Source organism: Lontra canadensis, unplaced genomic scaffold (assembly GCF_010015895.1).
Source record: "Lontra canadensis isolate GAN:19392208 unplaced genomic scaffold, GSC_riverotter_1.0 scaffold13, whole genome shotgun sequence".
NCBI classification, from domain to species: Eukaryota; Metazoa; Chordata; class Mammalia; order Carnivora; family Mustelidae; genus Lontra; species Lontra canadensis.
This window is the reverse complement of record NW_022631007.1, coordinates 26033676-26105764: the sequence shown is the minus strand read 5'-3', so window position 1 is coordinate 26105764 and position 72089 is coordinate 26033676. Positions and strand designations below refer to the sequence as shown.

General features: G+C 38.4%; 2 protein-coding genes across 2 annotated transcripts; one reads left to right on the top strand and one right to left on the bottom strand.

The window, feature by feature from the left end:
* Positions 1–15414: 15414 nt before the first annotated feature.
* On the top strand, positions 15415–20893 carry ERMN (ermin). Its single transcript, XM_032857850.1, has 3 exons — positions 15415–16297; positions 16957–17049; positions 20339–20893. Exons 1-3 carry the CDS (start codon positions 16057–16059, stop codon positions 20842–20844), a joined length of 840 nt encoding a protein of 279 aa, XP_032713741.1. The 5' UTR covers positions 15415–16056; the 3' UTR covers positions 20845–20893.
* An 8345-nt stretch (positions 20894–29238) lies between these two features.
* Positions 29239–71160, bottom strand: GALNT5 (polypeptide N-acetylgalactosaminyltransferase 5). The gene is made up of 10 exons (XM_032857849.1): positions 69400–71160; positions 55879–56045; positions 54130–54249; positions 45619–45754; positions 44899–45018; positions 42264–42381; positions 40974–41297; positions 35685–35765; positions 32755–32916; positions 29239–29787 (listed from the first exon to the last, which is right to left on the bottom strand). Exons 1-10 carry the CDS (start codon positions 70848–70850, stop codon positions 29647–29649), a joined length of 2820 nt encoding a protein of 939 aa, XP_032713740.1. The 5' UTR covers positions 70851–71160; the 3' UTR covers positions 29239–29646.
* Between the last annotated feature and the right edge of the window lie 929 nt (positions 71161–72089).

Below are 72089 nucleotides of genomic sequence, written 5' to 3'. Positions count from 1 at the left end.
GTAATGTTATTTAATCCATGTCCAACAACCATCTAAAACATCAGATCTCACACTTTGGAATTCTTGAGGTTTCAAGGTCAAGTTCTTGCACACTATTTTGTTTACCCATACGAGAACCTTATGAGATCGGCACTAACAGCATGTTTATTTATTTACTAACCCAATTTTAGAGTTGTGGAAGCATTGGCACAAAGAGGTTAAAAGACCCCTTCTATGTTTATTTGTTGTTAGACAACAGACAAATCTAGTTTTTGAAAAACAAAACTCTTTTCTTTTTCTTTTTGACTTATTTCACTGAACTCTTTTATTATTAAATATCTCAAATAAGTGAATAACAATAGAAATCAGCAAATTTTTTTTCATCAAGAAACTGATTTCCCTTATTTCAATATCTTGATGATAGGTATTTTATTAACTAGAGAGGTAGTCAGCCTCTACTAGTGACTCATTTCAAGAGGGTTCTAGATTAGAAATAAATTTTATTTTTCTGCATCTGTATAGAGTGAATTAGATGTATGGAGAAAAAAGATATTCGATGGATGGCAGTATAGGAAGTGTACTAGACTTTCTGATGACCCCTGATTTAGAACAATGGAAACAAAGGAGAGTAAATGTTAAAAAAATATATAAGGTGACAACACAGTGGAAAGCAAAGATCTGAAGATCAGATTTAGAAAAGCTCAGGTCCAAAATGGGTTGCAACTTATGATAAAACCAAAAATGATCAAAAGATCTTAGTTACATTTAGGACAAGAATAAGATCATCATAAGAATGGGCTCAGGAATAGGACAATATGTCACAATTCGGGGATAAAGCCGATGGCTGACATAGCAGAGTAGTACTCTTTAATTCTTATTTTGCTTCGTCTTTTCTGTGAAAGAGACTGACTTCTAAGCTAAACTTTATAGAGTGAGAACTGGTATGGAAGAATAAAGATAAAGTTGGGATAAAGTAGTGTAAGATAAACCTGCTAAAAAATGAGTTCGAATTTTCTGCGGTGGGAAAAGCGAACCCCAGAGTACAATATCCTGGGGTGCAAATGAGGACAGTGATATATGAAGAAATTTTAAGGACAGAGGGGAGATGAAAGATAGGAAAATGCAAATGTAGATTCAAATTTTAAAAAGAGGAACAAAAAAAAGAGTGTATTCTGCCATTCCAGATTAGTGAACTTTAAATTAATTTTGGGCAAGCTTCCAGAATGAATTTTTAAAGAGATGATTCATAAAATCCTAGAAGATGATTAGCAAAAGTTCACTATGATCAATTCATGACATAATTCATCATTTTGATTTTTAGTAAAGAAAAAAAAAACAAGAACATTGTCTGCTTTCTGAGTACATCTGATATTCTACAGGCACACTGCAATTTTTTCATAAAGTGTCTGGGGAAAGGGTGGAGAAGTATACATTTAAAGCAATGGTAAATAATACCCTATTGCAAGACGGTTCACATATGCCCGAACAAGGGGTGCTTAACAGAATGCTGTCATCCAAAGAGGAGGTTCTTAGTGTTACTTCTCAGGATTCTTCCATGTTTAACATTTCTTGCAGGACAGGTTTGCTGGTGATGAATTCACTCAGTTTTTGTTTGCCTGAGGAAAGTCTTTATTTCTCATTCACTTTTAAAGGATAACATCACAGAAATGGCGTTCTAGGTTGGTAATTTTTTTTTTCCTTCAGTAATCTAACTATTACATTCTACTCTTTTTTTTGCTTGCAGAGTTTGCTGTCATCCTTATTCTTGTCCCTCTGTAAACAAGGTGGGCGCCCCCACCAGCCTTGTTCATGACTTTCCCTTTTTGTGTTTGGTTTTCTGCAGTTTAAATATGATACGATGAGGTGGTTTTGTTTGTTTGTTTGTTTTTATCTTATTTATCCTGCGTGGTATCCTGATCTCCCTGGATCCATGGTTTGGTTTCTGTCATTAATTCGGAAAATTCTTGGCCATTTTTACTTCTAATATTTCTTCTGCTCCATTCTCTTTCTCCTGATGTTTTGTTTTGTTTTTTTAAAGATTTTATTTATTTATTTGACTGACAGAGATCACGAGTAGGCAGAGAGGCAGGTGGGGGGAGTAGCAGGCTCCCTGCTGAGCAGAGAGCTGGATGTGGGATTTGATTCTAGGACCCTGGGATCATGACCTGAGCTGAAGGCAGAGGCTTAGCCTACTGAGCCACCCAGGCACCCCTCTCCTGATTTTTTATTGTACATGTGTTATGACTTTTGAAATTATTCCCTAGTTCTTTGATGTTCTACTCTCTCTCTCTTTTTTTTTTTTTTTAAATCATTTTTCTCTTTGCATTTTTGTTCAGGAAGTCACTATTGACCCATCTTTAAATTTGTTGATTTTTTTCCCCCTCAGCTGTATTGGGTTTACTAATGAGCCCATTAAAGGCATTCTTCATTTCTATTACAGGGTTCTTTTCTTTATTTTGAGAATTTCCTTTTGATTCTTGTTTCAGCTTTCCATTTCTCTTCTTGCATTACTCATCTGTTCTTTCATGTTATATAATTTTTCCATTAAACCCCCTAACATATTAGCCATTGAAATTATATTATAAAATCCCATCTCAATATCTATGGCATATTCGAGTCTGGTTCCTGAGGATAGCTTTGTCTCTTCAGACTGTATTTTTTTTTTCTTTTTGGTGCTTCGTAATTATTTTTTTGAAAACCTGTCAGGTAAATATGTAATAAGACTTCCATGTAAGGATTTGTGTTAAGCTGGCTAGCAGTTAGGCTGTCTTTAATGTTCACTAGAACTTAGTTACCAGAGGCTTCACATTGTTTCTTAAATACCTCCCCTCCTGATTTGGGCTTCTCTGTGTACTTTTTTCAGAAAGACTTCGTCTTGCAACTCTATCATCTGTAATCCACTGTTGTTATATCAGAGGCCCATTGCTATGGTGGGAAGGTGGGGGGACGGGAAGCATTTAATAATTTCATGATTAAATCTCAGTCTTTCGTTGTGGGGGTGGTGCTGTGTCTCTGGACTGTCACCTTCACAACTGTTTATTCAGTGGCATAACTTTTTAATTTCTCCCTTAGGTTGTACAGGAAGGCTAGAGTGGGCTGGGCTAGGGGAATGCCCTCCCTTAGCTAGAATAAGGCTCAGGGCAGTCCAACCTCCACCCCCAAGGGTAGGCTTTTGTTATGGAGAAGACTCCAGGATATTTCACACTGATGATTCTTCCCCCATTTTCTGCCACAGACAATAGGGAATCTTTCTCAGGTCTTCACAGGGAGAAGCTGGTGGGTTTCTGGAGGTAAAGCTCATAGATATGTGGGGTCACCCCTAAGACTGTGACATGCAGAAATTGTTCCTCCCACACTAATCCTCACTCAGCCTCTAGCAAATTGTCAAAATTACTCTGTAAGTGTTCCTAATGGTTTATGATTCCAGTATCTTCTGCTCTAAGTAAACACATATCAACTATGTCTCTCCAGATTAGAGTGATGTTTTGTCCTAAAACCTCAGTTCTCTGATGGGTACAAGAAAAGTCACTGAGTTTTAGTTTATCCAGATATTTTCATCATAAGGATGGAAGGAATGACTTCCAACTTCATTACATATTGAAGGTGAAAATAGAAGTCCTCAATTCTTCTGTTTAACATTTATAATTCTTGGTCTAAAGATGAAGAAAATATGGTGAGCCAGTCTAAGAATGAGTTATACCAAGTGACCAGACAGGATGACAGAATTGTGATATTGACAAGCTGAAACAATAACATGAATTCAACCAAAGGTAATAAAGGAGGAAGAAAATTAAATTCCTGTCCTTGGGTTCAAAACACATTTTTCAAGGATGGGACAGGTAAGCTGATCCTTAACAATGACACAAAATACATGGGGCTCTGAGTCATCATTTAGATTACCATGACTCAAAAGTGAGGATCAGCTTTCAAAGTATTTAAAATGGTTCGCTAAAGTGTTTTTGGGTATTAAAGAAGAAAAGGGTCAAACCTCAAATACATTAGGTAAACCATTTTCTTTATTGAAGACTATCTTAGAATCTTTAATGTGCTCAAGTTCATCATGATTTTGCCAAGAGGATAAAGAACTGGTAGCATTTCCCAAATTTATTTGACCATTGATCTGTTTTTTCACTCTAACTCTGGCACTTAATAGTTGTAAAACAATGGGTAAAATGTGCAACTTCTGAGGCTCTTAGTTTTTGCATTTATAGAATAGGAATAATGCTGACTACTTTATAGTCATGCTATAACAACTAAATGAGAATAATGTTTGAAAACATTTAATCAAGGGTGGATTTGTGTTTAAGAGCATAGGCTCTGGAGCCCAACTTTTTTGGTTCAGAACCTGGCTCCTGGCTGTGTCCCATAAAGAAAGACCTTGGCAAGTTACTTAAACTTCCTTGTTTCCTCATCTATAAAATGATGACAACAAGAGTGCCTATCTCAAAGGGTTGTTTTGAAGAGTAAAGGCCTATTGTATTAAAAGCTCTTTGACCAGTCTTGGTGCATGATAAGTGCTAGAGTGTGTTGATTATGACTCTTATGACTATTATTTTTTATTATTACTATTCCTAGATGTTTATCTCAAGACTTTAAGTTTTAAGTCCTCCAAGACAGTTGCCGCCTTTTACTTTTTCCTTGGTTAGGGGTGTGTTGGAGGTTAGAAAGTGTAGTGCTGTTTCTTAGAATGTATACCCGAATCACCCAGGTACTTGCTTATAATACATATTCTGGGCCCTAAGCAAATGAGAATATCTGACATCTGGTAGAAATCCACATTTTAAATGAGGAGCTCAGACGACTTGGGGCAAACTGAACTTTGATGACAGCTGAGTAGAGCCAGCATGCCCTGCTTTAGCTCAATCACAACGGCAGGCCCTTTCGAGAACATGTGTCAGACACCAGCCACTGGGCTCTCTTAATCTTCACAAGAGGCCTCCCAGGGCAGGTCCTATCATAATCTCAGGTTTTCAGGTCAAGAATTGTCACTTTCAAGGGTTAAATGATTTGCCTAAGATCTGCTGGTAAGCAGCACATTGAAAGATGGGATTGGGTCTGTCTGGCCAGAATCTGGTCCTAAATATGTCAAACAAGTCGTATCCTGTCTGAGCACATGCTCCTCCTCTGTGGAAGCTTTCTCCTCTGGGAAATTTGACCAAAAATACTCACTTTTAGATTAGCGCTGACTTAGAAACCCCTCTACTACAGGATATGTAATATACTCTTCTAATACAGGAAGAATGTATTAGCCACTGTACATTTTACAGAGAGGGTCTGTCCAGTGAGCAGCCAGGAGGTGGATGAGAACAGCCTTCTGTGTAGCCATAGAGCGGTTTCATTTTCTAACTTAAATTCTGTCTTTTGACCAGTAGGTGGTGTCTTCTAATTCTTACACTGTAGAAAACTCAACGAATGTTTAGATCCTGAATCCCTAATACTTAATAAAGACAAATTTATAAAAGAAGGATGGAAAATTGGGTCAGGGATATGTTCAAATGAATTTTACTGTCACGTAGAAACCTCTATGGCCAATTCAAAGTGTATGTATGTAACACAGACCATGAACCAGGTGCAATGCTTGCTCCTGCAGGGGGGGAAAAAATCATAAAAAACTTGCAAAGAACTGATACTATATTAATAAATAGTATAGCTATTATAATTTGGCTCTCACTATGTGTCAGACACTGTAATAGGTTATCCACATATATTTTGTCACATAATCTTTTGAAAAATTCCATGAGGTTAGCACTCTTTGGATGCTCTGAGGTTCTGAAAACTAAGTAATTTGCCCAAGTTCATATAGATTTTCAGTGCAAAAATGAAATTTAAATTGAGATCTTTCTTACAACATAAAATTTTTTGGTAGTGAGGTAAAACAATTGTACAAATAATAATGCAAGGCAAAATAATGAGATTTCAATAAAACATAGAGATTAATTGTGAAGGAGGCTCAAAGAAAATATCTAAGTAGAAACTGTGAGTAAAAGTGTCTTAAGATACTTTGTAGAGGATATAATGTTTGTGATAGGCCTTGAAACATCGCTTTGACTTATGTACAGAGTGAAGAGGATGCTAGACGATGTGAGGATGTTCACACAGGTGTTGCATGTATGGAAAAGAATGGCCAAGACATGGAAATAGGAAACCATGTTTGGTAATACAGAATAGTTGTCAGTGAGAAGGGTAGGAAAGAGAGCGAGGCAAATTTTAGTAATAAACCTGAAAAGTAGCTGCATCACATTGTGAGTTTGTACTACTTAAAATGACAAACAATGGAGCAAATGGACAAAAGCTAGCTTTGTGTGTGTGTGTGTGTGTGCGTGCATGCGTGCACATAGGAGATTATGGCAAAGAGAGAATCTTTAAAAAATTCATTTTTTATTGAACATCTACAGTAAACCAGATAATGTACTATGGGATTATTCACAATATCTCAATTTGGAGGTGATGGACAAAGGATTGTAGATAGTAGCAGAAGACTATTAAATGGTCCACATGAACAAATCTGAGGGTCCCAATTTACTTTACTGTGTCTATCCCACTAAGTGAGTGTACCGTCTTAACCACTTTTGTCTTGAGTTGTTCAGCTCCTGAAGTACATTTTCTGTTTGCCTTCAAATGCTTGGGGATGAGTAAGTGAGTCAATAAAGCTTTAAAAACACTGGCTCCTGCCCCACAAACCCTGTTCATCTAAAGGTCGGGAGAATCTACACAGCTATACGATGTTCCTTGGACTCAACACAAAGGCTTTACAAGAGTTGCTAATATATCTGTAGATTTATTTCACTCATCGAGAATGTGTGAATTTTTCCTTTGTACCCTGAGACAAAGTTTAGTGAGCCAAATTATCAGAGGCATCTTAGGAAAAATTATATTTGTTCATGGTTACAACACTATCACCTTCTTACAAAAGCAGAGATGGCTTTTTTTTTTTCTTTAAGGAAAAATGTGTCTAATTATTTTGTTGCTTTTCTCCACTGAAAAACAACATGCTGCCCTAAACTCCTAGTGACATTCAAAATAGTTCAGGAGAGATGCTGCTGATAGTGATATTACTTTCATACAGCTCTGCTTCCCCAGGAGGATTATAAAATAGTTTTAAACTACCAAGTAGTCTATATGCATGTAAGTTAAAAATTCTTTTCTGTGGTTTTGTAAACACTGTGCACATTCCACTTCTATCTACTGAGCACTTATGGACTCTTCATGAATAGAGAAACAATTCTTTCCATTAAAAAGCATCAGGGAAAATCCCACTGTACGTAAAATAGGATTATAACTTCCTGGCTAAAAGCTGTAGAGAATCAAGTCCACTGGGGACACTCCCTTATGCATGCACGATAGTATACTCTTAAACTTATTTTCTGGGGCTTCCCTCTTCTTTATCTGTGCAATTGCTCTCCAGTCCTCTCAAACATAATTCATTCTCTACTACATGGATTCATGTGGGAGATAGGTCCATGGGTCAGGATTTACAGAGCTACCCTATTATTTCATACTTTTTTAAAAAAAGATTTTATTTATTTACTCGACAGAGAGAGATCACAAGTAGGCAGAGAGACAGGCAGAGAGAGGGGAGGGAGGCAGGATTCCTGCTGAGCAGAGAACCCGATGTGGGGCTCTATCCCAGGACCCCGAGATCACGACCTGAGCCGAAGGCAGAGGCCTAACCCACTGAGCCACCCAGGCACCCCTATTTCATACTTTTTAAGGATTAGTTTCCATCAAGTCCGTGCAATGGGGTATTTGTAGTCAGCATAAACTGGAATTCACACACTAATCCCAATCCCAGGTAAGAAGGATGAAGTCATGGTACTCATCCCAGTGTGTGTTATTAGATGGAACAGATGCCACCATTATTTACAATAATCCCCTATAACAAGCCGTTTTAAAGGTGCCAATAGCTAAAATATTTCCAGGGACTATGAGAAGGGACAGGACTGAAGCCACATTAGATCTAAACTCCATGTATGTATACAGGTCTCAAGAGCAGGCATGTCTAAGCCTCCACATTGTCTTCTACTGATAAAAAAGAGCCCTTCAGTGATCGAACTCCACCCAAACTGCTACAAATTTCAGTCAAAACTGTACCATCAAAAAAATGAGAGAGAAGAAAATACAATCTTATTATGAGAGGTCTTTTTGTCCTATAACAAACAGTCCAAGATAGCTGGAATTCAAAAATATATATCCCACAAATGGTTAGAAAGTTAAATTTTCTTCCTGTAGACAGTCAATGGAAATGAAGGCAAAGAAGCAAGAAACTAAGTGTATTAGTTTCCTATTACTGCTGTGACAAAGTGCAACACATTTAGTGGCTTTAAATGGTACAAATTTATTCTTTTTCAGTTCTGGAGTTTAGAAATCTAAAGTCAAGGTGTTGGTAGGGTTGTATTTCACTTAGAGGCATCAGAGAAGAGTCTGTTTCCTTGCTTTTCCAGCTTTTTTGGGCTGTTTTTAGCTCAGGATTCTTTCTTAGTTTCTCTCCAAATTGTTGCTGTCTTGTTACATCTCCTACCACTCCCTTTGACCTTCCTCCCTCCCTTTTATCAAGATCCTTGTGATTATCACCTTAGATCTGATAGTCCATGACAATCTTTCTTTATCTTAAGTTCCTTAATTTAATGTCTGCAAAGTGTCTTTTTACTATGTAAGGTAACAATTCACAAGCTATAGGCATTAGGACTTGAACACCTTTGGGGTGGCCATCATTCAGTCTACTATACTCAGAGGAGATAGGAGACCCAGAAAAAGACTGAACCCTGAGGTTTACCCAAGTACCTCCTAATCTTCTAATATTATTCATCTTGTTTGTGATAGAGAGGGAAAGGTTACCTGTGACACTGTTTAAATGCTTGGATCCAAATAAGTAGAAAACCAACCCTAGACTTTCTAGTTAAATGATCTGTTAGGTTCACAGAGTTTAAGATTCTTCAAATCAGTTTCTATCATCTACAACCCAAATAGGCCTGATTCGTACACTTGCCCAGGGTTAAAAAGCAGCAAAGCTAGGATTTCCTGTCAGGTCACCTGATGTCTGAGTCCATCATCTTGACCACTGTAGGGGTCACTGATGATAATGCCCATCTGTCCTTTATTTGAGGGTTCTTCTTAATTCTTGGTTGATGCTCTTATCCTCATGCCCCACCCACCCCTCCTTATCTTGGCCACAGGGACTTACGTTGTGGCTCCCTTCTTTCAGGGAATACTCTTCTCTCATCCTCAACAAATACCCAGCTTGTTTCTTCCAGTATATTTCCTTAAAAAGAACAGTGACTCAGTGAGACTCCAGGCCACAGACTCTAGGACCACAGAGAGATATACCTTTACTGAGGTATAAGAGAGGCTTCATCTTTACAGAGATGAGGGGCATCCCCCAACCCCCAATCCTGACTTACCTCCAAGATTGGAAAGCATGCTTCTTGTGAGATATGGTTAAATTTTCAAATTCTATTACATTAAATTCTTAAAACTCACATGCTATCCATAGACTTCACTATTGGCTTTCTGGGAAAAAAACAAAACAAAACAAAACAAAAAAAAACAAAAAAGCAAAAAATAAACCACAGAACATCCTCTATACTTTAAGATCTTACAGTGTCAAAATGGCAGCTGTTATTTTAGACCAGGCACAAATATAAGCACAAGGTACTAAGATGATATCAGATAATCAACTTTAATTTATACTAAGAGGCAGGCAATTTTTTTTTTGAAGTGAAATATAGGGATACTGATACACTTTATTATGTTATATTTTATATTTCTGTTCACTTTAGCTGGGTTGCTCTTTTAATTTGGAACGTTAATCCCTTCAGTGAAGCAATTCAGATTATCCCGTCTCCTTCAGTACTGCACATTCCCTTGAAGCATTACCTATTCCATATAGAAGATTCTATGGGTTATGGGTAGGATTTTGAGCTGAAATTTACATATGGTACCACAATGGCTCAGAAAGGTGCTGAAAGTCCATGGTGCTGATGCTATTTGTCAAGCTGGCCAGTCTAAACTACATTTCCCAAAATTCCCTTTCCTAATTGTTTCCAGGAAAAGAAATGTGAACTAAAAAGGACATTCTTGTGTGAGATTTGTGGGGCAAAAGTGAAGCAGCAACTATTTTGTAACTCACACACTCTTATTAACCTGTTGGCTTACCTGTTGCATGACAGCACTGAGCCTGCAAGTGCCCCAACTTCCTCTGGAGCTTCCTTCAGCTTCTCTGATTCCAAGGCCATGGCATGGTAGATAGATCACAATAGATTGATCTATAGATCTCTTAGTTTTTCTACCTTTCTGTTTCAACCCTGATTGTTAGAGTACCCCTTTTTCAGTCATACAAATCTTTTTGTATAAGAATTGTCTCCAAGCTGATCTTTCAAATTGATTTATTGTTGTTATTCAGTGATCATTGGTCATCTCTTAGATATAATATTGACTTGTGGCTTGGCTTTTTACATATTATTAAAGGTCAGAATTTTATGAGTTTTCCCCAAATCTTATTTCTGGACCCAATATAGTCTTAACATTAATCATTTGGTATTTGACAAATGGAGTTGGATATTTATGTACTTTTATTTTGATACTTTCTATTCCCAGGTGATGATCCTTTCATTATTATCATATTTTGTTATAGACTTGATAATGGTTACATTTATATGATGTCCTTTATCATTAAGCATAATAACTAGGAAAAAAGACAAACACCTGACTAAACCATCTAAAAAAAGTCATATTTCATGCATGGAGATTATGCAATAGTATTTGAAGTAAGAATCATTAGTGCAAATTTTAACATACTGTGCAAATCATAGGTTGTTATGGAGGAGGAAAAATTTTTGTCACCCCAATATATGATTCTGGGATGTTGATTATTTTAAGCTTTTAAGAAACTATAGGAAAAAAAAATTGAAAAAACAGGTACAAATTACCCTTTTTAAGAGATATTCACATTTACAAAGGAAATTTCCATTTGTAAGGGAGTCTTGCTGCTCTATCATAAAGCAGAGAGTGACTCAATCTCTAGAAACTCTTATCAGTGGGGAAGACAATGACTTAAATCCACATAAAAAACTTACCCTTATTTATTGTGCTTTTCCTGGTAAGCTTCCATAACTGACTCCCCGTCCTTAACATCTTTTATCTTTAGCTAAAAACGGTATTTAAACTGATGGCTTCAGCTGTGTCAGAGAGTTACTTAGTTTTCCAGGGTCTCTCTTGTGTATATAGGATGTATATGTGTTATTAAACTTTCATTTGCTTTTCTCTTGTTAATCTGTCTCATGTCAATTTAATTCTTGGGCCAAAAAAGAGTCTTGAAAGGTACAGAAAAGTTGTTCCTCCCCAACATTACAAACAATCAGTGACAACTTACTTTTTATGGACGAAATACCCTATATTTTATTTGGTAGATCTTGGTGATCTAGCACAGATCTTGGTACTAAATGTATCTTGTGTTGCCATGTGCTTGTAGGAAAGATAATGCATGTTATAATCCAGTTACAAGTAAATGGTTATTCCATAGGACTACATTAAAACTATGCTTTTTATAGAGGTGAATATTCTGATTACACAGAACTCAGAGTTATTTTTCTGTGTTCCGAATATGAAATAATTCTAATGTTAGGAAAAAAAGGTCAAACCAAAGCAGTCAGAAAGAAGATAATCCAAAAAAGAAAAATGAAACTTCCATAAAAACTAAAGTATAAGTTGCACAATGCTATAGGGTCACAAAAATCTAGGTGTAAGAGAGAGATTAAACTCTCTAGACTCCGCTACATCCTTGAATTGAAGTGTACAGCAGTCTTGAGGGAATTGTGAATGATTGGGGTCAAGTGTTTAAAGTTAATGTGAGGGGGCACCTGGGTGGCTCAGTGGGTTAAAGCCCCTGCCTTCGGCTTAGGTCATGATCCCAGGGCCCTGGGATCGAGTCCCGCATCGGGCTCTCTGCTCACCAGGGAGCCTGCTTCCCTTTCTCTCTCTTTGCCTGCCTCTCTGCCTACTTGTGATCTCTGTCAAATAAATAATAAATAAAATCTTTAATAAATAAATAAATAAATAAATAAATAAATAAATAAAGTTAATGTGAGCATTTCTCCATTTCTATGTTTATAGCTGGACATTTTGTTGAATTTTTGTCACTTCCTGCTCTTAAGAGTCTCATAATCTAGAAGATAAAATTATGGAAAATAATGAAGCTGAAAATAAGACAGAAAAGAAGCTATTAAATCATGAATAAAGACATGTATATGTCATAGGAATCCCAGAAAAAGAAGTGTGGGAAAAAGGGGTGGAATGTTTATTTGAACAAATTACAACTGAGAATTTCCTAATGTGGGGAAGGAAGAAGGCATTTCAGTCCAAGAGGCCCAGAGAACTCTCCTCAAAATCAACAAAACAGGTCAACACCAAGACATATCATAGTGAAACTTGCAAAATACAAAGATAAAGAGAGAATTCTGACAGCAGCTAGAGACAAAAGGTCTTTACCCTATAAGAGTAGACACATAAAGTGTGTCTGTGTGAAGCAGACCTGTCCACTAAAACTTGGCAGGTCAGAAAGCAGTGACATGATATATTCAACATGCTAATTGGGAAAAAATATGCAGCCAAGAATACTTTATCCAGGAGGGTTGTCATTCAGAATAGAAAGAGAGATAAAGGGTTTCTAAGACAAGAAAAACCTGAAGGAGTTCATGAACACTAAACCAGCTCTGCAAGAAATACTAAAGGGGATGCTTTGAGTGGGAAAGAGAGACCAAAAGCAACAAAGACTAGAAAGGAACAGAGACAATCTATAAGGCTAGTGACTTTCCACATAATACACTAGCACAACATTCATATCTTTCAGTAATTACTTGCAATGTAAATGTACTAAGTGCTCAAATATAAAGACATAGGGTATCAGAATAGATTAAAAAAAAAAACCCCACAAAACAAAACCCATTAATATGCTACTTACAAGAGACTCATTTTAGACCCAATAACACCTCCAGATTGAAAATAAGGGAATGGAGAAGCTTCTATCATGTTAATGGACATCAAAGAAAGCTGGAGTAGCCATCCTTATATCAGACAAACTAGATTTTAAACCAAAGACTGTAATAAGAAATGAAGAAGGACACTATATCATGATAAAGGGCTCTATCCAACAGAAAGATGTGATAATTTAAGTATTTACACCCCCAACTTGGAAGCAACCAAATATATAAATCAATTAATAACAGACTTTAAGAAACTGATTGGTAATAATGCAATAATAGTAGGGAACTTTAACACCCCATGCATAGCAATGGACAGATAATCTAAGCAGATGATCAACAAGAAAACAATGGCTTTGAATGACACATTAGACCAGATGAACTTAACAGATACATGCAAAGCATTTCATCCTAAAGTAGCAGAATACACATTCTTTTTGCATGCATGTGGAACATTCTCCAGAATAGATCACACACTGGATCACAAATCAGGCCTCAAGCAGTATAGGAAGATAGAGATCATACCATGTGTATTTTCAGAACACAGTGCTATGAAACTTGAAGTCAAGCATAAGAAAAAATTTGGAAAGACTACAAATACATGGAGGTTAAAGTACATCTTACTAAAAAATGAACAGGTTAACCAGGAAATTAAAGAAAAAAATTTAAAAAATACATAGACTGATGAATGGAAAAGGAAGATGTGATATGTATATGATATATGTGTGATATACATATGATATACATATGATATATGTGTGATATATCTGTATATATACATATATATGTGTATATATATATATAAAATGAAATATTATGGAATATAATCCCATATATAATAATGGAATATTACTCAGTGACCAAAAAGAATGAAATCTTCCCATTTTCAGCAAAATGGATAGAACTAGAGTGTATTATGCTAAGTGAAATAAGTCAGTCAAAGAAAGAGAAAACTATATGATTTCACTCATATGTGGAATTTAAGAAACAAAACAGATGAATGTAGTGAAAGGGAAGGAAAAATAAAATTAGATAGAAACAGGGAAGCAAACTATAAGAGGCTTAACTATATAGAACAAACTGAGGGTTGCTGGAGGGGAGCGGGGCGGGGGATGGGCTAAGTGGGTGATGGATATTAAGGAGGGCACTTGTAATGAGCACTGGGTGTTATAGGTAAGGGATGAATTGCTAAATTCTACTTCTGAAACCAGTACTACACTATATGTTAAGTGACTTGAATTTAAGTTAAAAAAAAAAACACCTGGTTTCTTAACTCAGTGATCATTGTGATATTCTAAGAAATTAATGCAGCAATTCTTATTTTTAAAGCATTTGGCTACATTAAACTACCCTCTTTCTGGTCCTGTTTGTCAGAGCAACTTGTATGGTTTTAATCTAGATTTTATCTAGATTTAATCTGGATAACCAATCACTAGAAAATGCTGATCTACTTTATAAGGAATCATACTGTTTTATTAGAGTTTATTCTCAAACTAACACTTTTATTTTTCAGTTGTATTTGATGTTATTGCTCTGTCTCCTTTAAGTCTTAAAGGATTTTTTTCCAGTTCTTAAATTATTGGAGTACCATGAGTCAAATTTTCATATGGAAAAGAAACTAAACTTTGAAGAAGTTGGTTTTCATTTTGTTTCTAACAGAAAACAAATTGGTGAATTTTTTTTTTAATTTTTATTTGACAGAAATCACAAGTAGGCAGAGAGGCAGGCAGAAACAGAGGAGGAAGCAGGCTCCCCGCTGAACAGATAGCCCGATGTGGGACTCGATCCCAGGACCCTGAGATCATGACCCGAGCTGAAGGCAGAGGCCTAACCCACTGAGCCACCCAGGTGCCCAAATTAGTGAATTATTCACTGAAAAAACTTTTGCACATTTTGTTTGTGAACATGTATTTGAATTCATATTTTCAATATCACAAGGAAAATAATGTGAATCTTTAATGTGTTTCCATTGAAACTTAGTGAGTTTTCATTGTGTCATAAATTAAATTAAATTAAAACAATTAAAATTAAAAATTAAAATAAAATTAAAAATATTAAATTAAAATTTAAAAAATAAAAAAATAAAAAATAAATAAAAAAAGTAAAGGTTGGTAAGTAGTGGATGTTTTCCATAATTATCTGTTTCCCCCAAGGGCAGGCTATGTTGGTGCTATATGATTTTACCAGCATCATGCAACATCAGTAGGGAATATTGAGAATAAATCTGATAGGGGAAAGGGAAAACTCCATGGAGAAAATTATATTATGGGTTCAAAGGATAGTTTGGGCCTTAATAAACATAAATAAACTAGAGAATAAGAAGCTACAGATCAAATGAATTATCTAAATGTAAAATTTTTGGTATTGGCAAGATGGTAGAATTTCTTGTTTGTTTTTTTCCTTAGGTCTTTCCTCTGGACTCCTGAAGCACACCATGGAATCTGCTGCCAGAACCACTTACAATAAAGTTGTCCTATTTACAGGTTTTTGATAAGCTGATTTTATTCTTTAATGAATAAGAAACGATGCCATTATCCCCTACAAAATAGCTAAGGTTTTACTTGAACAAAATCCGTTTGGAAATGTTAAGCTGGTTACATAGAACTAATATGCCTCAAGGTGGTCATTCTCTCTGGATTAAAGCTGTGGAACAATTGTGGCTCCTGTTACAAGGAAAGTGACAAAGGGCCATTATGAAAAGGGACAAAAATCTCTGTTCCCAGAGGGGGATTGACAAGCTGAAAGTCCCCTTCTACATGCCAACACAAAAGCCTGATTGCCTCAGATTGTTTGTTTATGTAAATCAAAATGCTGCCATTAATTCAGCAAGTGGGCTGCTCAGAGACAAAGAAGGTGGTGATTGGCTGGATGCTTGCTTCTGGGCTGGTGGCAAATCTGACAAATCCTATTGCTTCTGTTCTAAGCTCTATCTGGACACCTTTAGGAAAAGCACCTTGATACTAGGTACTGAAGCAAATACTTTGTATTCTTAGAGTAAGAGTTGGAACTATAGAACTTGAAGGGGAGAGAACGCATCTATCAAGGATCCTTTCACTCAGTTTCCTCATAGCTCTCTCTGCGTCCTTGGACTCAACTCTACATCATGACAGATGTTCCAGGGACACTTAGTCGGGCTGAGTGCAATGGGGATACACCACCTGAAAATGGTCAACAATCGATCACTAAAACAAATGAGGAAGCCAGTGATGTGGATGGTACCCCACCATACTACCGCGTAGAACCCCATCTTGAAGACCTACCCACAGAAGGAAATCAAGAGAAAAGTGAAAAATTACAAGGGAATATTGTAGGCAACTGGTCCATGGATGAGAAGATTCTAAAAGGTAAATCATTTTTCCTTTCTCCTTGATTTGCTCGATTCAATTTGTAAACTCATTCGTAATTCTTTTGACAAACTGTTATGATGGAAATGTGCTGTCCATCCTCCTACCCATGTCCTTGCCCAAATGTGGTCTCTTATTCTACTGGGGCTGGATAGCTAAGGACCAACCCTCTGCTTCAGGTCAAATCCAGGCTTATTTATTTGATAGCTTTATGACCCTGGACAGCTTCCCCAGCCTCCTGAAGCCTTAGCTTTCCCAGTTAGCAGAAAGCAGAAATATAAGTACAGATATTTGAAGGGTTGTCGTGAGGATTACTAAGTGTTGGTTAAATGTTAACTATATTATTTATTATTATTATGGACAGCCCCGATATTTTTTAAGCAAAGAAAATTCAGCATTTCAGGTTTTCCTTCTGAAATATAACTGAACTTGTCTGAATTCATGGTTCTATAACTTACTAGATGGAAAAAGAGAGGTTATCCTTATGTTTATAAGTAGGAACCAATGAAGAAATGAGTTGGGAGAGTGAAACAGTTAACTTTTAGTGATCACAATTGCAAATCAAATCGATCTACCTAGCTAGAGTCTAAATTGATAATTTATTTAAACTTAAACTGCTTAAATATAGTATTAATCTTGTGAGTATTTTTTCCCCCCAGAAAAACCAGAAGAGAATCTTTTTATTGTTCATAAGGCTATTACGGATCTTTCTCTCCAAGAAACAAGTGTTGATGAAATGACATTCAGAGAAGGTGAGAGGAACTTCCATTTTGTACACAGATGTTGTCTGACTGAATATGGATGGTAGTTTTTGCATGGGATGTTCTGTGAATGTGATGTTGAAAAAGCAATCCAGACAGTGCCTTCAAAAACTCAAAGCTGCTATAGGCAGATAAGGGAGTAGTCTTGATTATCTGTGGGTTTCACCTTAAAAAGTGTTCCAGAAGCATCAAGACAGAGACTGCATGGGTTGGTCTAACCGATTGGCATGCCTTGACCTGACAAAATGGTATCAGTCTCTTAATAAGTTAGTCCATTAAGATTTATTTAGTGTCTCTAAATCTGTGTCAGGCACCTTGTGAAATGTGAATGTTTTAAAAATGGGTTTATCCCAAAAGCTTACTATTGACATACATTTAAAAATAGTATTATACATTTATTTGATCTATAGAAAAATTCTAAGCTTCTATGTAAGCTGAAAATGGTTATCTAATTCTTGTTAAAGAAATCTACCAGGTAATGCAGGTATTTTAATTGTGTTCTTTTAGAAAATGAGACAATAAAAAGAACATTGATTTTTAAGTGACTTATATTTCAGATAAATTCAAGAGACTAAGAAACACAAAACCTTTTAGATTTTACTTCTAAGAAGATATTTATGTTGAAGCAATTTCCAAATCAAGTTCAGGACAAATACATATTAATTAATCACTCATTTCCTCTTTGGCAACCATAAGCATCTTATCTCAAAACTGAAGTTGGTTCTTTAGACCTTGAGCGATTTAGCTTAGTTTGGACCTTAATAGGCAAAATATGGAATTATTTTTTTAAAATTTTATAACATCACATAAAATTGTAGATGTCAAGGAAGACAGGGATGTGACTGGCAATATTTTGGGTTTGTCCACTTTGCCTGGATACCTCCCAGACTATCTGCTGTCCCTATGTAGCAGTGGAATGTAGTAAGGAACAACCATTATTAAGTGTTTATATTAACACAGGTAATTTATAAAACTTAAGCCCTAAGCCCCATGAAATGAACTAAATAATTGCTCTGCCCTTATCCTTCTGTTTCCAATGTAACAAGTTCTCACAGGCAGGGATCTCAAAGTGCATGTAGAGACCCTTTCAATTTTTTTTTTTTTTAACATTTATTTCTTTATTTAGGAGAAAGACAGCATGCACACACAATGGAGAGGGGCAGAGAGAGAGGAGGAGAGAGTCTCAAGTAGATTCTGAGCTGAGCATGGAGCCTGACTGGGGGCTCAATCTCATGACCTTGATATCACAACCTGAGCTGAAACCAAGAGTCTGACTCTTAACCAAATGCACTACCCAGGTGCCCAGAGACCCCTTCAAATATCTGATCAGGAAATCCACTGGAGATAACAGTTTGCTAGGATCTTTTGTTTTGTCAAATACAGAATGAAAGCAGTCTGGATTTTTAAGTAGATGGTGTCAGGGTGAATTTTTCCCTGAATGAATTCTTTTGTGTTTGGTGGAACATATGCTTTTCCTGTAAGGCACATGTTGGTGTCTTCTATTTTCACAATGACAAACAGCTATAAAGTCTCCAAAGAGAATACTCCTGGGTTGAAAAACAGCAAGATGCTAAAAATATTGAGGAAAAACTATAATTTAAATTCAAGAAGTAATTTCATGCATGACAACTCCATGCCTGAGTCATGTTGTGAGCAAAAAGATCAGCTTCTTTGGCTCTTATGGGATAAAATAGAATAAAAGAAAGCTTACTTAAGATTACAGAAAACATGCTAATGTATATTTATTTATAATGTAAAGAACATTAACTGGGCACCAACAACCCGATAGGAATTGTGTACAACCACTTAGGAATGAAAATCCATCTTGACTTCTATCTCTTTCTGTAAGTGTACAATATGATCCCTGTGTTGGGAAAACAAAACAAACAAACAAACAAAAACAAAAAGAGAATGAAAAATCTTGAATGGAAATGGACTTAGAACATCTTTCAGTGAAAGTAGAAAGCTGTGATGGGGAAAGACAAAGACGAACACTGCCTCTCACTCTATTTAAAGACTCTTATGGTGTTGAAAGGGAATAGTGAATGGAAGCCTGACAAGGCACACAATCTAGACAATATTTTAAAGTCACACATAGACTGAAGCTTCTCATAGTATCCCCTTTAGAGGTGAAAGCCCAGAGAACAACCTCCACTCTAATTCTTTCTAGCAAGCTCAATAAATATTGTTAAAGATATGCTGATGTGATCTGTTTGAAAAGTGAAATTTGACATGAATTAAGCCTTGTAAAAGTCACCATACGGTACCAAACGACTTGAGTTAATTGGTCATTATTAGGGATATGTCTAACATGACAGGCTAATCTACAAATATATATAGAGATGACCACAACAAGATTTTTAAAGTCTGGATCTCTAGAAATCAATGGCAGATCTTAGATGACATTGTGTGTGCTTTGATGGGCTTGGTGTCACTGTTAGCCCAACAAAGGACTCCTGACCACCCATGGCTCCCTGCTCCTCCTTCCACAACTGGTACTTTAGCACAACTCTGAGAATCATGGTGGCAAATACTGAATGTGCTACTCTGAGCATGCCCAGTTGGGAGAAGTCATTGTTTTTACTACTAGAAGAAAACCTTTTTTTCTCCTGTGAGATATTTTTCTAATTTTCCTTGAGGAATGTGGTATGTGTGTGTGTGTATGTGTGTAAAAGATAGGTCCAAATATTTTATTTTCTATGTTCACATTTCTAGTCACTACAGACTAGACAGGATTTTAAAAGTCTGTCTCAGGAACATCAGTCTCACTGGATACAACAGTCCACAACAACAAAAAAACGTTTTATGGTCAAATGAAGTTGAGTCATCAACTTCTTAGAGATCCACAATATTTATTGGCATTTTAAAGGCTTGCATAAATTCTGAGGCTTACTTAACTGTGTTTAATGTGATATTTTCCAAACTAATTTGATAGTACAACCCATTTTATTGTGTAAAACATATTATTAACCCACAGAATAATATCCTATAAGGTATGTGTAGGGAAATGATTGTCCAGAAACATAATTTAAAGAATAAGAGTTGGGTATCTCGGGGCGCCTGGGTGGCTCAGTGGGTTAAGCCTCTGCCTTTGGCTCAGGGCATGATCTCAGGGTCTGGGATTGAGCCCCGCATCGGGCTCTCTGCTCAGCGGGGAGCCTGCTTCCCCCTCTCTCTCTGCCTGCCTCTCTGCCTACTTGTGATTTCTCTCTCTCTGTCAAGTAAATTAAAAAAAAAAAAAAGAATTGGGTATCTCAATTACTAATTGATTTTGCTACAGGACATCAATGGGAGAAGATTCCTCTGAGCATCAGTAACCAGGAAATAAGTAGACAAAAGGAAAGGATTGCTGAACAACTTCTAGAAGAGAAGGAAGAGGAGGATGGGAAGAACAAAGCTCGCCAGGCAACTGAAATTGAATGGTTGGGATTTCGGAAACCTAGCCAAGTTGATGTGTTGCATTCTAAACATGAGGAGGAGGAAGTTTGGGATGAAGAAATGAATAATGATGACGATGATTGCAATGATGATGAAGATGAAGTTCGAGTGATAGAATTTAAGAAAAAAAATGAAGAGGGTTCTCAATTAAAAGTGGAAGGTGATGCAAATGAGGACTCCCCACTGAGCAGCCCCAGTTCCCAACCTGAGGAGCAGCCAGCCTTTGGGAAGAAGAGTGATATCTCTAGAAATGCTTATTCAAGATACAATACAATATCCTATCGGAAAATCAGGAAGGGGAACACCAAGCAGAGAATTGATGAATTTGAGTCTATGATGCACTTATAAATTAAACGGAACTGAAGAATTCTCCCGCTCACTAAAGCAAAATCTAATTCTATTCTGAGACGCATCTTTGCATGTCTTCGAGTCATCCCCTTTAAAGATGTGAAAGCTTAACCTCTATTTCACTGTAGAAAAATATGGAAATAATCCTAGACAAAATTCAGTCTGGTAACCTCAAGTCAAAAAGCTTTAGATTCATTCATGGGCATTTGCTTTTTAAAATTTCACTAATATGGCCTTGTGTGATAAGCACTAAACAGCAAACAGCAAGTACCCCTAGAGAATCTGGCATGATTTGGCTTGTTAAAAGTAACAACACTGGGAAATACAGTCATCAAATGAAAGAGGACTATGAGAAATGACCTGTATTTCTTTTGGTGTCTTTCTTCCTGTACATTGAGGGTGCTAGAAAGTCTGATATTAAACCTCTGTTTCATTTCAACTTGTTTTTATAGACATTGGCACTAAGCTGTCCATAATGTTTTGCCTTTCCTATTATCTTCAGAAAAGATTTTAAGTGGCTTTCCTTGGCATCTACAGAGTGAAAAATCTGTATAGGCCTTCTTCCTAGGTGTTACCATTCACTGAATTTTCTCACTAGAGGGGCTGAGCAGTTGTCAAGTCAGGAAAATTCTGTTGACTAAACGTTGGCTTTAGGCAGTCAAGATGAATAAAATCCATTGTGAGGTTGATACAGGGAGGGGCTAGAAGATTGGTGGGCAATAGACTAAGGAGTCAGATAGTTTATTTTTGTGACTGAAAATAAAATCTCGTCTAGCACATTTAAAGTCATTAAAAGTGAAAATGACAGCTTTAGCACAGTTTTAAGAAAATACCCTTCTCTATTACCACACTTTCTCTTATTAACAGTATCTCAGAATAATTTTCTTTCCTTAGAAACCCAAGACAACTCTAGTCATAACTGTACTAGTTACTATGAAAATGGAAATAATTATCTTAGGATATTTTCAAAGTAGAGTGTGAGCATGTATTTTTAGTAAGAAAGCTCTGATAGTCGTTGGGAATATATAATTTACTGGACCTCAGCCCAAATCAAGATGCTTAAAACTGTGCCTATGGAGTTTCACTCAAGCCAGTATATCAAATAATGTATTAAATATTTATGAAAAGGGAGAGTCTATATTTTTATTCTTAGATAGTTTCATAATTTTTCATTTCAGGCTTCCATATATATCACCCTGAAATTTCTGTCACCATGGATAAAGATATTTTTGGCCCTGCAAATAAAAAGACAATTCCTTATTGTCTGAATGTAATACAGTCTTCATTGTACTATTCAACCCTTTGTTTATTTCTTTTTCATTTTGTGAAAAAACCCGGGTTAGGCCTTCTTAGATTATTGCTTATTTATGTGTAACAAATCCCACACATTCTAATGGAAATTTCTTTAATTCTTCCTGGTCACATAATATATTTCCAGGATATCATATACTATTATTTACTGTTTACAAGACTCAATTTTGAGTTCAAGATTGAAGTGCTTCTTTTATTCTTTCAAACAGATATTTTACAACCTGATCATGTAAAAGTGCTGTTGCTCTTCATTTGTAGAACCTATAGATTTCATTCTTGATGATGCAGGTTTTTCAGAAGAAAGCCAGAGAAATCAGGTGTTTATTGGTAAATTTAGGTAAAAGATTGGTACACTCAGACAATTTCCTATTTATTTAGATCCTCTAAATTGTTCCACCTGGACAACCTATTTTCTTTTCTGGGTTACTGATGAGCCCTACAATTTTCTACTTAACTTCAAAGCACAGTATTGTTTTATCCATCAAGGAACAGGAGCATATTGTTAACCTACCATCAACAGAGCCTCTATTTTTAATTGTTCTAACAGAAGTGTTGAATTCCTGTGGAATCTGAGTGAGCTGGGTGGTCCATGGTGTGACATAGTCAAGCGACTGGCTCTTATGGGGATCCAGTACATAGTAACACTGGCCTTTAAAGCTTTGTGCTCTCACCATATAATTAACCAAACATGAAAGATATTGTCCACAAAGACTTTTTCAGGGTATGTTCAACGAGCAAATGATTAATGCTTATGGATGAGGCAGTGCAGTTACAAAAGAGCACTGAAACTACTCTTTGACATTAACACCCAGTGCCTGTGTTTCCATCTTACACTAAGGCCACAGAGTTAAAGTGATCAGAAGCAACATGATGGGGTTAGGTGACTATTTGATTCTTTATAACCTAGGAAAGGCAAGGGTATGGTTCTGATTTCTTGAGGGATATTTAACATATTAGACATTCCTACAGAACAAGTTAGAACACAAATTGGTAATAATACTGGAAGATTTACTGCTTTTGTGATCTAAGGTTCGGGTTGGATGGAAGAAGGACTCTGGTACCTGGCTGGTAGGAGGGAGAACTGATTTCTTGTGAGAATGTTGCTATTTCTTACATGACTTTTAATTTTTCTTAGTTTTGGGGTGAATATGAATTAATAAAATCTCTATTTCTTTGTCAATATAAAATTTACTTTTCATATAATGCTATATTGGAAGACATGGAATATGTCAGAATACACCTATCATCTGTCTACAGTTTAAATAAAGAACTGCTCTGTCTGACTTGCTCTCAGTAACAGTGTGTGTCCTTGTTTTTGGTGTGAAGGATTTATTTTCTTTGGCTGTCCTTTAAAATTTAGGAAGAATGCTTGCATATCAGCAGCTATTAAAGACCATTAAGAAATGGTGCTTTAGAAATCAAGAGAACACTATTTAAATCCAAAAAGCATTATTTATTTCAAAAAGGTCTTAAAATGATTGTGTACACAATTGTAAAAAGAAAAAAAAAAAGAAACACAAAAACTTCTGGCAAATACCTAATGTATCTGGTAGATACCTAATGTTCCTGAAAAATTTGTATTATTTTTATAGGAACTGAGCTCTTGTTTAGATACACCTTAACTCCAACAACCTAAAAAACACATATGTATCTCTCTAGCCATCAAGGTAATACATTTAAACCATGCTGACACTTTTATAGTAACTGTTTCTGCCTATTTACATGGACTAGTACTTTTGGCACATTTTCAAATGAAGAACGGACATTTAAGTTTTTCAAAGTGATAGGAAAAACACTTAAAATAAGTAATAATAGAGAATTATGGAAAAAGATGAAGCACCAGAGTATTATAAAAAAGAAATATGTTTGACCATATGAGAAAGGCAACTACTTTTAAAGGCTTAACTTTCATTGCTCTATAAAAACAAGAGGGCTATAAAAAGTAATGTCAAAAGTTGTAGCAAACATTTGCCAATATTAAAATATCAGACAGTAACATAATAAATATGAATACCAAAATGTGCATACAGCTCATGAGGAATACGAAGTGAGTCCGCCACACAACATAAACACAATGACACAGGTAGTAATCAACAGCAGAAATCACCCAACAGATACATCGCAAACTACAAAATCAAAGGACAATGCCTCGTAATCAACTGCTAGTGTGGGAGAGTTTTGGAAATGAATTCGGAAAATAATCTGAATCTTTAGTTAGTGACTTAAAATTATATATTTGATTCCTTCTTTATGATAACATCAGTTAGTAGAGGCAGAAAATTGGGTACTTCAAAATGTTCAACTTAACTCCAAATTCCTTTATATTCCATTGTTTCAATCTTGTTCTCCCATTAACAGAAGTTTTTAGGTAATCAATAAGAAAATTCACTAATCTGACCTTTGCCTTCTCTTATTTTTCTGTCCACCTTTAATAGCTAATATGTATAAAACTAGCAATGTTTGGGCAGTTGTTTGAAGGAGGAGAATTAAGATGTGCATAATCCGAAATGTATAAGCATCTTGATAATTTAGAGTTTGGTTACTCCCTTCAAGTATGGAAAGTGATACCCAGATCAAAGTCCACTGGAGATACTTTTGTACAGAAGGCCAGATGCGGACAAAATTGTGCACTTAAAAGAATTAAAATTATCCAAAAACATTTCATAGTTTTCTTTATATTTGTAAGCAGGAAGTCTTGGTCTTTTTTTCTCCCACTTCAAAGCATAAAATGTAGAGATTCATATATATAATTATATATACACACATATATGAATATATACACATACTTTTCTATATGAATATATATGTATGTATATATACATATATATTTACAAAGAGAGATACATTTTGGTCAAGTAATGATAATCTAGTCCCTCAAAAAATTGGTTTTTATATCTAATATAAAGGTTTTATTTTACATAGATATTTATAACTGAAATCCTTGAACTGGTAAATACCAATCAATCAATAATAAAATAGAAAGCCTCTGTTTTCAAAGATATTTTCTGTTATTTATTTAATGGCAACTGTCATCATTAGAAACTCACCATATTAGAAGTTGTTCTATTTGCTGAAAAATGAGAACTTTCCTGTGTTTTTGCAAAACAATGATTCACATAAAGTTGCAAAGAGACCCTAATTGGAATGGTAACTACTAGTTGACCCATTAGGTTGAAAACAGAGGCATTTAATCTGCTTATCGGGATGGGATTTTTTTCCCCTTTCTTTAAGGTTCCAACACCTACCTGAAATACCATCCATTAAACCTCATCAGCAGTATTTAATACTTTACATAGCTTACGCAAACTTGTCCACAGAATGGCTGTTTGTCAAAAATAAATATTTTGTACATTAGCTTTGGTTAGTGTTCCTTTTCTCATTTCAAGGCTTGTGGCTCATAGCAATTTTTAAACAACCTACACAAAAGTTGTAAAAGCACTATGGTGACAACCTACACAATGAAGTAAAAGTTACAGGTTTTGGTTTGTATTTTAAATTAAAGGACTCTTAAATGTTTTACTTCCCACCTCTGTTCAAATTGGGCAATCTGTCGGCTTTGATTAATGGTTGGGGAAAGAAAGAGTTGGCAGTATTATTTAAGGGGAAGCAATTTCTCTATGTCTGCTTCTCCTTCTCATATTTATTATAGGAAATGGAAAAGAATATATCCCGCATGAAGTCAAGGAGATAGACCACTGCAAACCATGTGGGGATAGCAAAACTTAAGCCCACATTTCAGGTGATTAACAGAAAGGGTGCAGCCTCTATATCACAACCAAGGGAGACCTAAGACTTCACAATAAAGGGATTTTAACGGAGCCCACCTGAGTTGACTCCCCCACTTAGAGGAAAAAACAAGTCATAGGAGCCTGAGACTCTTTTCTTCTACTTCTCCTCCTCCTCCTCCCTTTCCCTCTCCCCTTTCCCCTCCTCTTCCTCCTCCTCCTCCTCCTTCTTTTTTTTTTCCAGTCAGGTAGAATGGAAACTAGATTTTAATCTCTTACTGGTGGGATGCTCTTAGATAAAATACCTCTCAGCCATCCTCTTTGTCTGCATAATGAGAAGAGTAAGACCTAACTCTCTGAGTTGTGCACAACAGTGAGATGGGGAACAATTGGTGCCTAGCGCATGACAGGTACGTAAAGATAATCAGTTCTCATCTGGTTTCCCTTTATTCCCTGTAAATTCCTTGTTTATACCAAAGATATTGGGACCCTCATCTGAGGCATAATTTCTTTTCTGTGTTTGAACATGGAAGTTAAAGTTGTTAAAACAAATAAAGATGGTACTATCTGGCCAGCTTCAACCCCACTCTCTTTGCATGAGAATCCCTTGAAAATCATCCTAAGCCATTCATAAATTCAGGGTTGACTGGAGAATTCGAATTCCTATACACTATAACTGATATCTTTGCCCCTCTACAATACCTAAGGCAATACTATAAGCAAGGTGTTTCCCTATTTAAAAGAATATTTCCAGATTAGTTGTGGAGACACTAACAATACATTGTGATTGTGGCATATGGTGGTTTTTGGCCCTGTGAATGACAGCTGATTGAATGTCAGCAAGCAGAATTGAGCAAATTTGATGCTGGTGATAAAACATGGTTGTACCAACAACAGCTGTGTCATCCTTCAGGGAGAAGCTCTGGGTAACTGCTGAAAAAGAGAAAGGAATGGTACAAACCAAAAAGTTCAGAAGCACTCAGATGGTCTGGTAAGTTAGGTTTTGATCAAATAAGTCCTGTAAAATACCGAAACTATGCTTGTGTTTAAAGTAACAAAACGTATCGACACTTCTCTAAGAAAAGGCAATGATTTAAGCCAATCCACGGAAAACTCTGATGTCTCCCATAACACAGCCTCCTACTAAAGAATTTAGGGTTGGGGCGCCTGGGTGGCTCAGTGGGTTAAGCCTCTGCCTTCGGCTCAGGTCTCAGCGTCCTGGGATAGCGCCCCACACTGGGCTCCCCACTAAGCAGAGAGCCTGCTTCTCTCTCCCTCTGCCTGCCACTCTGCCTACTTGTGATCTCTCTCTCTGTGTCAAATAAATTAAAAAAAAAAAAAAATCTAAAAAAAAAAAAAGGAAAAAGAATTTAGGGTTGAATAGGACCCTAATGTGTCCCACTCAGGGGTTTCTCACTAGAAGTACCAGAGGCCTCGTAGCATTTACGCTTTTATTTTAGTCTTCTGAAAACAAGATATTGAGGGTAATGCTTAAAATAGTGTTGGTAGGAGATTTCACAATTAGTCAATACTCTGACGTTTAGGTCTATACGATTTCCAATTAGTGATCAGTTCCTTGCATCTTAGAGTTAAAAATTTTTTCCAAGAACAAACATGTCATGTATGGAAACAATCCTTTACTATATTGACAACCATATAGCTTTGTATTCAGTCAAGGTGAAGTCAGGAAGAGCACACTCTGAACAACAGACTGTAGGAGTTTTTTTTTGTGAAAACATTTTAATTTCTTTCATTGCTACGCCCCGAGGTAAGTGTTTCCGAACCATAATTTGCCTGATGTGTTTTGTGGAAACTGTTTTTGAATAAAAAGGGTCTTCAGACAGGGGGCAAAAAACCCTTTCAACATTTTCGCAGTTACACAAAGGATTGTATGAGGCGTTCAGCACATTCAGTTTGGTCAGCAGTTCAGTGAGTCCTTTGGCAACTGACTTGTGTTTTATCCCCCCTATGGCTCTGTTTTGAAAAGAATTATCTCATTTTCTAGTCATTCTCTTATCTCATCTGCAATGTCAATTATCTAAATAAAACATCTTAAATATGATGCAAATAGGCAGAACTCTTTCCCCTTCTGAGTCATAGCTATAGCTCTGCTTTTGTGCAATTAATTGGGAGATAAAATTAAATTTTAAATAGGAAGTCAGAACTCAAGATGCCCAGTTGAACCACCAGCTCAACTGAACAAAGCTTCATTTTTATATTAACAAGCATATAGCACGGTTTTCCTCCAGACACCCAACCCCAGCAAAAACGTTTATGTCTCTCTTTCTTAACAATGCTGTGGAACAGATTTGTTTAGGCCAGCGGCCTGGGGCAGTGAACTGAGCCCTGTCTCTAGGGATCCAAATTCTAATCCTCATCTCTAACTGGTGTGAGACTCTTATGTAATATGTTTTCTGGGCATCAGTTTTCTTACCAAAAATGAATATAAAGGATGTTAGGATTTCTAGACTCTCTTTTGGTATGCCTAAATACTGGCATATGTAAGGTTAGGAATTCAATGTGGATTGATGAAATATTGTTTCCTCAGATTTATCAATGTTATCATTAGACCCACACCTACGGCCTTATCTCCCAGCCCCACCCCACAAAGGTGCCAGATTCCTTTTCTTTTCTGGCAAGTCTAGGTCAATTTTTTTCTTAACTCTCTTCCAGAGGGTTTCTTACCTCATTCTCTTCCCCTTTCATTATGTTTACTTCATTTTATTCCTACTTTGAAATCTTTTAGAGCTGACTTTTAGCATATTTCATCCTTGTGAATGCTGTTAAATCTAAAGTCTTATTTTGTATAAATCTTTAGTAATTGTTAGCGCTCTGTCTCTGCTTTATTCGTTTCAGCTCCTTTTATTTGGTCTTACATTACAGTGCAATTAGTGTATTTTTGGTGCCTTTTTGGTGACTACAGTGCCTTATGGCCTAGCCTCTTTCTCCTTGCTTTTTTTTTTTTTTTCTTTTTTCTTTTTTGAAATGTCCACCTAAGTCTTGGAAGTTACTAGTATGACCATTTCTTAAAAGTGTAGCTCTAAAAGCACAAAATGAATTGAAACAATGTCCATATCTGGAATTGAATAAACATTTGACTTCCTCACTTAAAGTTTTTTCCCACTGACTCAGATTGGGAAACAAAAAACAAAAACCATTATGTAGTCATCTAGATCAAAGTCCTACCATTGAGTAGTATGATAACCGATACTCATTCAAACTGTTAGGTGCGCAGGCGTGTCGCTGGGAGGGACTTCACCAAGATGACAGCTGTGTGTTTCTGAGGTCTTTTTGCCATAGGAACTCAAGTGACTTTGTTTTTTTTTAATTAAAAATTTAAAAAAGCAAATAAAAGAATAGGTTCTCATTGATTATACCTACTTATGGGCCAAAAGAGCTGGTTATTATCCAACTCAGTCATCATGAATATCATTGTATTTCCTCAAGTACTTTTGGCTTCATTTCCTGTATTTCCTGTTACCTGTTTGATTGCATGGGGAAGTTTGCAGGCTGAGGTCCATCCAGCACAGGGCAGGAAGCATGCAATTCAAAAGGCGACCTAGAGCTGAAGACAGACTCCAGTTCAATGTTAGGTTGTTTCCCTGAGCTCACTTTTGGTTTCTCAAATATTGCGGGTTTTTAAATCTCCTATTCAAATGCCATTAATTTTGAAAATGTAAACTACCATGGAGAAATATAGTCCCTATGTCCACTGTCATTTTCACAGTGTCTAATGGGTTTACTAGATAAAAATATTTGTTGTTCTTTAGTCTTCATAATATTTTTCAAATTTCCACTTTTGGTATTGCTTCTCTGGGTCACAAGCAGCAACTTTCAGGGTCTTCTGAGAAACATTTCCTTCTAAGCATAACAACTGATGATAGTTCTCAAAAACAATGTGATTCACCTGGAAAGAAAGGGGATCTGGGAATGAGCCACACAATGAACTTGACAACTGAAATATAAAGAAACAAAAACTAATAAAAAAATAATATTTTTGATTCATTAGGAATCCTTCTGAACTAAATGAACAACATGAATACAGTCTTTGGACTGTATTAAATTTGTCTCCATCTCAAACTAACTTCTCACTTCTTCAAGCTACAGGGCTTTTAAGACTTCTATGACTTCCTTAGGGAGGAAGCAAAAGATTTATTTTCTGATGATGGGTCTGGTAACTGTATTATTTAAAGGAAATAATTCCATATGGCATTTGCTATATTTGATGGATGATGGCTCTCTAACTGATGGTGGTCATGAAAAAACAACTATCACAAAAAGCGAGTCAGTTAATTTCTTAATTAAGTTCACACCTTTGAAAGCAAACTTAGAATACAAAGTGCCAGAAATTGTGTATTTATTTATAAACTATCCACAATAATATCTGATAGTATGTAATGCCTGATGTCCAGAAAGTCTAGATGTAATTAGAAAAAAATCAAAGGTATTTCAGAGTTCTATTATTTGTTAATATTTATTGAATATCCTAGAAATAATAGATAACCAACTTAGAACTTGCTCATGACTTTATAATTTTTTTCACCTATTAATCCTCTCATTTTTCCCATGACTATGACAAAGATTATCTTAATTATATGTATATTATTTTGAAATGTTTTTAAAAAATATAACAAGTAGGGGTAACTTCATAATAGTGTATTTTAAAGATATTCCTACAAAACCATTGTCATCCTTGTAGGACTTTGGAAATATGATATTTGAGTATGCTCAAGGTTTTGTAAAGGAGTTGGCCTTGAGCAAAATCATCCTGGATTATCTACAACATTTTGCCAGTGGATTGTAAAGAGGTAATTGAATAACTTGTCCCCAATCTAAAGATACTTGATGAAGGGACAAGTGGTGGAGGGTCATTTCATGTCACAGTACATAGGAACTACCTATGAAAGAATTTCCTCTTAGGGGTCTATAATTCACAACACTTGGAGTGATCTGGCCTAGAGAATATCTTTTAAATGCAGATTAGAAATGTATAATTTTAACAATTCATTGGTATTCAGGATCAAACTCACTGTTACCCTATTTCCTTCTAAGAAGCTCTCAATTCCTAATGCTAAAGGGAGAGACATGTTCCTGTTATTCAGTCTTTTTCTCCGTTTATTTTTTAAAGACTTAACAAGATATGGAGGACTCAGGAGGTTTAGTATGAAAATTACCAAAATACTGAAAATATAGGGAAGACTATGATCAAGATATTAATCTCCATGACATCTAACAGCATGGAAAGGGGAACTTAAGGCAGAAGAAGACAGCTGTGTGACACGCTACAAATTCATAAGCACAAACAGCATCGGGAAACATTGAATTATTGCCATCTTAATTAAATTACTGTCTTACTAATTGGCTTGCCATTTAGAGGGACCAAAATTAAGCCTATATGAAAATCAGCTAATGAGGGCTTAAGTTCTCAATGGCGCCAACCCAGTTTATAAATAAGACCTTTATAAATAAGACCTTATAAATAAGACCTATGTGATTTAAGGGCGGCTGGCTCCTACGTATTTTCTAACTAGCTTGAATTTTCTTCTGGTAACAGATTCATTTCTGGAGATTAAAAATGTGTTCTCATTCTCATCCTTTCTCACCCCTGGCCCAACCTCCAGCTTTCTTTGGCATAAGGTTAAAGAAGCAGAAGGTAATATTTGATAGATGTTTATGGATTTTTCCAACATTATGCAACATAAAATTAGTAACGTATACTACTAATTCCTAATTTTTCTAAATAATTCAATAGTAGTCGTTATCACTAAAAAGAAAAAAAAAATGAAAGATTGAAAGGGAGAAAGGGATTGAAAGGGAGAAAGACTGGGTAATATGATGTTGACCCCAAGTAGGAAGAAAAATGCCATGGAGTAGTCACTGATTGTGACATCAAAAAAAATGGAGGCACTTCAAGGAGGAACCAAAGTGCTTACTTTGGCGACAACCCTGAGCAAAATGATGGTCTTCATATACCCAGTGTATTTTGTGGATTTGGTGGTCACTTGCAGTGAGATAATAGAAAATTTAAGAAGGTTGACCTGAAATTATTTTTGTCACCTCAAGATCTTACACCAAAACTTATCACTTTTTATCTTGTTAAAATAGAATTGGGGAAACCGATCAGAACTTTAACATTTATCATTTTGAAGGTGGATAGGATATAGCAGGGGTGGTCTGGTAAGTATTAATAACTGGACCTCTGGAAAACCATCCCTGGATTAGTAGCATAGGGTTGTGTAATTTCTCCCACCATGGCTGGTTTCAAGTTTTCAGGGTGATGTCACTGAATGTGATGTTGGGAAGTGCACGCGGCACACTGTCAGCTCCTATGACAAGCAGGTGGGAGCTGCCTCCAACACCTGTTGAGGCCCAAGTCTCTGGGAATGAGGGGTTGGGGGGTGAGAAAAAGTCTCCCTTTATGGAAAGGAGTTAGAACACTGAAAAACAGAGTCATTCTAAAGTGCAAAGCTTGTAGGAAGTACACTGCTTCTTGCTTTCCCTATATACTTTCCTTCAGGCTTCTCTGATAACCAGTGAGAACCAGTTCTAGCCCATAAGCAGGATTTTTGGCATTGTTAGTTGACTGAAGTGAATGACTTATAGAAACAAAGATGTTGATAGCAATATAACCAAAGCAACGGGTGGCTTATGTTTAAAAAATAACAGATTTGAAATAAATTTTGTAAAAGAAAAAAAGGACTTGACAATTTGCAAAAATATCTGTTTATCTACCTGTATGAACTTTTTACACTCCCTCTTTTGCCATAAACGCATTGAAAGCTTCCGACTGAGGACGCGGACAATGAGAGTTTTATGTCCCATTTAACCGGAAGTTGGATTTGGGATAAAGAAGAGGTACCCGTATTTTGCTTACCAGCTCTGGTTGGAAGACTGATGTTGATTTATGCAGCCATCTTAGCCCTTTGTTTCTGTTATCACAAGAGTGCAGCCTCAGGGCCCCAGTTTCAGGGACAGGAGCTAAGCACCACTCTCCATGTTTAATAAGTCTTAGCCAGGTGTAATTGAATTGTTGCAGCTGTCAGGAAATGAACAAGGAGAAGGTCACTTTAGGCAGCAGATACAGGTAGGGGCTCTGCCAAACATTTTGGTTAGCGGTGGTTAAGAATATAGGCACTTGGGTCAAATGTTTTGTACGCAAATCCCAGTATTGTCACTTTCAATTCTGACAGCATGGGTATATTATTACCATATTTAATTTCATTTTTATTATTTTTAAGTTGGATAGCAATAGGGAGTATCTCAGAGAGTTGAGGTAATGACTGTGAAGTTACTATAAGCCTTCAATAAACATGAGCAATAATAATAATTATTTAGTACAGTTAGTGTATATCTGCAAATGGAGGTTATTTCAGGTGGTCTGAATCCTAGACAAGCCTGGTGCTTGAAGTAGTGGGACATTCAAACCATGTGTAGCCATTAGGGCCATAAGGAGATCCAAGTCACAGTCCCAAGTTGCTTTGGTGGAAATTATTATGCTTCTTTGTTTAAGACTATCCAGATTACCAGATTCCTGGAGGTTTTGTAGGAAAGGCTAAAAATCTTTCTTAAGGCTAAAAAATTGTTCCTATTTTAAGAAAGGTTAAAAATCTTTCTTTGCTGATAGCAGAAAGAATCATCAGGTTCTGCTCTGTTAGCATCCCGTGGTTCATAAGAACTACTCTTGGAAGAAGTCCAGTTTTGGGGAGTTGCCAATGTCTAAAATAAATACTGATTCAGGTAATGGAACCATGTTTTCAGTTTTTATAAGTAATTTTTCGAGTTACTTACACCCTAGTATCATCTGCCTGGTCAATTTATTCTAAGTCTGTGGGTCTGCGGGAAATTTGTTGTTTCTCACCAATGTGAACATAAAAAAAGTAGACTGCTGGTAAAAATCTATCTAAATGCCTTTGTGTAGAGAATCATTTGTGATGTAATTGAGATTTAACTTAGATCATCAGGTATGTCATCGGGTTAGACCTCACCACTCAAAGGGTAGTCTCTGGACCAGCAACAGCATCACCTGGGAGCTGGCTGGAACTGCTGAATCTCAACCCCACCATGAACCTATTGAATCAGAAATCTATATTGCAACAAATTTCCAGGTGATTTGTATGCACATTAAAAATTGAGAAGCATGGTCTTATGTCATAATAAAAGGAAGTTATGTGGCTACTAAGAGAAGCTAGACATTACCTTTAAAAGGGACATCTCAAATGGTTGAAAAGTTAATAGCTAAAGGGACTTTCTAGGTAAAGTGAAGGTTAAGGCTTGGTGGTTCAATCCTCAGGCTTTATTCCTTTAGAGCTTTTTTGGATGAATGCTATAAACTGGCTTGGTATTAAACTTCATGAATTCTGCCAAAATAAATTAACTTCCTCCAAGTCTCTTTACTTTTTGTTATTAAGACAAACTACAAGCTAAAAATGAGGAACAAGACAAGAAGGGAGATGGGGGTTTGTGGAAAGCAGGGGCTATGTATTCATACTTTTGCCTCCCAGTATCCCCTTGAGAGCCTCAGTGGTTATCCAGACCACAACTTGGGTCTTCAGATAAAATCCTGGTTAATCAGGTACAGAAAATCACAAGAAGAATGTGTCTTGAAGGACTGAATTAAATAATACCTTACTTTCATATAATCTGGACTACTTATGGTTTTATTTTGCAATTTATGATTTTATTCCTCTTTGAATGGTTAATATGAGTTGTATCTTTCAAATGATTTCTGACACGTTTCTCTTCCTTCTACCTCCTCTCTTTCCTAATTAAGAAAGAGCTTCCTCAGCCTCAAGTTTACAGTCCGTAGCTGAATTGTAACAACAGAGAGGACAAAAATGTCTTTTCCGCTTTAAATTAAGAGGTAGAGAGGAGATGTGGTCAGAAATAGAAGCAATATCTCTAAGTCAAAGCAAACAGGTAAGCCCGGGGAAACCTAGATTCTCACCACAAAAGAATTTCTTTACCAAAGAGTGATCTACAATTTTAGGAAGCTGAGTTCTGCTCATGAATTGATGTTTCTATGAGTTCTATTTGGCATCCAAACCAATAATATCTGCACAGAATGAGAATGGGTGGGGAACATACACTGAAGAGGGAGGTACCATCACTCAGAGCTCACCTCCAGCTCTGCAGAGTCCCTGCTCTGGGTGTCCCTGGCCCTCCTTCCTCCCCTAACCATTGTTTTCTTAGTTTGTCAGAGATTGTTGAAGGTTTTCCACCATGGATCATGGATTATGTAATTTGCATTACTCTCAATATATAGGAGAACTGAATCAACAAAATGGCTCCCTTAGATTATTTGAAAATATTCTCTGCCTTTATTTCCTTTATTATTTTACCTTTAGATGTAATTTTTATTTTTCACATTTTTTGTCTTTATTATTAGAACAGTAAACGTCTATGGAGAACTGAGGGTTAAGTACTGGTCTATATGCTTCATCTGTATGACATAATTTGATCCGCAAACCTGATTTAGGGGTTGGCTCTATTATAACTGCTGTTTACCTAAAAGTTAAAGGATTTGCAAAGTTAACGCACTTGAAAGTGATGGAGCAAGAACTGGGTCCCTGGTGGGTTGACTTTGGTTTGCATAATTTTACTCCCTTAGTCACTATCTTTACATTGAGTGGCGGGCTACCTTATCACCAACCTTATGATCATGCAGCAATTTATAAATTAATTATTGTTTGAACAGAAAAAATGAATTTCTCAAGTGAGCAGTAAATGTACCACACTCTGCACTTATCAGGTACACTTGGACCATCTATCAACTGTGTCTGTGAGAAAACCCAGCCCAGCCGGTACCTTGCTGCTCGCATCACAGTCTTCCAAAGTGGCTGTGGTGTTTTCAATGGAAATGCATTTGCCCAAGGCCACATTAATAAGCTAGGGAACAAAATATAAAATATGCATTAAGAAAAAAATATTTTAAAGTAGAACAAGACATTCAGAAAGCACAGACTATAAAACTATAATAAGGTTAAAAGATAGTTAAGTTGATAGCTTAGCATTACTTAGCACTATACGATTTTATTGGTTGCTATCTCTAACAGAGACATAATGTAATCTTGCTAAAGTACAGCTTCAATCTGTCAATTTAAACCTATGATTCAGCCTCAGAGCCAACAAACAGAAGCTTTTAATTAACCCTTGCCTGGAATGCTGAACAGGGAATGAGCAAAAGGTAGCATGAAAAGTAGTTATTTTCTTGTCTCAAGTTTTTCTGATGCATACATTAAAAGTCAATGCACAGACTTGAAATTTAATCAAACCAACAGTTATGGGCTCTGTTCCCTGGCTGACCCCTTCAAGCAATTTCACTGCTTAGGCACTGAATCATAGATAAATTGAGTCCTTCAAAGAACAGCAGATTCCAGCTGATTCCCTGTCAGAATCTTCCTAATGACTTAGGCAAGCCACAATTCATTATAGGAAAGTCATGAAAGCTAATACAGAGCCAACTTTAAAGGCACTATCTGGCAGGCCCCCAGGTTTTTAATGGATTTGCAGGGTCAAATATGGAGGCAGCTTTCTATAAGTCACCATTTAATGCAGAAAAATGTTGATTCCCTTGCCCCCTTTGACATCTTGGGCAAGGCTAACGAGATGGTGAGTTAACAGTGCAATTTAGACTTCTTAGATTTCTGGAAGAGCAGTGTAGAGTCAAGTCTACACTCAGGAAAGCCTTCTGAGCTGGGAGGTGGCGAAGTCTATGTTGGCAAGGACACTATTTGTGCCCCGTCCTCTTCTGCGGGTGTTGTATGATATAGCTGTGTAGATCAGAGTTGAAAGCCTTCATGACAGGGTGCTCTTGGGGGTAGCCCTCCCTTTTACATGCATAGTTTAGCTTGCAAGAAAATCAGAGGCATCTTCGGGGACCAGAAAATGCAGAAAATGAAGTAAAACAAAACCCTTTAGAAAGTGGGAAAACTGCAAATACTGGTAGGCAAGGGACCAGCATTATTAAGGACAGGAGAAAAAACATGGGTAAGCCAGAGGGTTGGAGCTGCAGTCTTTCACATAAAGATGGATGACTAAAGATTTAGACCCTCAGTAGAACCGTGTCCTAGGAAAAACAGTTTACCCCGTAGCACAGGGAGACAAACATGGTAGCTAGAGTCTCCCTTGGGAATCTGAACCTTCTGTGGACCTTCATCTGGGTTTGAGATACAAGTTTACTCTACTTCCATTGGATAGGAACTCTGACAGACATAAAAATAGTACCAGGTTGGGAGTCCCTGGGTGGTTCAGTTGGTTAAGCATCTGCCTTGGGCTCAGGTCATGATCCCAGGGTCCTTGGATCCAGACCCGCATCAGCTCAATTCCAAGGCCTGCAGCAAAAGGCTCATGCTCAGTGGAAAGTCTGCTTCTTCCTCTCCCTCTGCCCCCCTCTGCCAGCTCACGCCCCCCACCCCGCTCTCTCTCAAATAAATAAAATAAAATCTTAAAAAAAAAAAAAAGTACCAGATTGGTTACTTCTTGGGTGGCTGGCATGTGAAACAAATCTAGGACAGAATTTCCATCAGAAAACTTCAGAGAAAGCTCTATTCACAATGTAGAGTGACAAATATGGGAAGAGACTATCCACCAGTAGTAAATGGAGCCGTCAGGATGCACAAAAGGAATTAACTTCAGAGAAGAGATTTAATTGAAATGCAGGAACGTAGGATAATCCTGGAGATTAAAGAAAGGAAATGTGCTCCAATTGTTCTCTGGATTTTAGCAGAGATAAACATAAACTTCTGTATTTGTGGATTACCCAGAAAACGTTCTCTCTTCCCACAGGTTTAGAAACCTGGTTTCAATACAGCTGAACAGGTTGTACCGCTCCAGAATCTCACAGAACTTTCAGTACGTTAATGTTTAGCTCTCTGCTGTAAGAGGGAATGCAGCGTGAGCGTCTGCCAAGTATATTTGGCCCGGGATCCTATTTCTGGCAGCACAACTAACATTGCCCAAAGCAGTGTATGGGAACCCCTGGTTTAACTGATTTCTTTGTATTTATTTTGTACAGTCCCGTCTGCCAAGCATAGAAAAGCATTAGATAGAGGGGGAAATTTTTCTTTCCCTTGCTTTCTGCCACTCTTCGCTTTCTCTGAAGATTTGTTTCCCTTCTTCTCTACCAGAAATTTCTGGAGAAACTACTTTTCTTCTCACAGAAATGATTTATGAACTCCTAAGGAGTTGTTACTCTTTATCTCATTATGAATGGTTTTAAAAATTGATTCTTCATTTATTTTCAAGGAATTATATTTATGCTTTTATTGTAAACCATTTCAATCTTTTTGAAGAAAAAAATCAGTCAGTATATAAATTTTAAATCACCCATTTTGAATTATTTCACTTTCCAGTTTAGGAGGTGGAGTTTCCCACAGTTTATCACAGAATTACTAAACATTGGGCTATAGGCTAGTTGCTAAGCATCTAATTCAATACAAAGACACATTATTAGTGAGGTTCTCTCATTCATTAAGTATTTTTGGTTCAAAAAGATCTGATATGTTCTTACAAAAAAAAAAAAGAAAAGGAAACAAAAGACCTTGCACTGGATTTAAATTCCTAAATTAGTTGAAAGAAGGAAAATGTGGAGCAAATAACAAAAAGTTGTAGAGTTTATTTCCTTGGGACTTTTCAAAACTGTCTGTTCAAAATAATGGTCAAGTTAATCTTAGTCTGAAATGTCTGGAAAATATCTTTTAAAAAAATATTGATAATGCTCCTTACTGGTTATTTCAGAAGGCAGGAAATGATATCTTCTTTATGATTTGTGTAAGGAAAGCAACAAATAGAATTAAAAAAAAATTAAAAATATTTTCTGCATTTTAATATATTATAGCTCAGACATCAGCGGAAGGCTGTTTTAAGAGCGTTTCAGAAATTTTCATGGGAACGCAATTATAAGTTAACCTCACAGAGGAGGCAAAAGGTAGTTTTTTAGTTCCCTCTGGTGGTTAAAGTTCAGTAATGCTCTTGCTGAGAGTCTGTTAGGACAGGAAAAAAAATTACTATGGTGAGAATTTCTTTTTCTCTTACTCAGGAGTTAGAATTAAAAAAGAAAAATGTAAATTTATTTTACAGACACAATTTTTGAACAGCGTATAAGTCCAGGGTATTCTTTCTAATGGGTTACCTAGAAAAAAACACCAGGTTGAACCACCAGAAATAGTTGCTATTCTATTTTGACCTATAAAAATGACAATTTTATACTACATTATGTCACATACAAACAGGTCACATGTACTGGTTTGTCAGTTGAATTTTTTACATTTTCTCTCTTCCATACTCTTCCAGAATTCTTCCCTGTACTGTCAGGGAGAATGGCTCAACTAAGTCCTTGTCATCAGGAAATTTCCTAGGTGGAGAGTGATCGATTTATACAATTCACTTTCTAGGGAGAACTGAACAAAAATGGCCTAAAACAGCAGACTTACTGATGATCAAGCCTGAGAACCTCTTTTATGAAGAAAAAGAAAATTCTTAAAGAAAATGAAATAATGCCAGGAATATTTATAAATAAAAATAAATGAGAAAACAATAGAACAGATTAACCGTATGCATGACTGGGGAAGAGCTCTAGGTCAAGGCTTGACTAATCACTTCTAAACCCATTCTATGGTAAATAACCTCATGTCTTGCCATCCTCTTCGAAGTAAGCCCCACTCCTAGAATGGGTTTGAAATGGCTTTCATCCAGGTTCTCTACTTTCTTGCTTTAATTTCTTAGCTTTGTACGCTCTCCAACCTCTTTAGTGTGGTTTCTTCCCCTTTTGGTACATTACTCTGTGCGCTGGAATTTTCTTTGTCATCATTTGGCAATTTCTTTTATATTCAACCCGTTTGACATCTGTAAAAATTGAATTAAATCATGTCGTCCCATTGCTTAACCTTACTCAATAACCTCCTGTTACATTCAGTAGAGGCGGCGGGAGAAGAAGAAAGAAAAAGAAAAAGAAAGAAAGAAAGAGGGGCGCCTGGGTGGCTCAGTCGTTAAGCATCTGCCTTCTGCTCAGGTCCTGATCTCAGGGTCCTGGGATCAAGCCCCACGTCGGGCTCCCTGCTCAGTGGGGAGCCTTCTTCTCCCTCTTCCACTCCTCCTGCTTGTGTTCCCTCTCTCTCTGTGTCAAATAATAAATAAAACTTAAAAAAAAAAAAAAAGAAAGGAAGGAAGAAAGGAAGAAAAAGAAAGGGTGGAGGGAAAGAAGGAGAGGAAGGAGGGAGGGAAGAAGGAAGGAAGAAAGAAAGATCCTTACTCTACCTACAAGGTAGAATGACTCTTTCTCCCTCCTCCCCTTCATATCATGCCATTCCTCTCCTTCATACCCTGACAACATTCATCTTCTTGGCAGTTCTTCAGGGCCTGGAGTCATCTATCTTAAGAGTTTTGCACAAAGGTCATCCTCTGCCTAAGACTCTCTCCTTCAGAGCTTGGCTGACACTTGTCTTTCAGGCCTAAGCTTCAACATCTCCTCGGAGTTGAATACTCTAGCTTAGAAAGATTCATCCCTTACAACCAGTTCCCTAAACGAGAGTCATTCTATTTTTTATTTAAACATTACATACTCGTACCTTGTTTTCCCTACTCAACTTTAAGCTCCACAAATAGGAATCAAGTCTGCTTTATACATCACCCTATAGTACGGTTCTGAAATGCTATCTGGTTTATTGATACCCAGTAGATATTTGCTGAAGTAATCAATGAACCTGACTGCCTAAAAGCTTCCCTCAAGTTCACCTATATTTAACCCTTAACAGTGCTCTCTCATCTGCACTCATACTTGGTATTTTCTTGTAATGTAAACCTTTATTCTTTTCCACACATTTTCAAGAGCTTTTAAACTTTATTTTTATGGGGGCACCTCGGTGGCTCAGTGGGTTAAAGCTTCTGCCTTCGGCTCAGGTCATGATCCCAGAGTCCCGGGATCGAGCCCCACATCAGGCTCTCTGCTTAGCGGGGAGCCTGCTTCCTCCTCTCTCTCTCTCTGCCTGCTTCTCTGCCTACTTGTGATCTCTGTCTGTTGAATAAATAAATAAAATCTTTAAAAAAAAAACAACTTTATTTTTATGGAGTCAGAATTTAATTTCTGCTTGAACTTACCACACCCTTAGCCCTCACAATGGGAGCCTTCAAATCAGGAAAAACATTCTCCAAGTACCATTTGAAACTTTTGCATTTTAGTTTCTTTCGAAGTTCCCGTTGCTCGGTGAGGTTTCCAACATCTAACCCTTGGTCTATGAGGTGGTCCCCATGGCCATAGAATAGCTCCTTGTATTCATCGAGCCAGACCTCAGCAACCCGCACCAAGTTCCGCTCTACTGTCTTCATCCGGTCTTTGGGGAAGGAGTATGGATTGTCATTTCTGAATATGTGGCCCACTCGGGAGCAGGGAATGATTTCAATTTCACCACCACACATCCACACCTGAAACAGTTTGATAATAAACATCAATTATCAAATGATGTCCCCAAATCATGGGCATTAGTTAACAATAACAAAGAACCACCTGGTGACCACTCCCTCCTCCCCCCAGTTTGAAGTAGTTTTGTCCAATAGTTTCAAGTTAAACTCAACAGGTTTATTTAGTTTTGTACATTGCTGTGGACCATTTTAGGATTCATAAAATATATATATATTTTTCCCTACCCTGTAGTGTACTTCTTATTTTATGAAGAAATTCTCACTGAATCCCAAAGTATAAAATATGGAATATGGATTCCTCTTTTGGTTGGATTAAGGAAAGGAGTATATATTTCCATGTTTTCAACTTTCCCTTCTCATCTTGGGATGACCCATATGGAGCACAACTTGAAAATGAGCTCAAAGTAATACCCCTTTTACAATATATCACCCCATTCCTCAGGAAAGCAGTTGCCTTTTGGATTCTCTTTACTCTGGCTGCTGCCAAGACTTGCTTAGCTGTTGATCAATGATTATAAATACCCAGACCTGTCTGAGATGTCCAAAGTTGCTGCACCATTGCCTGTTGATGGCCTGATCTAAAGGCACTTTTTGTACTTCTGTCACTTGCGCTAACGTGACCTGTTACTCAATGATTTCGTTACTTCCGATATACTAGGAAAACATTCCTGGAGATATTTTGTATGAAGTATGAATCCCACAGCACTTATACAGAATGGTAGACAATTATTTCCCCCATAGTCACATGTAGAAACAGTGTTATAAAATACTAGGGAATTCTAATAAATTTCATGAGAGCCATTGATTCATCCAAATTTAACCTGTGATATTAAAACATTTATCTAGAGGCCCTAAAATTTCAGGGGAATTTCCTCCCCGAGGCACTCCCATATCTAATTATATTAGTAAAATGAAACCAAATGATAAAGCTTTAATTGTAGAGAGAATTTGAGGACCACTTGGTAATACCTTGAATGAGAGCTCCATATTTTCTCCACCCCAGACATCAAGCCCAGGGTCATATGTTCCAAGTTCAAAAAAGTAATTTTTATCAATAGAAAACAATCCACCTGCCATGACGGGGCACCTACAAAAAAGAAATGTTTGTGTTTTTAAGCTTGCATGTCATGGGAATTCACTTTTCAAGTGGGTCCCCTGTGCAATTGTGATGGCATTAAGAGATATTTCTAAATAGCTACCAAGCGTGGGGAGGTCTTGGAATGGAGTCACAAATAACCCTGAAGTCATCATTCCCTGGTTCATGGTGGCAGAGCTTGATTAGGGTCAGGAAAGATGAGGCTTGGAAGTAGGATTCTTATTTGCCCTTTACTCTCTGACACAAACTCTCCAGATAGGTTATTTTTAACAATGCTTATTTAACAGTGCAAAGGGAGTACCAGGCACTGTTGTATTTTATATGCACTCTCTCAGACTTTATGAAAATCCTACAAGTATGTACCATTAAGAAACTACAACACAGAGGGGCACCTGGGTGGCTCAGTGGGTTAAAGCCTCTGCCTTCGGCTCAGGTCATGATCCCAGGGTCCTGGGATCGAGCCCCGCATCAGGATCTCTGCTCAGTTAGGATCCTGCTTCCTCCTCTCTCTCTGCCTGCCTCTCTGCCTGCTTGTGATCTGTCTGTCAAATAAATAAATAAAAATCTTAAAAAAAAAAAAAAAAAGAAACTACAACACAGAAATGGTTAGGAATTTCCCAAGGTCACAGATTACTATGATGTACATCAGGGGTTCAGTTTAGGTGGTCTGGTTTGACTCTATGATCTCTCACTCCACTCTACTGCCTCAACTGTAGACAGAGTTTGCTGACAGCTAATTAGGCGGCAAACACTTTTTAAAGCATGTCATATAAATCGGATTTAATTCTTAGATGATAGAGGTAGCTCCTTTTTTTTAGTCTTAATGCAAAATATGAGGAGATGAGATTCAGAGAGGTTAAGAGACTTTTTAAAGCTCACACCATTAGGAAGCCAAAGAGTCAGATTCCAGAGCCTTCACGACTGTTATAGATTATGGGGGATAGAAACTACACTTGAATCAGCAGCTGGACAAGGCAGTAATCACTTCCCATGGTGGCTACTACTGACGCAGTTGAAAGGTTTGTGTGGTGAGCCTGTCTTGGGTTTAGGGTACAACGCAATGTAAGATAATTTCTGCCCCACATCTACTTCCCCTCCCCTACAATTTATGCACATATTCTGTCTGAATGCCCAAATGTCCTTTCTAGTCCATCCAGAATGCATTCTCTTCCTAATGTTACGTGGTATATAATCTGAACTCAATCACTACACTGACCCTCAAAACAGGAGTCTGAAAAAGGCAGAGTTTCTTTATTTTATTTTATTTTATTTTATTTTATTTTATTTTATTTAAGATTTTGTTTATTTACTTGACAGACAGAGATCACAAGTAGGCAGAGAAGCAGGCAGAGAGAGAAGAAGGGAAGCAGACTCCCTGCTGAGTAGAGAGCCCAACGTGGGGCTTGATCCCAGGACCCTGGGATCATGACCTGAGCCGAAGGCAGAGGCTTTAACCCACTGAGCCACCCAGGCGCCCTGGCAGAGGTTCTTTAGATGTGGGATCAGATTAAGTGTGTTAAATTCAGGCAGATATGGGTTTGAATCCCAATTTGTTCTTTTACTAACTGTATATCCCTGGGAAAATTACCTCTTTTAGGGTCATTTTCCTCATCTCTAAAATGGCAATACTACCACCTCTCTCCTAGGGTAACAGAGAGGGTTAAATGCACAGTGTTTAGTCAAGGATAGTACTCCTACCTGACTCACTAGGAATAACAATTCTGAAGGGATCACACCTAGCAAGGAATGAGGCATGCTTTATTGAGGGTTAAATTCTGAGAAATAGTGCTACAATCCACTGTGGCCGGAGGCTTTCTCTTGGCACTTTGCTCAACTTCTCTCTCCAAGGGGGAAGGCTTTGGGATTCCTGCTGTTCTGCCTGAGGCTGCTGCATGCTTCTACCACAGGTCTATACTCTGGGGGAAGTGTCCCGAAGTTCTCACTTTGGCTTCAGGTCTAAGCTGTGTTCTTCAGTTCAGCATCTCCAGCAATAAAGCCTCACTTTTAATTCATATCTTCCTTCTGTATCTATTTCTCAATTCATTCACAGAATTTGGCACCCTTCCCATGGAAAGGGTAAGATTAGAATTGAAAAGAAAATCTTGACAGTAGCTATTATTACAATACTTTTACTACTATTCCTTACTCTTCTAATTTTTACTCATGTTGGCTTTAACATTATGTGTGTTTATATAGCATTTATGCAGCATATTCAATTAGCATGTATTTCTTAGGTTGTAAACCCCAGAGAACAGGAATAGTATGTATTAGTGAATTTCTCTGGGTTCAGGGTGAATAAGGTGCAATTGACCATACAAAAAATGAGTTTTGGTAGTGGGAAAGTAATACCTTAGGAAAACTTTGCTCACTTTTGATCATCTATTGGTTAAAGTTGTAATTCTTGATGGTCTACAGAATGACAGGAAATACTCGTTTTGTGGAATAACTTCCTACACCTTTATAAAAAGATACATGATTGCTTTCTAATCTTAAATTTCACATACTTACCTTATTATATCTGTTTCTTTAATTCTGTTTTTTGCAACAATGTCTGGAGGAATTGTTCTCCAACCAAAGTTCATGGGCCACACAAAGATACCTCTTTGAAAGTTGTCTACTGTCATGTAACTAACACAGAAAAACAAAAAAACAAAAGTGATCCCTGAGATCATCACATATACTTAATCAACCTGATACCATGTCTTGTTCAAATGAATGGAACAAGTGCTTACACAAATGATTTTAGATTATCACAAACTTTTTAATAACATTTCAAGCAAGTTTATGAGTGCAAGTCATATTAGTGACTAACTGGCTGGATTGTTAGTTTTTAACTTATACTTAACTTTTAATAATGTTCTGACTATTTTTGAGGGGAAAAAACAATTTAGGAGCAAATGTATATTTCCCACAAAAAGATGAACTAATCTTAAGGAAGGTAGATATTTTCTGGGTTCAGGTACAGCTGACTAGAAAGAGGAAAGAACTGGACAATGAATATTAGGATTTATTGCTATTAAGAGTTAAGTATTTTGATGACCAAATAAACTACTGGATTGACTTTCTCTGATCCCAAGATATCTATTATGTATTTTCATTTATTTAAATGGATGAACTGTATATTTCTTAGATTTCCAAAAATGTGCATTTTAGGAATATGACCAGTACTTTCTGCTGTTGTCAGTTAAAGATAACTTAGAAGTATCTTGTAGAATATGACAGTATTACCTCATATCCTTATCATTGATGACTTCAATTACTGGACAGGCTACTTTCTTTCTACTTAAATAAACTCTTTCCAGAAGAGGTTCCAACCAACCAACATTACATTCCACGTGAGAATCTAAGAATGTCAACACATCACCTAGAGAGGAAGGAAAAAAAAATTTTTTTTTGAAAATGCAGATTTACTGAGTGTGTGTACTTCATGTTCAAAGGTCTTGGGGATTGCTCCAGAAAGGTGATTATAAGGGTAATAGTTTTCTTACTGAATTCCTGGTCCCTAGAATTTCATTCTATAGTGAAATAAAATGAATTTTGTTTCTAGAAGTCCTTAGGGCAAGCATCATTTTCGCTTGTGAAAACTTGATAAGCCACTTAGAATGGATAGCCAAGACTCTGAAGGGAATCCTTAGTAGTAAAGGTGGCTGCTTTGTCTTTTCTAAGGAGGGTGGGTCCCATTAACCTGGAATGGGGGCCTGTGAACCAGGCAGAGTTTGGTATTCCAAGGTGGGCTTTAGGAATGACAAAAAGGAGAAATCATTCTGCATAACAGGGGTGAAAACAAAAGAGGAAGAATCAGCAGAGCTAGAAGGTAGTGTAAAAAGGGTTACAGGGATAAGGAGGGAGAATAGGGAATAGCTTAATGGGTACAGAGTTTTAATTTTGCAAGAGAAAAAGTGTTCTGGAGATTGGTTGCACCACTGTGTGAATATACTTCAGAGTACTGGACTGTGCACTGAAGAAATAATTAAGATTTTATGTTTATTTTACCACAATAAAAAATCAAAAGCTTGCAGGAGAGAGGAAAAAAGAAAGAAAAAGAAAAAAAAAAACTTGGAATCCAAAAAACAAGCATTAAAAATTCTTTTTCCTATTAGTTGTGTGAGGTAACACTCTCTCTGTAGCATCTACACTGTTCCAAATGATTTTACACAAGTGGGGTGTGTGTGTGTGTGTGTGTGTGCCTGTGTGAAGATTAATAATAACCTGAGGAATTTGGGTTATGACCAAAATCCTAGATGTGCTTTTTCAGGCCCAACCATAGCCAAATTACAAAGGCTTTCCCGGCAAGTCCTCATGTGTGGAGGCTATCCTCTCACACCAGACATGGTCTGCAGCCAGTACACCACAGGCTGTGAAGGGACCTGCAGTCAAGAGGACATGCTCTCAGCATAGCTTCATTCCTAGCTCAGATTCCTCCATTGGAGTCCTCCTTTAGGCCAAGATATCTGTCTTACTGCATGGTAGGTCAGGAGGTCTCCAAGACATTTTCCTCCACCTGCCTCAACATTCAGTACTTTCCCACTCCAAGTCCTCTCCTTTTCCCACTGTAGGCCAAGGCTGTAATGTATATAGGAGGAGCCTTTTGTTCTGGGCTCCTTAGGCAGTGAGATGATTCTCACATCTGCCCAATCAACCAGCCCATTTCTATACAGGGAAACATGGAATACTTAGGGAGTCAGAACTTTGTTCTGTTTCAATTCTTATACTTCCTAGTTATATTAGTGGAGGAAATAAAGATTTGAGTGTTACTTTCCTTTTGGCTTTATTGTTTGAATCGACTACTCTGACACCTGGCTGCTCCCCTCAGCTCTTGACAAACCTATATCAACATCAGTTACCTTCTATTAAGTGCTTACTCTGTGCAAGACACTGTCCTAAATATTCTTCATGGTTGTCTTGTTTAATCCACACAACAAACCTGAAGTATAAATCTAATTTGTCTTTCCATTTAAGAAACGAGATATAGGTCTGAGTTTTATTCCCATTTAATAGAAACAAAGAACTTAAACACTTTTTTCAAGTTTACTCAGTAAAGTGGCAGTTTGATATTAGAAAACACATAGTTTATTCCATTGCCTGTGTTCCTAAAAAAAGAAAGAAAAAAAAAATGGTCATAAAGAGGCAGGGCTATGAGAATGGGAAAGCTTAAAGTTAGCCACTAAAAACTATAAACTACCTCTTAATTAGTGGTTCCATATCTTATTAACTGATCAACAATGGTATTTTTGCATGAGGGTAAAGAAACTGACCTTAGCCAAGGTCTTGCTGAGGAATGTCCTTGAGAAGTCTCCAGGCATAACCAGGCTGTGCTAGACTAAAGCCCCTCTTCTCTTACCCCCAACTTTTGGAGACAATGGTTACAACCCCTATCATGCTGGTGGAGTCCTATTTTCAGAGATTATGGGTTAGTTGATTATGGCTCATAATCAACTAAGGGTGTTATTTTGCACAGCCCGCTCCCTGTGTGGGAAAGTTCACAGGGGTTACCTAGGTATGTAGGGTATGCAAGCGTGGCCTGCTTAAGGTCCCACTTGGCTATGAATAGCATATGCAGAAGATAACCTCCTTTTCTCACTACTTCAACTCTTGGTCCATTCAAACCAAAGAGCAGTCTCTAGCAGACTACCAGTCCCTATCCCCAGAATAAGCTGGTAGGGTCAAAGATGCCTAGAATGACTTTCTAAATCCCTGGTGGCAGCAGGATGGGTACCCAAACCTACATTCACTTCCCACCTGGCCCAGATTCCCATACAGATTTTCATTCACTTGTTGCCAGAACCCAAAGGAAGCAGCTTCTGCCCAAAACATAGACTGGAATTTTATACTGTTTTATTTTGGGTGAGAAAAGAATCCTCCCATGCATGAATGTCATTGCTCCACTTTCAGACACTTTCACTTAAAATAAGATCTCCGGAACTAGACCAGGGAGCTGTCTATGTAGCTGACTCTGGCTAGGACTTCTACTTGTAGTGGGTATGGTCTGTGGACATTTCATACACTCTTCCTAACCCCAAGTGTCATGGTGAAATGAACATAGGATCGAAGCCACAGAGCTCTGCTTTCCTTAGCCACACTGGATAATTACTTAACCACTCTGAGATTTACCTTATGGGGATAGTTCTAAGATCTATCTAATACCTAAATTCCTTATAAATACCTAGTGTTATTACTGTTTTTTCAATGAGTGTTTAAGCTAGAGCCCCAAAGAATCCTATCTTGATGACCATGTGACAGGCTTTTCTGTTTCCTGAGTAGATAACAGTGATGCTGGATTGTTTGCAGATGGGTTTGATTGTAACTTATTTATTTATTTACTTTTTGACCAACCTAGAGATGCACAACGGGCCAGAAAGCTTTGGTTCCTTGTTGAGTACAGGCCCCCCATTTCTATTGAGCCAACCAGCTTGGGATATTGTTGCCAGCACCAATTAGTGTTGGCATGTTGTGTTTAGGGTTCTTTGAGGGATGTGGGCCTGGCTGGCTGTTTAATTTTACATAATAATTTATAAGTGATGCTAAGGAAACCATCTGTTTTACTTGCAACAGAAACAAGTTGTAGAAATTTACAGAAGGACTATCACTTTTCAGGAGACCTCAGGGCTGTCCAGGAGTTAGGTGTCATTTTAGTTCACATACTTAAAGTTAGCCAACTGATTCTTGGAATGCTCACGGCAATGTCATGTATTTTGCCAAATGCCCTTGTTATAAAGGAAATGAGAATCTGATCTCTACTTTGACTCTCCAGAGTGTACTGTTAAACCTGCCCATGCAGACTCATCTTGGCAGGGCAATAACTTGCTCTTTTGTTCAATACTCACATGAGATCTGAATGCTCGGCTTGTTCACTTTGTACCTCAATTACTGCATCTCTTTTTACTCCTGTTGGCTTCCTGCAGGACACTTTCCCTTGAGACCCACTGACCCTGGACTGCTGTTCAGATTTTTAAATCCTACTTGAACTCTCTATCTCCTTCATCTCAGGAAATGACTGATTGGACCCGATCTTTTTGCCTGAATCATATCTAGATGAAGAACCTGTCATACACTGGAAACTGAACATGTAGTGAACATTGCTAGTGGTCAGAGAGTCACTGTTTTGCCCTTATTATTTCATATTACATACTTTTGGAGAGTCTAATAAAACCCTGGGACCAAAATGGGGCCATCTGACTAGTTTCTGTAGGTCCTTGGATCTTTGATCTCATCCTTGCCTGTGGCTTCCCCTCCCTTTTCTCTGAATCCTAAAGGAAAAATCCTTTAGGAAACAATAGCTGTCAGGGCCTGTCAGATTTTGAATTCAGATTCTGTCTCTCATCTCTTTGTTCGGCTGAGGCGGTCTAGAGAAAATTTCTGTCCTGGTATCTTTGCTGATCTCTGATTACAGAGACTTTTCAGGCCCACAATGTCTCCTGCCTGTGCTTTACTTGTGATGGCTGTGGAATGCCCAGGGAGAGTCTGGGAGAACGAACAGGCTGGCCAGCCCCACTTAGGGCCAGTCCCCGAATGGTCCTTGAATTATTTCCTCAGCCAAAACTGGTATAGGCTTCTGAATCCCCTTGAATTGCCCACAGGAGTCAGGTACACTTTAGGGCTTTTGGATGTATCCTTTGACAAGGCTGTTACTAATCCCAACAGAACACACTTTTCAGCTTCTTTCCAAATTCAGGGATTGGTGTCCCGCCAATGCTACTCAAAGTGTGGGCCACAGACCCTGCCATCAGACACAGGAACAGAAATTGAAAACGAATGCTTTAAAATTCCAGCAGGTTGCTGGAATTTGTTAATTTATTCTCTGTTTTATATATGTGTATGTATATAACTTATATGTCATTATTTATGTTGTGTATTGATGTTATGTCATTTTTTATGTTATGTATTTTATCTATGTTATATATACATACATGTATATGTTATACATAATAAATTATGCATATATCTATACACATATAGTATAGATGTATGCATATATAATTGTGATTATAGCTTTATTTTTTCTATTTCTGTCTTAGGTAGTTTACCTTTATTATAATTTACAAAGGGGTGGGTCCACAAAATTTGGAAATTAGAAAGAAAAAAAGCTCTTCTCTGATAGTTTGAGGAGCAACTCTTCACTAGACAGTGGCAAGCATTTAAGATGCACCTAGCTGGACTCTCCAAACTAGAGTTGTGAGCCATTAGCAAGTCATTGCAACAATATGGTGGGCTTTGTCAGACTCTAAGAAACAAATAAAGTAGAAAAGAAGGTATTAGAACCTGCTACACATGTTATTTCATGAAATGTCTACTGTAGTTATATGGGTAACATATATATGCACTGGGTTGTGATGTAAGATTTATTTCTTAACATGGGTCATGGTCCAAATAGTTTGAGAGTTACCCAACAAAAACTGAGCTAATGTGTTCAAGCGTGCTAATGACTGACTGAGAGCCAAGTTTATATTTTTACATTTGGATTTTATAAATTCAAAGAAATTATTTGCTGGCTGTATAAACGCAAGTACTTGAGCAGGCCAATTAGGCAACTGCTTTGAGCGAGTTCAAGCAGCCCATCCGAAGAGGACTCCCGTGTTGTCTAACAGTTTGGGCTCTTCTGGAGATCATTGCCAGCATGCTCTGTGCTCCAGGCAGACACAGAGAAGGTTTTTATAAGCAGTACATTTTTGGTTCTGCGCTTGTCAGCTTTCTCTACATGGATGTCTCATTTTCATCTCAAATTTACATGGACAAAATCAGAACTCAACTGCAATCCCAAATCTGTTCCTTTGGTTATGGCCCTACAGCCCACCAAGTTGCTCAGATGCCAATTCTAGGGTTTTGTTTTTTTGGGGGGGGGCGGGGGTTGGGGGACTCCTTTCATTATTACTCTCTTCATATCTTATCTGATGACAAGTCCTGTGGTCTCCATGTCCACAATATAGTCTTACTCTGACCCTTTCCTTCCACTGTCCTTGTACCTCCCTTGTGCTTGGACAACTATAATAGCCTCCTTTTTTCCTCTTTAAGACTTTTAAATTTATTTGAGAGAAAGAGAGAGAATGAGTGATGGGAGTGCAGAAGGAGAGAGAATCTTCAAGAAGACTCTCCTCTGAGTGCAGAGCCAGCTGTGGGGCTCAATCCCACCACCCATGAGATCACAACCTGAGTCGAGGCTAGAAGTGGACACTCAACTGACTTGAGTCATCCAGGCGCTGCTATGATAACCTCTTAATTGGTCTCCCTCCTTCCTCTCTTCTCTCCCTAATACCCATTGTCTACAGGTGTTCAAAGTGAGCTTTAAATTAAGCCAAACAATTTTATCCTCCTCTTTAATGTACTTCATTGGTTTCATATGATACCAAGAATAATGCCTGCACTCCTTGAATGACTCAAAGCTTTACAAAAGGCCACCTTTGCCTTGCCCCACAGATGAATCTCCTGTCACTCTCTCCAGGCCTAGCACCCATCAGCCATAATAAGCTTTCCTTAACTTTAATACACAGAATATATTTGTCCACCAGGACTTTGCACTTCTTTTTCCACTTGCCTGGGAAGGTTCTTCAAACAGATCTTAGCCCCAAACTTGCCCACTTGGACTATGTCCTCACTATCTTATTTTTGTATCATTTGCGTGTAATTATTCCCAAAAGAAATCAAACATGGATTTTTACTTAATATTCCAAATGCAGTCTATCATTAAGAATCTTAGTTATCACCGCAATGTCAATTTTGGTGTGATGTATTTGTAGTTTATTTTAGATTTCCATTACAGGCCAAAGAAATTTGTTAGCAAACCAATGGGATAAGAAAAGTTCAAAACTTGGGGTCTAGTTTTAAGGAAGTATAACTAGATGAGCAGATAATTTATCATTAGAACATGCTTTTAAATGCAGGGCACCTGGGTGGTTCAGTCAGTAGCATCTGCCTTTTTGCTCAGGTCATGATCCCACGGTCCTGGGATGGAGCCTGCTCAGTGAGGAGCTCCTTCTCCATCTGCCTCTCCCCCAGCTCATGCTCTTTCTCTCTCTCAAATAAATAAAATCTTAAAAAAAAAAAAAAAAAAAGAACATGCTTAAATTCAAGCTGGTGAGATTAATAATGCCATAGCTTAGAGCAAGAGTGGCTAGATGTCTAGAGGTAGGAAAATGTAGCAGATAAGAGTGCAGATTTGGAGCTAAGTTTTCTGGGTTCCAATCCTGCTGTAGCACTTACTAGCTGGGAGAACTTGGGCAAGTCATAACCTCTCTGTGCTTCCATATCTTCATCTGTAAAATGAGGAAAATTATTTTACCTAGCTCCTAGAGTTAATGTGAGGATGAAATCAATTACTGTAGAAAGTATTTAGAATGGAACCTGGTATATAAGTTCAGCTATTATTACAGGGAATGGGTCTTTCCATAGAAGGCTGTGAAAATAAATCAATATGTTTGATGTTTTTTTTAGAGTACTCATGGGCAGAAGAGATTTGGCTCCTCCCATTCACTTACCAACACCCACACACTAAAAAGAAGTGAAGAGAAGAAGATTATATTGCTCTTTGGGAAGACAGCACTATTAGAAGAGCAGACATGCACATAAGTCAAGGAAGAGAAAAGTAAACAATTCTAAGTCCACAAATACCAATGAGATGAGGTCAAAAAAGCATAGGCTTGAAGGGGCTCCAAGTGGTCCAATTTGGGACAATCTGAGTACAATAAGTAAATAAATAGATAAATGAAGGAAGGAAAGAGGGAAGAATAGACAGAAGAAAGGAAGTTAATAATACACACATAGAATATTTTAAAGCATAAATTCCTGCTGATGGGAGCATAAGAGGGTAAGAGGAAAGAGAGAGAGAGAGAGAGAGAGAGAGAGAGGAAGGGAGGAATAAAAAGAGGGAGGGAAGGACAGAGAAATGGACAGCCCTCGGTGTAATAATTGATTCAAGTAATTATCATCAATGGGTGCAAAACCATTGAGTAAAATGTAAGAAAAAAAGTATTCATATGGATCAAAGTATCACATTACAAATACTTCCTACCCCAAAAGAAAAATCTGGCTGTTAATATTTTAACCAAATGTTCAAAATTACTATCATCCACAGTGGGACAAGCTGACATCATGTGTCAATGATTTGAAGCCATTAAGCAATACGTAATTCCTACCACCTACATAATAGAATATTACGAACTATTCACGCCAAAAACATTTATCCTGAGTGTAACATCAGGAAACAATGAGAGAATTTCAGAATGTGGTCTCATGTACAAAACAAATGGCCTGGACTCTTTAAAAACACGTTAACAGGAAGTGGTGTGTTGTCTACGCTAGACTGAGGAGCTGGGGAGACTAAACAACTAAATGTGGTGCATGAAACTTAATAAGATCTCAAATTTCAAAAAGAGAGAAGTAGCTATACAAAACATTTTAGGAGCAATGAGGAGGTCTGAAAGAGTGTAAACCGGATGATCTTTAGATAGGGAAGTGTGCTTATCTAAGAGAATGTCTGTATTTTGCAGAGATGCCTACTAAGGTACACAGAGCTGTAGTGTCATGACGTCTGTGAATTCAAAAGTTGAAGACAAAGCTGTGTATATATAAACACGGGTTTGTGTATGTGTGTGATGAAGCACATGGTGCAGAAAGTTAAAATTAGTGGCATGATGATGGCCATGTGGGTGTTCACTGAAGTATTATTTCAAATTTGCTATCTATTTGAAAGCAAATAAACTAAAACAAAAATATAAGTAAAACAAAACGGAATTGGCACCTTCTTACCTGTTGCATTCTGTGCTCCCGCCAGCCTGGCTCTTATTAAGCCATGTCTCTCTCTGAGACGAAGAATCCGAACTTTTGGAAACTGAGACATGTATTTATCCAAATGACCTTTTAGGTAGACTATATCACAGTAAGAACAGACAGGGACACATGTTAAGCAACAAGATTGGGATAATACGAGCACTGGCTTCTCAACATCAAATTCCAGAAACCATGTTTACTGTAGCAGTAAACTTTACTCCTCGGGGCATGATTTTATTTTCTGATGCCATTTTCCTGGGTGAATTTTGTTCTGTATTCAATACTCCAAGCTATCTGTTTCTCAAATTCCAAATCCTTCTTTTCAGTGTTGCCAAGTGACGCATAGGAGGGCTCACCTTTTCTAAATATTTGTCAGGACAGGGACAAATTTGCCCCGAGATAAACGAAACTCAGGTTTCTGTACAAAATTCCTGGCTTACAAAGACCCCTTCCAAGACCCAGACCAGAGGCTAAACATTGTATGCAAACTGGAAAATTTGTGAGAGAAAGATATTATAATTGCAATTGGTTAAGGGCACGGTCACTTCCCTACTATGACACCATCTGAGCCATACCTCTTTTGTCTTTTGGGTGGCCAAGGAGGAATCCATCTAAAGGAATGTTGTTGGGGTTTTATGGGATATATTTACATGACTTGCAGTCACTTCTATGTGTAATTAAGCTACTGACAGATATCCCAGGTAGGAAAGGTTTCCAGAAGTACTTCTGCTGCTCACTTTCCTACTGACTTTGCGGGATTTTTTTTTTTTTTTTTCTTCCCCTTAAAGAGGACCCTGAAAACCATGTAAGCTCTAGATCTCTCCAAATGGTTCTTCAGGTCCCTGGATCTGTCATTCATAAAAAGACTATTATTTGCTTGGTGAATGGATACTATTTCTGTTTATGCTTTCAAGGCCCCTTCTCAAGATTTTCAACCAGTTTTTTGTTTGTTTGTTTGTTTGTTTGTTGTTTGTTTTTAAGGCATTTTAGTGCTAATGGACCTCAGGGTGATTATGGTAGGAATTTTGAGACTGATGAAACTGGCTCATGCCATTTTGGTCATGAACAGAACTGAGTTGTTCTATTGGGGCTGTCCTCTCTTTGCTATTTTCTAAAATTTTCTAAAGTGCATTGCATTTTGGGAATTTGTAATGTGGTGGCTATGGGACCTCAGGTGGAAATGGACCATTTACATACACAAATTATGTGAGGACACCAAGAGGAGATTCTTCACTTCTTCCAGACCGTTTCTGCCTTTGCACTCTGTTGAAGCATCATCTCTTTGGTTCTTTTGGCAATTTGTCTTCTCAACACTTAACACATAACTTGCTTTGCTATTGAGGAAGAAACCATCAGCCTTCCATTTCTTTGTTTTCCATAGAGTCTAATTCTGACTTGTTATTACCAGTGGGAAAGGCATCCTATTAATTGTGAGGGTGCTAGCTTATTAGATTTCATAAAACCGTTGAGTATCTTCTGGTCTCTGGGATTTCAAAGTGCTCCAAGGAGCTATAGTTAGAAAATCATTTCTACATGGCAGAGAAGGCACTGCGGAAGGGAAGTCTGAGACAGCTAACTGAAGATAGAATTCACTTTCTATATCCCATAGATGCTTGGCTTTATGCCTCCAAAGCACCACATGAAACAATGATTTGATATTTTTGCCATCCACCCAAACTGCTATTGCCTCATATCAAACTTCCAATTTTTCAGGAGTGGTTTTCCTACCTTTGGTGCTGAAGTCATCCACCAGCAGAATCTCCTTGATGAGATGTGGAGGAGAGCGATTAAGGACACTGTGAACAGACCTCAGGAGGGTGGACCACACTTCATCCACAAAGCACATGATGACACTGGTGGTCGGGAGGTTATTGTGAACGAGCTGCTCTGCACACCTGGGTCAGGACACAAGCAGGACTCATTTTAAAACTAATGAGATGGTTTTACAAGTCACAGAGAGCAATTGTATATAGATATACATACACTCACACGCTCTGTTTATCTGTTTGTTTGTCTATCTGTTTGTCTGTTTATTTATTCATACATCCAACATCTACTATATATATCAGTGATGATTTTATCATGTGTTTTCCTTGGGGAGGGTTATAAACAAAATAGACAGCAGAGTAAGAATAGCCAGTAACAATAGTTGCTGTGAAAGGACTAGCAATGCAAGACAAGACGTGAGAAGTCCCCGTAGCGGCAACTCGCTGTTGTGGACAGGAAGGACATAGGCTTCGCAGGTGGTTAGACACTATTTTGAATCTCACCCCAATATTTCCCAGGTCTTTATCCATTGATACCATACTTAATCACTCTGTATCTCTGCTTCTACATCTTTAAAATTAGGTAAAGTTTCTTATTCAACAGAGCTTTACAGTCTAGTGAGAACACACATGAAATGTCTAGCACAGTTCCTGGCATAGAAATTCACCAAATGGTAGCTAGTGCTATCCTACTTAGACCATATACCACAAGAGAACTCTCTGATTTATTTAATGTTACCAAGTAGTTTCTGATTGCCCTTCCAAAGGGCCTCCTGCCAAGTGCCAAAGGAAATATTTTTTCTCCCACCTTGCATGTGAGTGTATTTATGGATGTATATGGAGATATATAATTAAACTCTTCATCATCTTCTCTATCTATTTAGGGGTTACTTGCTGAGACTCTCTGTGCTACAGAGTAACCACAGTTGAAATAAGTCCTGGGATAGAGAGGAGGATAAGGCTACAAGTGGGAGTTGGTATTCAGGTGGGTTGTAATTGGTCTTGTTTTTTTTTTTGTTTTTTTGTTTTTTCCCACACCCTGCAATGTGTACTGCCTCACTGCTGGCATTCTTCCATCCCCTGCCTGTTACTCTTCATAGGAGGGTGCCGAGTGGAACCTCACGAAGAGTATTTGCCATCCTCTAACACAACTACTGTTATGATGTCATAATTAAATTATAATGACCATAAATAAATATTATAGGCATGCTGTGTTATTTCAATTTAAGCCAACAACATCTCTTCCCTTTTTTATGGTTGAATAATTAAAATCATGGCAAGGCAATTCATGATTATACTGTTAGTAAATGGCAGAGTTGGGACTCAAACTCTGTCCAGCCTGGCTCCAGAAATAGCCATTCAGGAAGCCTTAAGTTCTCAAGAATAAAAGAAGCCGGTAGCAGATGTAGCATTTTGTGGGAGCAGGCACTTCTGCCAGACGACATAGCTACACTTTGCCTAGTCCCTAAAAAAGAAATAGATAAGAGCAAAAACCATAGTAAAACCATATTTCCATGCACTCACCATTTATCAATAGTACTTAATAAAGTATTATCATGTAGATAATTATAACAACTGTCTGAGATCCATATTTTTACCCTCTTCTCTAAATAGAGCAAACTGAAGCTGGAGAAGTTAGATGGCTTATCCAATATGATTCACCTAAAGGATATATATGGAAATGTGAACAAATTGTTGTCATTCCACTGCACTATCCTGATTTTTCTGTACTAAGAGCATGGGTTTTGGAATCAGGTAAGTATGTGGTCAAATACCAGATCCCCTAATTACTGGCTTAGATAAATTGTGTAACTCCTTTGAACCTGAATTTGCCTGAGATTAAGAACATCCAAGCAGAGAAGAAGAATGGATTTATTGTGAGATTAAGTGCAAATATTTTGTAAAACTCACCTACTATTTATCTGACACACAGCAGATACTTAAGAAAAGATAGGCAAATCCAGCTTTGGTCTACTTTCAATGGTTCCTTAAAGTGGATGGTTATGATACTAACCTACAAAGCCTTATGAAAACATACATAGCCGATCACTAGCCCCAGAAATTCTATCCAGCAGTTCTGAATAGTCCCTGAGAATCCGTGTCTTAAAAAACAAACAAACAATGTAAGTAAAGTTCTACAAACAATTAGACGACCCACAAGTTGTGATAGGCCAGTTTGGGAATCTGAGCTCTAAGACAAAGTGGACTTAATTTTACTTAACATTGGTAGATAATCTTTAAAAAAAATATATTTGAGGGCTGATAGGAGCATGTCCCAAATATTCAAGTGATATAAAATCAAAATGATACATTTTTACCAGATACCCTGATCTAGTAATCAGGTACCCAGTGTTAACATCAACTAGTAGGCAACTCAAACTGATCAGATTCTACATTAGAGATCAACAAATTGGCATTTCTAAATAATGAGAGATATCCCTAAGGACTGTATTAGTTTCCTGTGGCTGCTGTAACAAATTAAAAAAAAAATCTGCTTATCAGTTTCTTTCTCAATTTATCTCTTTCTTCTCACATTTTACTATGAAAGAAAAGAAATACCAGTTCACACCCTCAACATCTGACTTGGAATTCTCTTCAGTTAACTATCTAAGTTCATGGCTTACAATTTCTGCTTCCACACAGCTATTGGACACAATTGAGACAAAGTTTCTGCCACTATCTTGTGAGGGTCATTGTCACTCCTGTTCCCAGTATTGTAGTCTACATTTACTTCTGAACCCTCACAAGATGCACTTAGAATGATTATATTTTTTACCAACATTCTGTTCAAGTCGGTATGTGTATTCTTAAAGAGGACAGAAGCTTTCTTTTCTGCACATCTCACTTCCTTCCAAGCTCTCACCTGTAGCATCTTTAATATGTATGTTTCTACCAACAATTTCTTCAAGGCAATCCAGGGTTGGCCTGTTGTGCTTCTCAAAAATTTCCCTGCTTTTATCTATTATTCAATTCTTCCGATATTACTTGAATAATCCTTCCATATTTTTAGGTGTTTGTGACAGCAGCAACCCATTCTTTGAAACCAAATTATATTAGTTTCCTCTGGCTGCTGTAACCAAGTTCATAGCTTAAAAAAAACAGAAACATATTCTTTCATGGTTCTGGAGGCCATAGCATTAATTTATTGATTTTATTTCTTATTTTCTGCATCCAGAATTTCCTGCTTACTACAGTGCTTCTAGCATAGTTACACATAATTAATATTTGACAAAATGTGTATTAAATGGGTGGAAAAAACGGAAATGGAATGGAGCTTAAATCAAAAGATTAATGGTGGAAGAAGAGACATTTTTCTTTGAGATAGGAAGAAAAAAGGTGGTAATGTATACAGATGAGTTTATGCACAGAGGAGTTGAAAGAATTTGTAGCTCATGTTGGAGGAAAGGTTGTTTGTTAATGTGATAGGGTAGGGCTTTGAGAAGAATAGAGAGTATTTCGAACTGACACTATGAATAATGGGAGGGAGTACTGGCCAATTACTTATGAAAGGATTTCTGAGGGGCACTGAGTGCTTTCCTGAATTAGGAGATCTGAAAATTTTAGTCAAAATGCTGGTGTGATTTACTCCACCAGGGTCTGTCAGCCTGAGTTTAGGAGGAGATAAAAGAAGATTGGTAAATTAATCCAAGTCTAGGGGTCATCAGAGCAAATGAAATAGAAAGAAAAATGGTAGAGGATTTTGAGGATACTGGTATAATATGGGTAAAATTTCCATCGTGAACTATATGTTGGGAGAGAATAAGTAAAGAAAGCTAAGAGGAGTTTAATAGCCTGAGGAAGATATCAGTGACTCCCTATGACTTCCTCATCTCTAATTTTATAATGCAAATGGATGGAAAATGCACATTTTACACTTAAATACTCCTTACACCATTCAGTGCTAAGAAAAATAAACCAGTTCTAAAAAGAAAGGGTCAGCTGCACAAATTCTGCCTGAGCCATCTGAACCAACATGCCTCTCTGTGAAGTCCTGAGAATTGCTTTACTGTTAAAATTTGGTTGATATTAGAAAATCTAGTTATAAACGAGAATACATCGGGGAGTTAACCTTGTAGGCTAATGCCGATGAATCTTCTCATATAATAATAAATCAGTAGGTTTTTGGTTTCTTTTAGAAGGAAGTTCCAAGAAGTGTTGTCATATTAGCCAGTTTGAAATTAGAGACTGGAAGAGCTCTCAGAGATTTGAGATTTGGGGAGAGGCACCTCCACAAACCAACTATCTGAGCATCCATTCTCCCCATCCCATCATGGTGCCTCAGTTTTAAAATTAGAAATCCAAATGGGTGGGGTCATGAAGGATTCCACTAGATGCCAGAATCCCAGGAAATAAGCAGGAAATCTGCCAATTATTGGCAGACATGTATTTCAGATGCATTTAAAGAACCCACTGAAGATGACTCTGTGGGAGATTATATTGTACAGGTCACACTGGTGCCTGGAAAAAGAGGTAGCATCAAAGGATGGGGAAAAGGGGCACAGAAGGAGCTGAGAGAGACTGGAAACACAAAGTTACAGAGTGTGCCTTAGCTTTGGGTGGCTGGAAGTTGGGCCACGCTAATATTTATATGTAACTGGTTTCCTGCACAACTCAGCAGGGCAAACAAGATTCCAGGTGTCTAGTAGCTAGCTAGCTTTGTTTAAAGGCGCAGTGCATCGGACCAGAAGGGCTTTCCACATTAACGCCTGCACCCTTTTTATGTACTGACAGTCATCTAGGTTACTACAGGTGGTGAAAAGAATTTCAAATGATCCTCCACTGACCAACTAAAAGCAAATTTCCTTTCTTCCTATTTGCCTATTGGAAACCCTGCTTTCTGCTGTAGTGAGGGGAGGAGTTGCAGCTCAGGTGAAGTCTCATTTAAACGCAAGCTATTCCTGGGTTTGTAATCTTTTTTGAGGTTAAGAAGTCATATTTTTATTCTAGATGTTCATCCATTTCACAAATCAGGTGTTAGAGCCCACAGACTTCGTGCTATTTCTAAAAACTAAGCTGATCTGTTCGTTTGGGGGAAACCTGGACTTACATCATGGCGGCCAATCCAGGTACCGACCTAATGGAGGCTCTGACGTGAGGTCAAGCTGACTAGCACGTGGCTGATACTACTTTGGTGGAACAGCTTTCTGGACTTTCTCTATACTTGAGAAAGATGAGACAGGACTGAGTTTTGACTCCTTTCTCTCACTTACTGGCTGCGTGACCACAAGTAAGCCGTGTAACTGTGCACACCCTCAGTTTCTTTACTTTTAGGGTGAAGATTACAATGCTTTCCTCACAGAGTGTGAAGATTTGATGTGATAATGGATATAAAAATACTGTGTAGGGTCCATAGCAAAAACCCATGTGAGGACTTGAGAGTATTCACAATGCAAACACATACATTTTGACTGGGTACACTGACCTTTTCTCAGGCAAACCTTTAGTTCAGATCTGTCAAGGGCTCATCAGTTATCAAGAGACTCAGGGAGTGATATGTTTTGCCTTTTTGGCTTGTGAGTGCTGAATGCTCAGCCACTAACCTGATTTGAATGTAGTCTGTCCCATAAGGAAGGTTTCAAATCATAAGATTGGGGAAATGATAACATTCTCTCATTTTTATGAATTTTTCATTTTATTCCGAAACCATCAAAATGTACTATGTGGGTCAAGTCTCAGTCTTCTAAGGTTTGAACAGAAGGTCGTGGAGAATATTTCTCAAGTCCGATTTGCAATTCAACTAGTGCCTGGAGGTAAGCCTTCAGGGGCCTTCACTCTCTGAGCTCTGCTATCTTTGGGAGGGGGAATAGGGCATCCCACTGAGGAGCTTCCTCCAGAATTATATTCTTTTCTAGGAGATGTTTGATATATTGGGGCTTCTTGACTTCTCCCTGATAACAGGGTATAGTTATATAAAAAGTTTACTTTTGTGTTTTGTTCTTTCTAGAGTAGACAACCCTGACATTCAGTCAAAATTGCCTGACTGCTAATTTAGAAGATTTCAGTCACACTCACCACCTCTACCCCAAAGGCCTCAGCCAGCTGAGGCTGTGGTTTCTGAGGTCGACTTATATCCATCAAAGCTACTGGACTCTGGATCAACATTCCTCAGTTTAACAATGGGCTATTTTGAGCAGGCAGTTGTTGGAGTGAAATCAGCATGAAAGGGAAAAGAACAGGGGTGATGTCATGTGGCAGAAATAATTCTGGGTGACGGTCAGGGCACCTTGGGGGTAGCTATGACCTTGAGCAAGTCATTTCCCTTCTCAGACTTCTCTCTAACCTAAGGGACTGGATTAGATCAACTTTAATGCTTCATCCAGTAGTAACATTCTGAGATTGTCTCTGCAACTTGAGCCTTGTTCACCTGTAAGTGCTTCCCTCTGTGTCACAAGACCCTTGAGAAAAGGTAAATCAAATGGTTTTATTTTCCACATTTTCTCACTGGTCCTTAGAAGAACCTTAACAAGGATATGAGGGGATCTGTGTTCTGTTACTTTCCATGGTCTCATTTCCACAACACTCCCTAACCTCATGTCGGATTTCCTTCAGTTTCTTAATGGATTTTTTTTTCTTTTTGCCCTTTTCCCCCACTTCTCTGACTCCCTACCCTTTCAGGTCTCTGTCCTCTCTCAGGCCAGGTACAGGGTCTCTCTTCCTTACTCTGGGAATACCCTGTGCTTCCACAAAACGTTCTGCTGTCCTTGCCTTGGAGGCAGGGACCTTGCTTAGATAGTAGATCACCTAGTGGGAGCTTAGAGCCATTTGCTGTGGTTGACAGCAGTTTTAGACTCCCCTTTGCTTAGTGCTGTATAAAAAATACTTTCCTACCAATTTCCTCTCTTAGGAGGTAGCTGATGTACAACACTAATTCCTTTCACACAACTCTGACTCATGTGTAAGGAAGAGGAAGAGAGATGTTTTAATTTGTCAAAGTTGTATGATTATAAGGAAGCAAAGTAAAAGGAAGGAGGAGATGTATCCTTATGGAAAGAGGACTGGGATTAGATGTTAGGAAGTTTTAGCAATTTGGCTATTGGCTTGCAGGGACAGCAGATACATCATCCGTTCTTTTCAAGCCTCGGCCTCATTTTCTCACCTGTAAAACATCTGCATGATAATATGTCTTTCATAGTGTTGCTGTGAGGGTCGGTTGGGATAAAAGTGTGCATACACATACACTTATAAAATCTACACATACATGTGCACACACAAACACAGCATTGCCTAGAACATAAGTAAGCCCTTTTTCAAGTGAGGCCCCGCAAGCGAGAATCCCCTTATTCAGACAGCCTCGGCCAACACAGGAGAGGTGAGGGTGAGGGTCATTTTGAGGCAGGAGGAGCTGGTTCGGGGAGAGAGCCAGCCCCGGGTGGTGGAATCTTTATGGAGTGAGGAAGAATCAGAAGGCTGAAGTTTGGGTTCCAGTGATGTCGCTTGTGAGCGGTTGAACCCTTGGCCAGAATACCTTTCCTTGAGTTTTTTTTTCTACCCCCTCATGTCTTCAGGGGATGTAACGCTTACCAGTCTGGCACGACTATTGTAAGGCTCAAGTGGGAAGGTGTGCGTGAAGGATGAACGGTCCCAGCTCCCTGGTACAGGGAGCCCCACTCCTGATAGGCGGCGAGCAGACAGCACATGGAAGGAAGGGGACTGCCACCAGTGAATTATCGGCCGCTGTTTAAAAGCTCAGCTGCCTCTTCAAGGTCCAGTTTCTCCATAGGCAGGGCTGGGATGGTGACTGTCCCTGCCTTGAGGGACGGTTTTAAGGATCAGATGACAGGAGGCAAGTCAGAAGGCCCTTGCAAATACTGTTTCTCCGTACGGCTCCTTCTCACACATGCCCATATAACAACATTTTAGAAGCGGAGCCAGTTTTGGAGATAATTTAGTTTGGAATAATGTAGACTTTTTTTAAACATAGAAGGGACTCTAAAAAGCTCCTTTCATTTTGAAAGCAAACAACAAAAGAGAGCTTCTAAACACTGTTATTTTCCCCCAATTTTCTGACCCTTGAGCAAACAGGGTTTCATTCTTGGGAGGCTCTGCGGGGAATGGGTCACCCAGAACAGCCCAACAGGTAGTTATTTTCTGAGACAAAGGGTACCCAGGGCAACACTGCAGCCAGAGTCTGATAAAATGAGGCCGGTGGTTAAATTAGGCACATGGATTAGATGAGTAAAAGAGAAGTGTAAAAGGTTCGAATTCCTACATTTATTCCCTCCTCTCTCCCAGAGACATTTCTGGGTCTTTGGCAGTATTCAGGGGAAAAAGTCACTGATCTGCTTTAACATTTCTCAGTTTTACATAATCAGGCACTATTTCACTGTTTTCTTCTGAGTTAGTAGCAGAAATGTGTTTTGTGTCCTCTGATCATCTTTCTCCTTCTTGCTCTCAAGTGATGGGGAGAGTGTGATAAATGAACGTATTGAAAGGCCCTGTGTCATCTTTCAGCTACGTTTAACCTTTGTTATGCTGTGGTGTAGCCTGTACCGTTTAAACAAATTTTGCTGTTTATTTCCTGCTCTCTGACATGACTTTTCAGTGAAATAGCACGCTGTGCTCTAACACACAAACACACAGATGTGCACCAATGTACATGTATACACACACAAACAATTCAGAAGCACCCGAAATAACCCTTTTAAATCATCTTGTCAGATGTTTCTTTTCTGCTTCTGTTTAGTTTCCCGGGGAGCTCCTGCAATCGGTTTTAGATAATATTCCCTTTTCACTGTTAGTCACAAAAGCAGTCTCCTTTCATCAATTAAAATATCCACACTGTGTAAAAATAAAGAATATGAACTTCATTTAACTTTTGAGTTTCTGTTTTCTCCTAGCCAGATAAACTTTCAGGAGCCTGAACTTCAGAAACACATGTGGTCGGTTTATGTTTTCTCTCCTGACTGCTCCTCCTCCCCTAGTAATTTATTAGTTACGGTTTTTGACCTCAGTAGGATTGAGAGGGGAGGAAGGAGTGGAAATTAATGTTCTAGAAAGGTTTTTTCTTTCCCCTCAGTAATTTAGACTAGTCTGTGGCAAACGCGTGGCCCTATCCTTTCCTTTTCCTATGCGCCCAAAGATAAAGTCTCTGTAGCTGTGTGGTAAGGAATCCAGTCATTGGTTGACAGTCCCGGCTCTGGGCTAAGAGAGTAAAGATCAGTTTTAATTGCTTTATAAAGGAGCTTGCCGGACTTCTGTAGAAAAGCAAAGCATTAAATTAAGCAACCGAGTAACCTCATGACGACGCAGCAGTGGTAGGACAGCATGCTATCATTCTTATTGTACTTTAAAAACTAAATGCTGGCAGCAAAAAAATTTTTGAGTCATTTTTCTCTAAAACAGATTCCGGAAGTGCACTCTTAAAATAAGTTCACTTTTGGAGTGTCATCTTAACTAGATCGTGGCAGGCCAGAAGACAGACATCTTGCCATACAAAGGCCCTGCCTTTCCCATAGATAGGACCGTGTTTTAGCAAAATCTGCATGTATTGATTATTGCTGACTGAAACGAACTTCAGTAGTTGAGATCAAGAACTGTAAGGATTAGCTCTTTATAAAGAAAAAAAAAATATGGAACTTTAAAAGGACTATATCAAAAATTTTTATTTGAAGCATATTTTATAGGAAAAGTTCTAGGCAAAAATGAAACTGTATTTTACTTATGGACAGCAAGCATTGTTATAAACAAAATAAGGAGATTTTTTTCCTCCCCTGAAAGTCAAAACATTAAAAGAAAAAACCAAACAATGAAATTATGGACTGAAGAACAGTATCAATCGATGAATAGATCATAGTGTTAGAACAGGATGTATTTACCTTAAGCCAGATACTAATAACATACTCTATATATCCAAAATGAAAAATTAGGAAGCCATTATTAGTTTATTAAAAGAATTATTGCATGCCATATTTGAATGATTACCTTTCATTTATTGTTTTAAAATAGTATCAATTTTCAAAAAGCATTTCTGAGAAATATATCTTTTAAAACCATACTGTTCAGGGCCAAGGGGGCAGAAAATGAAGGAAAAGACAGGGTTTCCTAGAGAAGCTTATACATTCACTGAGGAGGCAAACAGATTCTTAAGTCTCTGGTGAAGGAAGAGCACATGATAGGGAGTATTTCAGTGACTGTGGGCACATTAAAGGTTGTTGGAATTTAGAGGTCACAGTCAAATCATGGTCTAAGAGGAGATAAGCTGCAGTTGGGTTTTGAGTAACGTCAGACCAGTGTGCATGAGAGGAAAGGGTAAGGATTCCGCAAGGTGAGGCTGGTCGGGCCAGTAAGAAGGCACCAGTTGAGAGGAACATCAGTGGATGGTACTGACCATGATTGCAGGAAAACGTAATGAGATACTTTCCTAACGCAGAGACCCCACAGTAGAGAGAAGGTCATATGCAGAAAGCTCCAGCTATCATGCAAGGGACAGAGGTTAGGGTGACGCTGAAAAGGAGATCGAGAATAATGTTCATGACCGACAGGGGTCCTTGTGCTTTTGGAAGAGGTCATGACTGCATCTCAACAGCTTAGAAATGGTTCTCTGGGACTCAGGAGAAAAGGAGGGAAGAGGAGCTTTGGAAAAGAGAGTTTGATTTTGAAAAGAGAGCCGGTGAAATTGTCCTGGACATCCTGCTTGTCTCCTCTCCTTCTCAGGGCCAACCTCATCCTGGAGCATCAGTTAAATCATCCTTAAGAAGTTATTAACTTCACTGGTACTGGTTAATATCTTTACTCAGGGGAATTGAATTTAAAGGAACATACTAGCCAGTCTAGTAAAAGGTTTTCATCCTTTATTTGGCTCAGTGTGTATTCAATAGGCAGTTAGTTATGCCAGTTACTGTGTTAATCGTTCCATAGTGGTGCATTTTGGGAAATGTAAAGAGCAGTGAGGAAGATATTCCCCAGAACTCTTAAAATTTAAGGGCTTCAGTAGGTTGCTACTGTGGGTAATTTCAAGGCAAGCCCTCCTGTTCTCCTGTGTCCTTATAGATCTCTCTCTCTCTCTCTCTGTCTCTCCCTCTCACATGTTTTCTTATTATATTCTATGACAGTTTTCCCCTTATGCTGACTTCTAAAATGTATTATCTTCAAAAAATCTTAGTGTGTGCATTCTTGTAAGCCATTTCAGATACTTTCTGAGCAAGGCTGAAAATAAATAAAATCAAAATAAGAAGACTTCAAATCGTGCCAACCTGATGAATCAAATGTTTTTCATTTGTATTTTTTCCCAACCTTTATCCATATGAATCCATAATTGGCACATATTTATAGTCAGGGTGTTCGGGTAGAAGAGAGGAAAAATAATTTACCCTCTTTCAAGGAAGAGTGGCACACACGGGCTGTAAATACTTCAGCGGGCCCTCTGCCTAGGATCCCTGGTGGCTACGGAGTCACCTCCCTCCTGTTGGCGTGGAGCATCAGGGAAGCAGCTTGCGGAGAGCGCCTATGTTTAGCCAAGGTGGGTTGTGTGATAAGAGGGAGGGGGCCCGGCCACATGCTGGCTGACTCATGCTCTCAAGCACACGTGTCAGCGTCTCCTCAGCTGGGACAGCCTCCATCAGAAGACTGAGCCTGACTGTGACTTTTCTGCCACCTTCATCTTCCACACACCGATTTTCAGAACCTAGTAGGCACTGGGCACCGCTGAGCCTTCAATAGCTCAGAGGACTGATAGCGTCATGATTACTTGTTGCTGGCCCTCACACGATTGCCCTTTCTTTGGTTTGGAACTGCAGCCCGAGCTTCTGTGCAGTGCCTGACTCTTCCCCAGGTTCCAAAGCAGTCTGCCAGGCCACCGAAAGGACATCAAAATGGAGCTACTTGACCAACTGCTTCGTTCTCTGGCATTTTGTGTTCCAAACTGGCAAATTTACATATGCGTACATAAATATACGTGTGACATGTGATGTACAGCATTTCAGATCAGAGCTGGTCCCACATAATTTTTAGGATCCTTTTGGGGGGTAATCAGCCAGCGATAAAGAGCACAGCCTAATTCTGAGCATGGATTTTAATAATTTCTTTACATTTACTGCTCTATGACCACAGACAATATAACTTCCCATGGCCTCAGTTTTATCATCTTTATTTTGGACATATTTGTGTTGTTCTCCATGTTCTGAGTTTTAGGAGAAAGGGACATGAGTGGCACAGTTCTTAGCCTAGCAGGCTTTGGTGCTTGACTGAGCCACCTGCCAGTGGCCAAAAGAGTTGAAGAGAGATACATAGACATCATCGTGAAGAGGCTCCTTTTACTAATATGAGAGGCCCATCTATACCTGCCTTCCTCCTAGTAACTGGCCACTTAGATCATAAACAAGTTTTTCACTGAGGCCAAACAAGGCCATTGGCTTACCTACCCAGGTGATAATTCTGAATTATGACATTCCCTAATTCCAACTTGAAGGCAAGCATCGTTTGGCTCAGGAATTGACTATCAAGGCCTACATGGAACCGTATCGTCAATTAATGGATAGTGAACATATGACTACAAAGTGCCTTCACTTAGGAGGGGGCCAAAAAGAACCAGGAACCAAACTGCATTTGAATCAGATGAGGTATTTGTGATTTGATCCACATCCCGGTGATGTAGTTATAGGACTTTAATTCATTGAGGAGCTGGCTTATGAAGGCTCACTGGGCAGCTTTGGAGCTGTGCTGCCTTGGGAAAGTGATAACATTTCAGAGGGCCCTCATCTATGAATTTGAACCCATCATATCTACTGGCTCCTATCTGGGTGCTCTTATGCAGTTCATGTGATGTATATGCAGGCTCTTTGTAAATGGTGAAATTCTAAACATATAAGTGGTTGCTTATATGCTCTTATACATCCTGCAGGTGTTGCAAGCTATTGATTGATTGACTTTTCCCAACATTATTTTTCCTCTATAAATAAACTCGTATAATATCTACCATCCCATCTACAAAGGATATTAAATTTTAGGGAGTAAAGTCATTTCTTCAGTTGCTATTATGGTGATCATTAGTCATGATTAGGTGGAATTCTGCTGGTTAGAATATAATTCCAGGGAGGCCTAGAAGGCTCCTTTTTTGTGCTCATTTCCAAAATATATCCCTGACAAACTTGCTAATAATGTAAAGTTCTGAAATTGGGAATTCACGTCCTTGTCACTATTTTAATGGAATTACATTTTAAGTTCTACTATTCATATAGACCTTATTAAGAATTAAGTTCATCAATAGTTTTAATAGGTTTTCAGTAGAGGAAAGGAATGGGGCATGAGCTAATAGGGGTGAGAGCCAAAGTCTCAGAGAAGTTAAGTGTAGAGAGAGAACACAGTGGGTATGCTCTATCCGAATTTTTCTCTATGTGAATGGTAGACTATCTGGGCTCTGTCTCACAATTAACATTGCTTTCCTTCTCTAGGTGACCAAAAATATGCAAAATTACCTAGAAATAAATCTTCTCTACAAGGGCCACAATACTTCAGGTGGAAGAAAGAGAAGAGAAATGGATCTTACCCAACAGGTCTTGTGTCTTCAATGGCTCTGTCCACTGGGATCAAATCGCTGAGGTAGACATTGAAGTTTCCTTCTTTCCATCTTCTTTCTGCCTCCTTCTCCTTCCCACGGGGAACTACTACAGGTCGTCCAAATTGGCCTGGAGCTTTGGGGTCCCTTGGAGAAAGTGTCACATCAATTCTTAACACAGGGTGCATTCCATGTTCTTCAGGTAACAAGGCTTTTATGTGACTTTGATTGAGTTCTGGAGGTTGGGCCTTGGCAGTCAAGTTGATTCTTGCTGGCTCTAGCCCCTCAGCTAAGGCTTGATGAGACTGAGATACCACTGCTCTCTGTGGAGCAAGTGTGGGGAAAGATGTTTCACTTCTATTCCCAGAAATGTGTTTCCCTCGGCTTTCACCCAAAATAATAGGGAGTACAGTTTTGTTTTTAAGACTGGGGGCCTGTTTGGAGTCTGCCTGGAGCTCCTCCTCCTTGGTTATAATCACAACGTGGCTTTCAGAGAAACTGAATTTCTTCCCACCAGCCACTTTGGCTCCATCATCCTTTGGCAAGCCTCCCAATAGTACTTCGTTAATAGATTGCTTCTTTGAGCGATTTGAATTGGCAATAAACTTGGAAAAGGGAAGGCTCTTATTGGCTCCGTGTTTATTTGAATTTAGTTCTCTGCTCTGAGTCTCAGTTTTATTTAAGGCTATGGCTTCCCTAGATTTTGGCAACAGTGGGCCGGCAGGGTGTGTCCTCTCATTTGCTACTGCCTGTGATTGCTGCTTTGATCCGTCAGTATTAGGTCTGATGGTCACATTTGGATTTCTTTCGGCTGCTTGTTTGGATGTGTCACTGCCGAGACCATGACTCTTCCGGGCTTCCTGGTTTACACCGACAGGTCCCGCGTGTACAGAGATTTCGGCCAAATGAGTTTCTCTTGCAGCTATGAATGGGGTTTTCTGAGCCCCCTGAGTTCTCATTTGCTTGGCCAAGCGGTGAGAGTAGTCTTCAGGTCTGAGGTCCTGCCTCTCTGTGCTCTGCTTGGTAAAAGTCACTGGAAGGGTCTGTAGGTACTCAGGATGCCACAAAGGGGCAACCTTGTCCCTTCCGGGGGCGTTGTGCATTTTTCTCTCCTTCTGGGTTTGGTCCAAGTCATCCTCAACCTTGAGCATACTCTTCTCAGTTTTTCTAAAGTTCTCTTTACCCCATATGCCCCTCCCGTGTCCCCTCAGTGGGGGCTTCATCTCTTTTATGCTGCTGTAAAGGATCTTCATTTGGTCTGGCTGAACTCGGAATCCTACCCGCTCCCTCCTGACGATGTCTTCCTTGAGGACCCGAGTGTTGATCTCACTGAATGACAGGCGGAGAGCTGCCATGTCAAAGAGCAGCCAGATGACAGAAGCGACAAATATAAATGCCAGGACTCGCCCACTTCCTCGGAAAAACTTTCGAATCTTGTTCATGGTGCAGAGGCTTTGCTTGCTGCCTACCCTCCCTTGGAGCCTGCTTACCTTGAGCGGAGAGAGAGCTGAAGTAGCAGCAGCGGCAGCAGAGTTGCCAGAAATGCCCCCTCCCCTGAACACAGCAGGAAACAGCAGTCCAAGAGGGGAAAGCTCAGCTCCTACTGCTTGTCAGTCTCTGCCTGCGTGGCATTTCCCAGCGGAGCATCTGTGCCTGCTCAGCTGGCCCCTGGCTAAACCGTGCTCAACACTGTCCTTAGGTCACTCTGGGAGCAGTCAATTCCAGCCACCAGACAGTTCAACATATCACTTGTCTCCCTGAGCCCACGTCCACCGTCCTATGAGCCCAAGAAAAGGTGGGGGCCGGGCTGGGGCTGCCACTTCTCTCCTCCCAGCGCTCTGCTCCGTCTGCACGCTGTAACTCAACACCACTTCTCATAAGGAAAACATTTCAAGCCATTACCCAGAAAACTTCATTCAGCTCTCACCTTCCGTGTTATGTGAGAGTGTGTATGTTTTTTTGGCAATTAAAGGGAAAGAAAACTTGAAGGGCATGTGTTCCTGGTTTGTAACCCCACCTACCCCATGCCTGCTCATTAACCCTGTTGTGCCCAGGTCTCTAAATGATCTGGTCCAGCAAATAATCTCTGACCTTCCTGTTTTGGCTTTGAGAGGCAACAGCTTAAAGAAGGGGTCTAGCATGATCTCAATTCCAGTAGTGGATGTTTAATAATTCAATGGTTTTCCTTGAGTGAGAAGCAAAACATTTCTTTAGAAGTCAATGGTGTTTTAAAATGACTCTATTTTCATTATTAGATCGACGTGACATCAACTTAATTTGTCATACTGCTGTAAAAGCTTCTAAACGCTTACCCTCAGTTACCAGACTTATCTTGTCACAGAGCAGTAACAAATACCCTGCAGAGTGTCCTGTGGGTTGGACAGACTTGGGGAGGCACTGGGGGGCTGGCAGAGCAGTGGTCCCCATGCAGGCTTCATGTTAGACTCACTCTAAAGAGGTCCCCTGGCCCCTAATTTTGATTGATTGATGGGGGGTGGGGGCAGCGACAGCAGTTGGTCTGGTGTTGTGCTTTTTTTTTTTTTTTAATTCATTTATTTGACAGGAAGAGATTACAAGTAGGCAGAGAGGCAGGCAGAGAGAGAGAGAGAGGAGGAAGCAGGCTCCCCACTGAACAGAGAGCCCGATGTGGGGCTCGATCCCAGGACCCTGGGATCATGACC

Excerpts from the sequence above, each read along its gene's own strand:
- ERMN (XM_032857850.1), top strand. The coding sequence starts at position 16,057 with ATGACAGATGTTCCAGGGACACTTAGTCGGGCTGAGTGCAATGGGGAT. Across the intron at positions 16,298-16,956 it reads GGATGAGAAGATTCTAAAAG|AAAAACCAGAAGAGAATCTT; the intron begins GTAAATCATTTT and ends TTTTCCCCCCAG. Across the intron at positions 17,050-20,338 it reads TGAAATGACATTCAGAGAAG|GACATCAATGGGAGAAGATT; the intron begins GTGAGAGGAACT and ends ATTTTGCTACAG.
- GALNT5 (XM_032857849.1), bottom strand. The coding sequence starts at position 70,850 with ATGAACAAGATTCGAAAGTTTTTCCGAGGAAGTGGGCGAGTCCTGGCA. Across the intron at positions 56,046-69,399 it reads GAAGACACAAGACCTGTTGG|GTGTGCAGAGCAGCTCGTTC; the intron begins GTAAGATCCATT and ends GTCCTGACCCAG. Across the intron at positions 54,250-55,878 it reads GGATGACTTCAGCACCAAAG|TCTACCTAAAAGGTCATTTG; the intron begins GTAGGAAAACCA and ends ACTGTGATATAG.